Source organism: Melopsittacus undulatus, chromosome 3, assembly GCF_012275295.1.
Source record: "Melopsittacus undulatus isolate bMelUnd1 chromosome 3, bMelUnd1.mat.Z, whole genome shotgun sequence".
NCBI classification, from domain to species: domain Eukaryota; kingdom Metazoa; phylum Chordata; class Aves; order Psittaciformes; family Psittaculidae; genus Melopsittacus; species Melopsittacus undulatus.
In genome coordinates, this window is record NC_047529.1 from 76456559 (window position 1) to 76514205 (window position 57647).

Genomic DNA, 57647 nt, shown 5'->3' on the forward strand with positions numbered 1-57647 from the left:
AAGATAACTGCAACTAGGAAGAATTCCTCCACAGATAAATAGCAACAAAAAGCAAATTAGTGGTGCATGAAGAAGCAGCTCATGGAGATTTATTAGAACCCAACTTCCATTTTTTTGTGATTCTCATCCAGGCCAACTGGTGCTGGCTAGCTTTTGGCATACAGGTCAAAGCTAGGGCTTTCTTAGCTGACTAGCTTCATCCTTTCTTCACACTCAGAGTACCATATTTTAGTGCAAAATCCATCCTGTGCCTTTTTTATCTGCATACCACAGCCCCGTCTGTTATACATTATGCACAATGCTCAGCAATTGCCTGCTCTAACCACAGCACCTAACCACAACACATTGCTCACACTAAGCCACACTGGTAACCTTGGCATAGCCTACACTGCAAACACACCTCACCTGACAGGATTCTGCTTTCTGCAGCTGCCACTGTACCTGCTCCTTGTGCAACAGGTCAAGAAATCATGACAGCATCTCAGACCTCTCCTAAGTCTGCCTAGGCCAGGGAAGCTAGCTACTACATGTCACATCTCAACACCTTGCAGAAACTTCTAGACTTATATAAAATTGATTCCTTCCCCCCCTAAGCAATATACATCCCCATGTAATCTTCAGCAACACTGTGAAAGTATTGTCAGCTCTTTCCCCAGTGCAGACTCCCTGCTGCAGGGAACAAAAGACAGGATTCACATTCACACAGGCTGCATCTGCACAGTTCTTGCAACTACACTAAGAGAAAAAAATATCAGTCAGTCATTGTCAACTCCCCACTCTTCCAGAGTGGGTAGCTGGCACTCTCTCCCCCTCTGCAGCACCTTGCCTTCTGCAAGGCTGGAAAGCTGTGTTTATTTCAGGCACTGCAGCTTTCCAATCTTGAGTGAAGTGCCTGTACCCAGGCAAGCTGTGCACATGCACTGTCGGGAGGGACTGTGCATTCAGCTTGTGAGCACACCACTGCAGGAGACAGAGGACACTAGTTTCCTGTGTTCTGTGAGAATCCCTGTGGCAGGATGCATCTCACACCATCTCTTTACAAGGGGTCTGGTAAACTCTTCAATGTGGATTAGCCCCACAAGATTATGTTTTTCACTGTACCTATATCTGTCTCAGCACTGTTGCTGTCTCCAAACCATCCTGAGCACTGAGATGGCAGGCAAATGTGTTATCACTGCCTCACAAGCACCACCTGCTCTAAAGGGCAAGAAAGGCACTACGTTAATGAATGTTTACTCCAGCCAGTGCTCACACAGCAGACTTTTTCTCTCCATACATGACCAAAAAAAAAAGCACTGATTTCCTTCCTTCCTCTGTACCTCCTCAAGAGGACAAAAGCAAGAGTTTCCTTTTCATACAAAAAGACTGAAAAAACCCAGTCCTCCCACTTCCTTTTCCCACCTCCTTTTAAAGTCATGAAAAGCACCAGTTGATTTCCCCTCTTCACCAACTTGCCCAAAGCATACAACTGTCCATCTTCTTAACACCTCATAAGCTTAGCTGCTTCCCTGCTTCTGAAAAGCTGGCAGGCTGAGGAATGCTCCTTGCAAAGGCCAGTAGTGAGGCCTGTGCCATGAAGGGCTCATACAAGAACAAACCCCAAGCTCTCTCAGGCAGATTGATAGTATCTCACTGCTTTGCTGCCTGCCTTATATCCCCTCCAGAGAGAGGCAGCCCACATTCTCTACATCTCTCTCTAGAAGGCCAGCTGATGAGCTGAGCTGAGGGAAATACTTGCCTCCAAGCCCTTACTCAAAATAGATGGCAAGCAGAAAACACTAAACAAAAGCATGTCATAAAATACATGTAGATTGGTATGTAAAAATATTTCTGATATGTAGAAGAGTTTACCATTATTAAACCCTCAAATTAAATAAAACAAAGTGCATACATGTTCAGGCTTCATCTAGTGTTGCTATGCAGACCAGTGGAGAAGCACTGGATTCAACCACCACAAATACAACATGCTCAAGCTAGAAGTTGATTATGCTGGTTCTATTACTTGATGGGCTGACACACACCTGCAAGTTCCTCTTGCTGAGCTGAAAGCATTTTAAATGTCAGCCATGAATCACAAACCCTCAGCTGGCTGGTAGCATCTGTGCCTCCTTGTTCTACTGAGTGGGTTCAGCCGACCTTTCTGGTCTTTCCAAGGGTTCGTATACCCTGTAGCAGGGCAAACCATTCATGTCTGCCCACTAGGACATCAGATTAAATAAAATCCACCTGTTATATCTAATTATATATACATTATTATATACAATTTAATATACATGCACATGTACAAACTCTACCCCTCCATATACAAACAGGGAGCAATGGCCTTCCAACCTTCCAACTAGTCAGGCTTTCATGGGACTGACAGAACGTTCCTATGAGTTACAACCTGGCTCAAGGGCTTATAAGATCAGGGCCACAGTTTAAAACAGGTATCAAAGAGTTATAAATTGTGATGTAAGAAAGAATAATCATATTTGCAGCTCAGTGAATGCTGTAAAGCATTCAGAAACACAGTATTCCTGTTTCTTTATCTGGCTCCCCATTTTATCCACTCTGTAGCTGTTACTAGCATTAACCTTGTGAGCAAAGCGAAGAGGCTTGGAAAAGAAACACTGCAAAGGGTCAGGAAAACACACAGCCTTTTTCAGGGAACAAAAAGCACCATCCAATGAACCCAGAAGGAGATGAGATGTCAGTGGTTAGTTTTAAGCTTTATTTCTGCTCTAAAACCAAAGACCTCTTTATAGCCTAATAGAATTATAGACTCGAGTCTACCATTAATAGCATGCATGGCGCCAGTGTAATAAAAAATGGAAATTCAGTGACCAAGAATGATTTATGAAGCTCAGTAATTCATGTCAGAGTTTGCACAACATTGTGCTTCTCAAAAAATCTCAGGTCCAGTAACTACCAGTGCTCAGTTAGACATTGATCCTGTAATGAATGTGTGCACTTCACTGATTTTATTTTGGCAATGTTACAAGTATGGAAGCGAGTGAGCGAGAGAACATGTGCAGCAAAATGTTCAGCAACATTTCTAATCTGCTTTGTACTTGGTATCTTTAGGATACTCATTTCATCTTTCCATGCTCCGGGACAAATACAAACCAAGGAACATACAAACTTCTGAACGAAATGCACATTTTTAAATATTGACTTCAGCAGAATATGTAATAAACAGATACAAAGAAGCAAGGATCAGATTTTGGGGTCATTTTAGCAATAGGTTTATTTGAGATCTACAACCATGACTAAAACTACTGCATAGAAAATATTAATTAGCCTGTTTTTAACCGTTTCCACCTTTGTAGTGCTACATCGAGTGAGCTTACCCACCTCTTTTTTTAACCATTTAGTTAAAACATTTAGTTTTAATGGTTCAGCTCATCTTCAGTCATCAATAGGGAGCTTTGTTACCATGGTGACAGACAGATGGATTAATGCAATGTTTAGAGAGATGCAGTAGTGCCAAATTTGATATATACAGTAAACACTAATGTACTGCATATAAAAGAGAGCATGCATGCATGCAGAAAATCTCAGGGAAAGTCTTCCATATGCATCACGAGCACTTGGACACAGAACTCCCATCATCTGCTGACAGAAAGCGGCCATCTATTACGACTTCATGCCCTGCAAAAATACTCTGCTGGAGTCATGGACAATTGCTCTAGAAACTTCAAACGAGTGTCTAACGAGGCCTGCTGGAAAGGGCTGCTGTCAACACTGATTGTGTCACTACCTGGATTAGGCCAGGAAGCTACTGGTCACTTTAGAATGATAATCTATAATCCACTTCTTGAGGTGCAGTCTGACACCTTCAGCTGAGAGCTGTACATCTGGCTGTTTACTGTATTAATTGCAGGTCTCACTAATGAGAAAGAAATGTGAGGTAGACAAAACTCCTTGAATTTTTACAGAGTACAGACAGATTACCTGTCGAGTAAGTCTTAAGACTTTCACATTTCCCTTCTCTTTCAAACCTTAACAACCCGCACCTTACTTGCGCATCTCTCTCCCTTCCATAGAGCTGCTAATGAGCTTTCCCGTTTTCACAGTATTAGCTTAATGGTTTATGTCTCACAAAAATCCTTAGGTGTAGATGAAATTAATGCAGGAAGAAAATGTGTGAGTTACGCTACAAAACCCTGTCAGTTAAACTGGAATTCCCCATGCTCTTACAACTAAAACATTATGCTAGTTGCTATTTTTTATTATTATTTTATTTTACTTTATTCTCTGTTCAATGTTTGAATCGTTCTCTCATTGCTGAACATCTTCACTGCAGAAACCTATAAGCTGCTAAACTGACTGCAGTCAGGTGTTTTTAAAAGACAATTTGACCTGCCAACTGAAATTCTGGCACAAACTTTGTGCTCTTAGAAGCATTCTAGATGTGGAATCAGAAGTATTTTATCCAGATCACACTATTAATTTATGTTACAAGAATAATTTAATTAGAAATGTTTTCCATCCATCTACACAAAGTGATAATTATCATTCATCAGGAGCCTAATATTCTGCTCTCTTTCCAGGCCTTTTTTAATTGTAATATTAAACCCTAGCAATTAAGCTCTGTGAATGACGGCAAAAAGAGCCTTTGGATATAACTGTACTGGAGCAAGTATACGTCTTGTACCCATGCCAATTAATTCTACGGTTGGATTTCTCAGCAGGTGAGGTACTACCATAAATGAGTCAAGTTTATACTAGCCACCTCCCCACGATGAATGGAATGAGAATCCAATTTCTTCCCTCAGTCACGTGCTCTGCAGCACTTGCCACTTGTGGCCCCTGAACTGGTGTTACTGGCCACATAAGGAAAGCCAGTGGCACCGGGCAGTGCAGCAGCCTCTGAACGTGGCACCTCAGGACCTTACGGTGGCCAGCGGTAGCCCATGCCAGCAGCATACCCCTCCCCATCCCACAGCTACTGTGACGTGAGGGTGTCACATCATCAGAGCCACGTGCCAAACTTGAAGTCACTCTTGCACACAAACTAATCAGTGGGAAGTCTACCCAGACATGCAGGTCTCGGTCCAACCTCCTCCCTAAAGCAGGCTCAGATGTGAGATCAGAGCTGCTCACTCAGGGCTTTATCCTCATCAAGTCTCTTCCTTTAAAGGAAACTGCACAACCCCTCCAGGCTGCCTGACATGAGCCTGGCCATCCTCATGGGGACCCATTTGAGCTACCAACAGTCATCTACCAGAGCCCACAGTGGGAAATGCACAGGACAGACAATGCGATGTATTGGACTGTCACCAAGAGGTCTGCTTTGTCCTGCCAGCCATCATTTTAGAAGTTTCCAATTCTGGACACATTTTCTCTGTGGAAATTCCTCCTTCCAGGCTGTCACCAGGCAGACCACAGCTGATAGATCTAATTGGTGCTGCAGGATCAGCACTGTTACCTCTGGTTGCAGCATCTGGGCAGGGTGCCTGAGCCTCAAGTACCAGGCCATGCTCTCATGATGCCATGGAAATAATAGTAGTTATTTTTTGCTGTTTCTTTTCTGAATTCAGTTAAAAATACACTGTTTGGTGGACCATTTTAAAGGTTTTTCTAATACAGTGTAATTACTAAAAGTTGATAGAGTACTATTCTGTAATTAAATACATATTGAACCTATGAAAGACATGGTACCCAGTAAAATTAAAAGAGCTTGTAAACATATTTGCTAGGTCCCTGAAGACCACAGGAATTGGGGAGGGATCTATGGCTTGCCTGTCTAGTTAATATGGGCAGAGCTAAAGACATACGGGCATATTTTACTTGCCAAGAGAGTACCATAAACACAGAGCTGGTAATAAAGCTTATAATTTAGTAAAGGATAAGAACAGAAAGCCATCAGACATACACATATGCAGGAGGACCCTCCGTAAATGTTCTTATGTCCACAGCCCCACATAAATGCCATCCAAGCCATATGACAGCCTTGGTACGTGTTACCAACAGCTCTGAAATTTGTAGTGTGCCCCTGAGCAGCCATTATGTCACCATCCATGAGTGCTAATCTGGGATTTCTAACTGAAACTTGGGCCATCCTGCCAGTGGGACTTCTGCCATTTCCTGAAATGTGGCCAGGCTCTGGCTGTAAAAAGCAAGGCTGCTGTGATGTCCGTGCAGCCGGCCAGCACACTTGACCTTGTCTGAAGTCACGCCTGACATGCCTGGCTGAATAACCACATGTAAAAGTGGAATTAAAAAAGCAGCATTTCATATTCTGCTGCAGTAAGCTCTGGCTTAGAAAGCTCCCGGACTGGGAGAGGTGATCGGGAATCTGGAGATCCAGCCCCCATCTCCTGCCTTTGCTGGAGAACTACAGCAGAACCTTGTGCAAACTGGTCAATTTCCTCATCTTCTCCAGATGGCAAAATACCCCTCCCATAAATGTGTGAAGCCAGCTCAGACAATGTTTTTAAAGTGCCTTTTGATTCTCTGATGCAAGGCTCTTATAATCACTACTACATTTGACAAATGAGTACTGATTTTGTCAGTATGTCTGTGCTTACAGTGTATAAGTTATTTTTCAGTGACCAGTTTTTTGCTGCAATATGAACTAAAAGTCCTAAGGACTTATCTCGACTTTGGAGTTTCAGGCACCAGATTTTTAAGATGCACAACCGTAACCAGCTTACTGTAAAAACAGAAACCAAACCATAGCTGCAGAACACTTTCATTTCTTGTCCAATTGACCAGAAAATTGTTCAGAAACACGTAACCAGTTTCTCCATGCCTGCGCTGGCACACAGCGCTGAAGCTGCACTGTGCTTTCAGGAATATCAAAGCTCCCATAAATACAGGAAATCACCCAGTGAGTCAGGCAGAGAGCAAAGCTCAGCTCTCCTGGGAGCTGGAGAGCAGCTCAGCTGCTGCCTTTTCTCTCATTCCAATACCAGTGTTTGGCTCTTTCCCAAATTCTTTTACATAATCCAGTTCTGTTAGCGAACATGTCAGTTTAACCAGTATTCAAATCAACCTCCTCTATGTTTTGAATTGGATTTTCAAGCTCCAAGCAGGATTCTGCACCTCAGCTGCCAACTTTTTTTGTGATGGCACTTGAGACTGTTTGGCTATAGAAAATCAGTAGGTAATTTAGTGAATATACCAAATTACTGCATTTATTAGCTGACAGTCAGCTTATGAACTAGCTGCTTCTCCTCTAAAAGCCTAAATTGCAAGCTTGGTCCTCAAGTGAAACTCGCCTTCAGCGGAAATGGCCAGGTATCACTGTGCAGTCCTGCATGGAAGAGGAAGGGGAGCAGCAGAGACCCAGGCCAGGACTGAAATGTTTTGCAGCATTATGTTAGGAAGTTTGCACACCATGCTTTTATTTCTTGATAGAGCTACTTACTGGCAGCAATACCATGTGTTTGCAAAGATTATAAAGATCTCACAGGGAATCACAGAACAGTTTGGGTTGGAAGGGACCTTAAAGATGATCTAGTTCCAATCCCCCTGCCATGGGCAGGGACATCTCAGACTAGACCATGTCGCCCAAGGCTCTGTCCAACCTTCGCCTTGAACACTGACAGGGATGGAGCACTTACTACTTGGGCAGCCTGTTCCAGCTCCCTACCACCCTCATAGTAGAGAATTTCTTCCTAATGTCTAATCTAAGTCTCCCCTCTTTCAGTTTAAAACTGTTGTCCCTTGTCCTGTTACTACGCGCCTTTGTAAAAGGCATATTTAAAAGTGTATTTATGCAAACTTTTCTTTCGTATTTTTCTTAAATTTCTTTTCTTCCTTGTGTTCTTGCTTATTCTCTTCCCACTCTCCCCCCTCACCCATACAGCAAATTGTATGAACTTCCACAAGAGATGCACCACATCACCTATTTTTCATTACAACCTAGGGGTTGATGTAGAAATCCTAACCATAACCACAGCATCACTGTGGAGACTTAAACATACTTTGAAGCAAAAAATGTTGTTTGCCTCTCACCATCTGCTTTTAGCTCATTCAATTTTTTGTAATAAACCTGGAAGCCCACAGATGGAAGCCCACCATGCACAAGTGCTTCTCTCTGAAGCTCGGGGCACCCTGGCTATTGCAGACCCCTACAGAAAGCAAACTTGTACACAGTGCCTCAGCCTCGTCAGACAGGTCGCCATCACTTTGTCCAAATTCCAAGCTACAAGAGCACGGACCCATGGTCAAATTAAATGAGTAAAAGTACTTTTCAATTCTGCTATTGCCTATATAACCTACTTAGTTGCGTACACATTTTCACGCCCTCCTTTTATGAGGATTTGGATGTTTGATATCAGAATAATTTAAACCTTTCAAACAAATGTGTACACTTTTAGCAAAACATAACTGGATTATAGAAGATAACTGGTTAATTCTGAGTAGCCACGAGTAGATGAGTACATTGCATGTGTATTGTAACAGTGACAGAGAAGGAACAATGACAGAAAACACAAGGCTTTTGGGGGAGGTATACAGAAAAGGAGAGAAAGTGTTACATGATATTCAATTATACAACAAGAAGAGATTAATACTGTAACCTAAATTGACTCAATTCTGCTGAACATCTATTTTTCAAGTAGGACAATTTATTTTGCAATACTAAGAATTTTAAGTTACTCGTAACTCAGTAAGACAGAGTGGATTTCATGGGGTTTATGCCCTACTTTTAAGTCTCTGAATGATTAATACAAACAGATCTTATCTGACTCAGATTCTTGTCACTGTTCAAACCAGGATTAAATAGCATCACTGTATGTACCCTTTTTCTTTCTAGTTCTTGAGAAGATTTGAAATAAAGTGATGTCTTGATTGATGTGAACTAAAAAAAACTATCCTGAGAAGATAAACTCTAGGATTTTATCATCAAAGACATAAAAAATAGGTTATTATCTCGCACAGCTTAAGGATTCTTCTAGCAGATGCAATGGTGATCTTGACACAATTTACAATCAAAACCACATATGTGCTGCTGCTTACTTTCATGCATACCGGTAACACTGAAATACTTCATATCATCATATGCACTTCTGCATGAAAATAAAAAGTAATTTAATCTTTTAATATTATCACTGTGCATTTTTTTCTATGATCACCTTTTCTAAGCTTTTCCAGAATGTTTTATTATTATTTGTGACAAAGTCTAATGCTATTCCAAAACACGCAGAGGGTTTTGGGGTGCTTTTGCCAAAGGAGGGAAGAAGGCTAGGAATCATTTAGGTGCTGTCTGGATGAGAAAAAGGGAGTCAGTGATGATGGGTGAGCTATACAACAGAGATAACATCCCCTTCTTTTGCAATAACTGCTTCTTAACGGTGTAAGATTTGTTTAACTGACACAGGACACAGACAATTAAGAAACAGCTTTGGATTGGTCTTCACAAGTACAGTGAACAGGAAGTTTCCCAAAATACTGAATTTTTTGCCTAGCAACCAAGCCCCTATAATCAGCCTGTTAGATACAGACTATAAATGATGAAAAGATACAAAGGAAGCTGGGGAAGAAACACTTGGTTTGGATTTATTTACATTCTTTGCTTGCTGTTGAAGTACTGATTGTTATAAATAAAAATATACTTTACCTGTCTGTCCTGATCAGCTAGCATATTATTTGATAAAGGAACATATCCAATAGAGTGATAGGTAACTGCACAGCCATTTATATCCATCAGCAACAACAGAATTACTGTGGACAGACATGACAGAAAAAAAGGAACAGACGGTTCTCGTAATGTTACTTTAGGATTCCATTCGGGCAGAATTTAGACATATATGAAAAACTATTTACATAACTTGGGAAAATGAGATTTTTTTAACTAAAATAGGTCCTTTAGAGCAACACCATTTGCAGGAATACAGCTTAGTAAAACTCACGGGAATTAAGGATTTCTCACAGCTTTGTTTAGTGAAGTCTATAACGTTATCTGTCCCACAGATTTAAACAAAATCCCTTAGTAGCCCGCGACAAACCCCTCGATTTAAAAGAGGCTTTGACAAATTTTGCCCGTTTCCCCTCTGCGCTATTCAGAATCTTGAGGCCACCGGTTGGACGAGTTGCAATCTCCGGTGCCCGGGTCGCGAGTTGCAGGGGCAGCCCCACCTCGGGCCACCGCGGTACCGGTCCCCGCCGGCGCCGCCCGGACTCACAGGTGAGCCGCAGCCGCAGCCAGCATCGCCCGGAGCAGCGCACCCCCTCCCCGCCGCCTGCTCCCCGCTCTCCCCCGGTCTCGCTGGGGGCAGCAGCACCCGGCCAGGGCCCCAGGGGTGGCGGCTTCCCAACACGGGCCGCGCGGCCGGGAAAGAGAAGCAGAGGGAAGAAAAGAGGCTGCGTGTCCCAGCCCAGCTCCGTTTCCTTCCGGGTTGCGGCGCGCAACCTCCTCCTCGTCCTCTCGCCTCCTGTGCCATGAGGGCGGCTGCCGGCAGCAACGCCCCGGAGGGCCCGCTCGACCCACGGCGAGAGCTGCCCTTGTCCCGGGGCGGCGGGAGCCATGCGGCGTCCCAGGACAAGCTCTTCTTAATCAAAGGTGCAGAAAGCGCTCTTCGTCTCCCTCCCTACGCCTGCACGGGTCAGGGACGAGCAGCAGCGGGTGTGGGAGCCCCGTTGTCGCCCCTGCCGTGCTGCTTGTCCCGGCCGGTCTTGCCTCAGGGACAGCCCAGGCGGCGGCCGGGAGAAAGGCGTTTCCCTGCGTTGGCCAATACGTCTGGGGTGCAGTGAAGAAGCCCTTAGAACGCCGCCTGCCTTTTCCCTCCCCTTCAGCGGTAGTGGCACCTGTCGCCCCTCAGCCACCCGCCCCCGACACGGGGACCAGACACAGGGACCAGACACGGGGCGATGAGGCGCTGCTGGGAGGGATCCGGGGGACCCGAGGCGTGTGGATCGAGTACGGGCCTGGGTCAGCAGCCACGGAGGGGAGCCGCCTGCCTCCTCGCCCTGCAGTGCTGCGGTGGGGGGCTGAGGGTGGCGGTTGCCGGGATACCCTGAGGGGGTAGGACCCGTTGGGAAAGAGGCGGCTCGTACAGGTTACAGGCAGTCCCGTAAAGCAAACGAGCGGGTCTCCCGGGCTGGGCCCCAGCGGGGCGGCTGAGGCGGGGGCGCCACCCGAGTCCCCGCGGTCGCACGCACCTGCGGAAGGCGGCAGCGGGCGCACCGGCACTCACCGACGCGGTCATCGCCGGCTGCTCGAGGGGCTCTGCGCGGCCTGCCCGCGCCCCCTGGCGGAGCGGAGGCCGGAGCTCCTCCAGCGCACGGTGGGGGGCAGTGCGTGCTGTCCTACTGCTCCCAGGCAGAAGAGGTACTTTATAGGTTGCATGGACAGGAGCACAGCAAGGTTCTCCAGCGCAGTAACAGGACAAGAGGTAAATAGTGCAGCCTCACACAAACATGTTTGCTTCTAGTTTCCTATTCGGGCCATTTTTGTAACTACCTAACTGGTATTAGGAAAGGGAGAACACGCTGGGTACCAGTAACTGCAAAGAAAGAACCTGTACACCACCCCCCCAGTGTTTTCAGTTGTATTGTGACTCAGATGGTTTTGTACAGTGCACTCAGTCTTTGTAACAAGCCCTTTTCTTAAAAGTGGGCAGCTACTTGTGCCCGTGACACAAGAACCACTAGAAGGGATCAAAGGAACCCAAATGACTTTGGAAGCATTCTGAAAGAATGGATAAGGGAGGAATCCTTTCTGTCTTGGGAAGACTGCTGGTTACAGGGTGTTTTGTGTTTGTTTTTGTTTTTTTTTTTTTTCATGGAGCATTATACCATAAACCAGAGAAAACTGAAAAACAAGTGTTGCTTATGGAATGGTCTGCAGAAGTACTGGTGGGTTTTCAGGTGAAGGGTGATGCATAACATTCTCACAAGAGAATTTTAGTAGCCTGGCTCTGCAGTCAGAGAAATTCTGAAGTACTGTGAAAAGGCGTCATGGCATTTGAATGATTCCTCTGTGTGTGTTTGGCTTGAAAATACACTTGCCATTAGTCTTCAAAACGCTGTAATTCATAGAATCAGTGCTCTGTCTGGCTTTCTTGCCATACTGGGTTCATGTAAACAATGTAGACAACTGTGCCTTTCCCTTCAGCATGTACTGGCAGATCTTAACTTTTCAGATTTTAATTCCCAGACAGGTTTGTGTCTGTGGCTTAGTTCAGCTCCTTTTCCTCCCCTTAAGAATCAAAATATTTATTTTTATTTCTTAAACTTTTCTTGGCAGGTGGAGTTTTTCTGGGTACTGTTGCTACTGCAGGAATGATAGCAGGTTTTGGCACCACACTTGCCATGGCAAAAAAGAAGAACCCAGACTGGTTCAGTAAGGTTTGTTCCTTTTAAACTATTTTCCAATTGTGATATGCGGGAAATAAGAATGCATCAGACGCTTTATAGATGTGTTGATACATGTCAAGTTTGGTTGTACAAAATTGATGGTAAGAGCACTGAACTTAATGGAAGTCAGTAGGGACAGGATTAACTTAAAAATCCAATCAGAGTTGGCACTGCTGAATACTTAAGTACTTGAGATTAGTTGACATACATAAAGCTTATGCTGTTTGTTGGAATCATTACTGCTGCTGCGGAATGCAATGGAATTGATGGCCTGTCTTGACTGCATACTGTCTTGACACACTTTAGTCATGAGCCTGTATCACCTTGGTGGTCCAGTTCACCATGTGGTCTCACAATACTGCAGTGAATTGGGAAGCGAGGTAACTGTGCTAAGAATGGGAATGAGGAGATAGAAAGCCTGTAAGATGTGGAATATGGAAGTGAAATAATTTAGTCAAAATCCAGGCTCTCCCCTCCCTTCCCACCATTTAAAGAGACTGATGAAGTGAGCAGTGTCTTGATACTATGAAATCTGATGGCCAAAAAGAATCTGATCTCATGCAATTTCTAACAGGATTTACCTGAACATTGTGAAGAAAAAGACTGCAAAGCGAAGCTAGCAACTACTCTCATAGAGTAGCATCCGTAGAGTGTTACTGGCAAGAGAGAAAGCTGAAATTGCACCTACCGTACCTCCTCAATCATAGTGAGGTAAATATGAGCATATGTAGGACTGGCCTCCAAATTGACTTGAAACTGACATTATGTATTCCTATTCAGTGATGAACCACTGCAGAGACCTTCAGTTAAGAAATTACTGGGGGTGGTGTTATAATTAAATGCTCAGATGCAGCAGCTTTCTTGTGTCCAGTTTTACCAGATGCTAAATTTTGCAATGGAGTAGGTCATACAAAACAGTGAACATATTGAGTACAATCAACCAGAACAGTTGAACACAACATTTATTTTAGGCACTGCTTCCTTTTAGACACACTCTTACCCACAAGGGGATACAGGATTGAGGCCTGTGTCTGAAAAACACCCACTGTCATTTCTCCTTTTCCCACTTTCTGCTTATGCCATCCAGAAAAAAAATAAAGGAGGGGAGGGAGGAAAGCAAATATTTTGGTAATCAACTAATTCTGCCCTATATTTTTGTGGCCTGGTTTTTAGAAAGACTCAAGTATTGTTTAATAGTTTGTTTTTAAAGTGTTGCTTAAAAAAAAAGATAGGAGCAGTAATGAAAACAATCTGTGCACAGAATAATGGGCTCATGGATAAAACTCAGTTCGCTTAAAAATGTTCTTTTGTTGGTGACATCTTTTTCTTCCACTGCTGTTGTCTTTTAAAATTTTATAGCCTTTCATTATTCAGCTTTCTTGATGCCCTGAACAGCATATCTGATCATCATATAATAAACTGTCTTGTTTACAGAATTCCTTCTCTGTGTACCCTGAGGAATCAGCCTGTGACTGAATGCTGTCAGTAAAAACAAATCAATTGTTTCCACTTGCCACTATTTTCTGGGGGCAATCAAGCATTTAAATAGTATTCAGGCGTGCTTTATTTTTTTTCCCCAGCAATTTTCACAGATAATGGCTCCTATTTAAAGATGCTATGTAGAGGATATTTTTGTCCATTCATTTCCCATCTTCCTAATGGGAGAAATTTGCCTGCATGTTGTTATATACTGTTAGACTATGGAAGCAGGAAAAATATCAGAAACAATCATCAACATTTTAAATCTACTCAAAGCAGTCTCTGCTGAAAGAGTTATGAAAGTTCATTAGCTGTGGTAAGGAAATTAATAGGACCTGGTATAATAGTGTGACTAGAGATCTCTGTGTCCTTGTTCATGTATGTATATGCTTATAGAGTGTGGTTTTGTTAACAGCTTCCACTTTGGGATGTCCAAATCGCAATAAATAAGGATCAAGATGCATTTTCCTTGTGCCCTTCGCAAGTATTTATTTGTCCTTGGATAACTGTGCCCATAGCTAACTCCTAAGAAGAAGTGTTAATGCTGAGGACTGTCTGAGGGTCATTTTAACATTTTAATAAATACAAAGCCAAGAAGAAAAAAAACCCACTGATGCTATTTCACTGACCAAATACCATAGTGATAGGCACTGCAGATATTTAATTATATCAAAGAAGAAAATGTGCCATTAAAAAAAAAAGCAGTCCTTTAAAGCAACAATACAAAAGATTTTTTTATATCCCACTTTTTGTGATGAATAGAAAAATGCTGCTCCTTGGCATGCTTTGGAGGAAAATTTTTTTTGATCCTCAAGTTAATTTCACTTTTCAGTATTTTAGAGTATAAATGAAATAATTCCTTATTGAATATATTTGTATGGTTGCAGCCTCATTTATGTTTAGCTCTGTTTTTTTATCCTGAGATACTCAGTAAGTAAGTAGAACTGTTCAGTTGTGTAAGGACCGTAGATGACAGTCTTCAACAGTTGTCAACTGAAATCTGTATTTCTATGTGAAGAATTGAACAGTGACCCTTTGTGGAAATAAAACAAACTCTTTTGCTGACGTTTACCCACTATAAGCAATCAGATTATGTCTGACTTGCTGCTGCTGTGGGTTACACAGATTGAAGCTGTCCTGTACCAGATAGGTACAGGGAGGTGGGCAGTATGAGATGAAAACAGCTGGCTGTGAATTGGTTGATGTCAGACAGCATGTGGTTTATGTCCTTGGTAGCTGCAATGTGCAGAGAAGATTTCATCAAGGTTGTGACCCTATCGTGGCCGAGGCTCCATTCCTCTTGGCCTGAGGTGGCCTTTTCAAGGGACAGTGTTTTGTGTTTTCAGGACATGTCTCATGGCATGCTCTTTTGCACACTATCTTAACAACTGGTTAAAACCGCCTGCTCTTGTTTCTGTCAGAAATGAGAAGTATGGAGCCTGCAGAGCATTTTCTATGTTGCCACTTGGTGAATTCTGCAGGGGGATGGGTTCAGCTTGGTTGTTTGCTCTTTACAGAATTTTAAATACTACTACTGTAGTTTCCTATAATTTCGAATACTGCTACTAAATAGTTTCCAGAGCTCCTTCAGAGTTGTAGCCCCTCAAAATCTCAGTCACTGTTATACACTGTGTCCAGCTGAAAATACTCTGGTTCCGCCATTTTCCTAATCTGCTGTTTCAGGACTGCAGATGAAGACCTGTAGGCCAGTGGTTGCCTCCCACCCATACCCCACTAAGAAGAAGTACCAAAAGCAGTGATTGATGTACAGTGATTATGTTCTGACATCACTGGCATAAAGGCTTGTGACAGCTATTTTGGCTGGTGGGACATCTGAGTGTCAGATTCTTGTGCCCATGAAACAGTTGACTTCAGCATTTCTGGGTAATAAAAATCATACTCAAGTGCTAATGGCAACCATGAAAACTGTTTCTGGTGGCAAGCCAGTTCATCCACCCCCTTGCTTGGCTCTTTGGGTCTGCTGGCAGCCATAACACCAGTACAGCTGGCAAGTAGGGAGAAATTGTAGATTGCTAAGTTAACATTTTTAGTTCTTTTTTTTTTTTTCAATTATCGTTCACTTTGTCTTAATCACTTTTAATTTTGGTTCCAGGGGATTACTGCCACAGCTACATTACCAGAGAGCGGTTCGTCACTGGCTTTACGAGCCCTAGGATGGGGCTCACTCTATGCGTGGTGTGGAGTTGGATTGCTAAGTTTTGCCATCTGGAAGGCTCTGGGTGTGCACAGTGTGAGTAGCAAGTACAGTCCCCTCAAACACTGTATTTTTCCTTGGGTAATGCATCTTGGGATGGCATCTCTCTATGCTTCAGCCCGGGAGTCGCATCTTCATTCACCATGCATAGAGTGTCTAAGTAGAGTCCATGCACACAGGGATGGTGAAAAACAGGATGCTGTGAGAGGAGACAGTTTGGGGGTGAATAGTTTTGTCCTGCTTACGTTTATTTGCACATATGTTTCAGATACTTCACAAAAGAGCCAGTGTTCTGTTTAGAGACTAATATAGGAGCTATAACTTTCTATATTTTTTGCTAACTGAATTGAAGGCTACCCTCTGAATCCTGACTTCACAGCAATCAGTTTATTTGTCCAAATCCCACTTTTTTGTGTCAGGGCACTGGGGACATGCAAAAAAAAAATAGAGGAAACCAGCTTGCTTTTTAGTGTGTTTCTGGAAGGGTCAAGAGGGCAGAAGATTTGAGTTTCATGTGCAGTAGAATGGTGGTCCATGACATTCCACATCAAGGCAAAGAAACTCAGGAAGCAGCTGTATGTCCCAAGAGGTTAAGGCTATCTTTAGTAAATTGCTTACATTCCAGTGTTTCACAGTGGGGAGTGTGAACACTGAAGTTCATGTAATCATTTTTGTTTGCCCCTAGTAACAAGCCATGACTTAAGAGTCCCCTGCAGTGGTCAGTCTGGCAGAGCTGTCTGCATCCTAGGACTAGGAATGAATAGACTTCCTTCACCTTCCATGGCAAATTATTTATATGTTCAGCAGCGTATCCCAAAACTAGAAGGAAGAAGATACTACTTCATCCCAGTACTGTTCTCATTTCTTGTTTTCTGTTCTCATGTATCCGGTAAGTCATGATTTGGGTCCCATCATACAGCACTACATAGTCCCTTATTCCTTAGTTTCCAATGTTGATTCTCAATAGGAGCCACTAAAGGAGGGCAGAATGAGAAAAAAGCATAGCAGGACATAGGAGGCAGCTACAACACATTTTGTTTCAACTCAAGTCCTCCTTATGAGGCTATTACGGAATGGCAGAGAAGGGGAGAATGAGTGGGAGTACCAGTTTATACTCTGCGTGCTGAGCTACTCAGTTTTGCCAGTTAAATCACCAGCTAAAAGGATCCATTTCACACTATGCTGCAAATTCTTATTTTCAATCTGTCAGAGTACTCTTGGTCCTGCCAAAGGACAGCAGTCTGACCCTAGTCTGCAATGTACATTAACTGTTTCTCAGTAAGCTTAATTTTTACTTCCTTGGGAGTTATTGGCCTAGACCCACAGTTGCCTGGTTTCCCTGTGAGGCTGCTTTCCTTGAGAATATCTGTTCTTGAGATGGCCAAGACCCATAATATGTCAGAGACTGATGGGGCTTCTGGTTACCTGACAGCAATGAGGTCTTGTGTCAGAAGCACACAGCACATTGCAGAGCATTTTAAAGACTCATTGAAAGTTCCTACTCAGGAAGCTGCACCTTACTGTATTCTGTGTTGTGTTAGTGTTGAAAGGAGTTGTGGAAAACTGTATTTTAAGAGTCTCTTGCAAATGCCTGTTGGCATTGGTTTCTGTTGCAGAGTGCTTAGGTTTTGCCGTAGTAGATACCAAGAACTGCAGATGCCAAAGGAAGCATATTTCTGTTAAGAGACTGTCTCTGTACAGGATTTTGAACAGCTCTCTGCTCTCCGATGACATACTTACTGCCTTCACTATAGACTTCTAAATTCCCACTGCAGAAAGGAAACATGTACAATGGTGCTACTCATTATTGCAAAATCAAAAATTAGCAATTTGTAAGTTTCCTGTGACACATACATTTTTCCTGGTTTACTGTCTGTTAAAATCAAGTATAAACATGTTGAAAATTGCTGGAGGTACAAAAGCAGCAGTATGTTAAAAATGCAGTATTCTGACCAAAGCAAAGAGGCTCATTAGCATTAACAATATACTTCTAGAGTAAGTCATCTTTGATTTTTGATTGGTTTTGACACTTTTTGCATGCTGCTTTAACACAACACTCAGGAGCAGAACACTGTTGAAAGACAATATTTTTTGTGCTTAAATATCATCTTCTAGAGCAGTTAAGATTAAATAAGGGGTTATAAGGTGGCTGGTACATCATTAGTTCTGGACTCTTAGACATATGCTCATTTTAAGAAGGGCAGTTTATTTTCCTGTTTCAGGGGAGCATTGTGATACTTTTGAAAATTCTTAATTGCTGTCATATAAGCAGAGATAATTAACATTCAGACAAACTGTTGTTTTTTAAGAACAGATATTAGATGTATATGTTGTGTCTAATAATTATTAGATACCCACAAAAAAATGTTATTTGTGGGAAACTCTTTACTGAAGCTATCACTGAATGAAAGTTTCTTTCCATATAAACTGTTGAGACCACAGAAGACAGCACAGTTTTTATACTAAACTCAACATTTTCAAATGAACATTTTGATTTTAATTAAATATTTCATAAAGAGGCTCTTGCAGATTTACCTGGATAAAAATGTCTTGACTCTTCAGCGTGACCAAGTGCTGTGAATTCATTTGCTCTGTCGTACATGTAGGTTCCTCAATGCCGATGGAAGTTCAAGTTACAATTTCAAGCCTAGCATCAGGTATCAGAATTTCAAAACTAAGAGCTTAAGATAGGCTTCAGCCTCTGAAAGTATTATACTGTGTGTGACCTGAGGGGAGACTTGACTCATTTTGATGCCAGGAATCTGTTTGAACTTAGTAACTAAAGCTTTGGCAGCTGGGCAAAGCGAAGAGGTTCTGCCCAGCCTCTTCACCTTGCTGCCTGTAACAGTAACCAGCTGCCTTTGGGACCTGCTGATTAGTGATCTGGCCCTACTGGGCAGCAGCTTAATTTGTTTAAGAGCTACTGGTAATATTGGTAACATTACTGACATCTAATAACAGTCTCTTGAGATTAAATTGTTTCTCTGTTAAATCGTTAAGGATAATATAATTGTAAGCACTGCATATGTTTCATTTTGCAAACAAGAAGGCTGCTTCTGTTCCTTTAGTACATTACCTCCAGCACATTCTGAAATCCATTGCCAACTCAGTCCGTGTGACTCTCTTGGTGAGATCATAGTGAGTAAAGGCCTGACCTTCACTTGCAGAGTTTGGAGGGGAGTTCTGTGTCAAGTAAGACTGAGTTGCGAAGTGTTGTTTAGTGCCTCCTGTCACCTCCAAGAGTAAAATACAAGAAGCCGCAGTAAAATCAGGAAAATCAGCCGTGATGGTTTGGCAGGAGTCATACCGAAGGGAGTAAAATCGCTAGGAGATGTTAAGTGTAGCTGCTCTGACCAGGAAAGCTACCGAGCAGCTCCCCTACTGTCTGGCCAGCCGCCGGTGGCTTTACAGGAGGGTGACAGCAAAGCTCGTTTGTGAATTTGAAGTGCAGTGAGAGCTGTATTCGGCGGTCTTTGTGGGTTGAACTCTGCTCCCGTTACCCCAGCACTACTTTGAAATGATGGACTATCCAGTTGGTGTCACAGAATTGCCCTAAGCCTTTATCTCTGCTTTCCTGCCATAGATCCGTTGTGATCGTAGTTCTGTCCTCAGGAGGCGGTGAGCGCCTCCCGCACACCTGAGAGGTCAGAATTAGCCCAGCCAGCTGCTGCTACCATTATTTCTGGTGGTGTTTGGGGGGGAAGGAAGGTAAAGATCCGGTGTGACTTCTCGCTGCAGAGCGCGGGTCAGTTCTAGCCCGTCCCCGGGCCGGGGGAAGGCAGGGATGGCCTCTGCTACCCCGCAGCGACCCCAGCTGGCCTCGGCGGGAGTGGCAGCGCAGGCACAGCCTCCGCAGGAAACGGCCCCGGTTATTGTTCACGTTGAGGGGATGAATGGGTTTAAACATCTTGTAACGTCTTTAATCGTTTTATAACGAGCGGGGGATGCATTAGTACACTAGTAGCCAAAGCTGTTGCCGTTAGGTGGAGCCCTGAAGAGTAGTTTTGGATGGTATTACCATGCAAATAACAGCATCACGGCATTACCGTTACCAAAATGCTGTGATTTTTAACGTTCAGGAATTTGTTTCCTAGGAGCAGGAATTATCAACAGGGCAGTGAGTGATTGATAAAATCATGTATTACCCTAAACTTTGTTTAAATGATCTTACCACTACTTACAAAGAGATAAAACAACAAGAGCAAACTTGATGAGTTATAATTGCTGTAATTAATCTGTGTTGTCATTTGGAAGCAGCATCGTGATTGCTCAGCAGTTTGTGTCATGAAAAGAAACTAAAGCCTTAGTTCAGTACACCTCATCCTTACACCTTCTGAGACAGCCCGTGTTTGTCATAGCAGCAAGTTGTTGCCAACATTTGTTCCAAACACTGAGATGCTGCACCAGCTTTGGGGATATGAGACTTTTATTAATCTTTGTGGTTTATTGTTTTTTAATACAGTGCTGAGACAGTGCCTACTTTCAGCTCTTAAATGTCTTTATTGTTAAAGGTGGTTCCTTGTAGCTTTACAGGCTGCTGCTTTTTATGCCAGCATGAAAACCCAGGGGTGATAGTACGTAACTGATCCTTCTGTCTTGGTAAGGGATATAAACCATTTTATGCTGTCTCAGGTAGGGTTGTTAATATCCCCTAATTGCAGGTACCACTGTTGTATTCTGAGGACAGGCTGGTAAGGAATAAACTCTACAAAATTCCAGTCAGCTCTTAATCATAAACAGAGAAGTGATAGATCAGCGAGTACTTGCTTTGGTAATGGTTTATGTCCTATTTTTCTGTAATGTAAAAGAGAAATCATTGTCTTCAGAACCTAGGAGATGGTGGTTACCTAGTTTTACATTGTTCCTCTTGCAGAAAATCACAAGCTGTCAGTAATAGTCAGACTTTTTAAACTTGCTTCCTGGAGTCTCTTAGGAAAATATTTAAAGTCAGTCTACTTTTGATTACCTGTGAGCACAGAACCTCTGTCTGTGTTAGCAAGTGTCATCAACCAGCAGTACTGGAGCAGTGAAGCAACTGGGACTGAGGACTTGACACCTACAACCATGCTGAGGGATTTTTAAAACTTGGACTGCCTCTGGCCTTGCCACATGGCTTGCATGCCTGCCTGCAGCTGGAGTAGGTTATGTATGCTCCTAGAATGTCTCTTCAGCTTTGCATCACCTTAAGAAAACACATTTCATTCATTTTGAGACTGTTCAGCTGTGTACAAACCCATGCCCAGTAAACAGGACAACTGTGAGATTTGCTTCCAATGAGCACTCCTGATCTGAACCCAGAGCTCATCCAGGCACACCCACAGCCGCCTTCTCTGACACACTTTGTGGAAGGTAACGTGCAATGTTAGGCATAATTGTTATCTGGCTTGAAACAAAATGGCTCCATCATTTTAAATGTGTGTATTTGCTATTTAAGAACTTCCCCATTATGTTCTATGACAGTGCCTTCCATGGTTTTGAGCTTGCAGCCTCAGAACTCTGTTGTTAACAGCTCCTGGTGCAGTGAGCTGACTGCTGATGCAAAAACACAGAAGTATTGAAATAAATTTTGTAGAGAAGAATGGGTTTGGCCAATCTAATGGTTTTTTTTTAAGTTGAATAGTAGTTTAAACATCCTGTTTCAATATCCTTCATATGAAATGCTCAATGAAGTTTCAAATTTTCAGTTGAAGTACGGTGTTTCACTAAAAAAAAAAATTAAGAGTAACAAATTAAAAATGATCTTAAACCCGCAGTTAAAATTCACCTAACCAAGTATTTTGATGGGAGTTTCCAAAAATCAAACTTTCCTTATTTAATATACCTATTCTACAAATGTAATGATGCACGACACCTTTTTATTGCTTGGAAAAATGTTAGTTTTGTAGTTTTCTGGAAGTTACAGTTGAGTTGTAAACCCTTGTTTTAAATAAACAGGTTTTTGTTTCTAATGAAACTTGCAGCTATAGAATACTTGACAGGTATTAAAGCGTACCTATGAATGCCTGATGGTTTTCTTTTTCTTTTTTTTATAACTGTCAGCAATTATGAGCCTACTGTTAAAGGCAGAACAATGCCCCTTAGCCCTAGCAGACTGAAGCATACAACAATTAACAAACAAGATAAATGATGCTTTAAAAGCCCTTTTGCTCTTCATGCCTTCAATAAATCAGGTTTTATTTCTTAAGAAATAAGTGTTCTTTCTCCCATAGGAAAAAGGCCAGGGTGATTCATATGAAGGTTTGTGACATTCTTACCATTGCTGCCGCATTTGTTCCATGGAAAGCTGGAGAAACAGTGAGAATTACCCAGCAATTTGTGACTAATATAGTTACAAAATATTAGTTTGTCATTTTTATGGTGACTTCTAATGAAATATCCTTGTTTTCATTGATTTTAACCTTTCAAATATTGACAGTCTAAAACAAGCTGTAAAGAGACATCTAAAACAATTAAAAGCAATACAGACAGTATAGGCTGGCCATGGTGGTGTTGGTAAGGACATTTCCTAGGCAGGCTGCTTTTCTTTAGAGGAAATCTAACCTCTAAATCAGCATTTTAAGTATAAAAAGAATATAATTCTCTTGCTTATTTTGAGATATACTTAATATAATTTCATGAGACTATAGTCATAGGTACAGTATAAATGCAAAGTAGTATTTGCCTTAAGGATGGATTCATTAAAATATATTAAAATTAAAAAGAGAACATGGAGACAGTCTTAACAAATTATTGTGTTTCTTATCTGTAAATAGAACTAAGATCTATAGATCTCAGTCAAGTACAGGCATAGTGCAGTGACTGAAATTTTTATGCTATTTCATAAATTAACAAATATTGCTACAAAAGCAGTACAACTTCTAGAATCGAGTAATTCCTAGATTTTTATGGTGTTATTTGTTTTTAATTATAGTTGTATTCAATCATCACCCAAGTACTATTCATGAAGTTTCTATTCCTTATCAGGCTTATGTTTGACTGCATGACAAAAACATATCTTTTCTTTGCTATTTCATGATCATATATTTCCATATAAATCAAATCTACCTTTTTTTTAACATTCTTTTATTTCTTCAATACTTACTTAAATTCAAGCTCTTAAAAGAAGATGAAGTGCTAGTCCAATTTAACACTTCCCCATCCTATTAATACAGGGGTATCAGTACTGCTTATATTGCCGAGTTTGTTATGGAGAAGACTTGCCTCCACACATATGTGCTGCTAATATTTTATCCATGAAGAATGAAAAAAATAACCTATGAACTTCACTGTATACTTGATAGGGCAGAATGCTTATTCAAGGAATAAGGTCATCATTTTTCTGCTGCTACATCTGCTTTATGAATAGGGACAGCTGTAAGTAAGTATTTCAAGAATATGGAAAGACTGTAGCTGCCTTGAGGGATTACTCGGCTGTGTCTTAGGAGGGACTCATAGCTGTTAACTGCCACCAGCCTGTTAAGAAGCTAGAAAGAACAAAACCATGTTCAGCCTGTGGTCTGAAATTGACTGTGGAGCAGTTCCATGTTGCCATAAGCAGATGAGCAGGTGTGATTCAATTCTTGGTTGTGTGTATCTGTGAACTATATGAATACAACTGAAATCTCAGAAAGAGCTTATCTGGTAGGGGCAAATTATTCATGCTGCATCTTGGTCCCATGGGATTTTCCTGTGCTTCATTAAGTGGGGTGGTATGGCCATGCTTGTCTTGCCCTTTTGTGGTTCAAGAGCCCAGCTGCTCTGCTTGCCTGGAGGCACCCAGCCATCCCTGCCTGGCTCTGACAGGTTTCCCACATGGAGTTCAGCCCTGGTCATGGCATTTAGGTTTATACATCGCTCTAAGAGTTTTGGTTTATGTAGACTTTTCCCAGCCATAAATTTCACTTGTGGATGACACATACACTGAATTCCTGGACATATAGAGGAAAAAGAACATTAAAAATTACAAAAGTTGCCTTTTTCAGGAACTGCCTGCTTGCAGACAGTTGTGTTTTTAATTCAGAAATCCACATTACAGCACAGGAGAGTTTATAGAGTTGGGACACTAATCATGAGATTTTGAGTCCATTAACCAACTTGCTTTATACATTTGAATATTTAACTACTTTAATTACATAATATTAATTTTTCAGATTGCCCAGGGTGACTAAAGAGCAATGACTAATACACCATAATAGACTGATTAATCATGTGGATGTCCTTTCCAAGCACCCAGATTTGAAAGTAAGATTCTGCAGAAATACATGGTGTGTTCCTCAGTGATTTCAAAAGTATTTCACTGTTTTTCTGCATGGCGTGAAAGCCTTTTGCAACAAGATGGTATAATCCAAACTTTGTACCATTAATTTTATTTTGAAGCCAGCTGCAGCAGCACTGAAGTCAGTAACAACAGGCTTGAGAATCATAGAATTATAGAATAGTTAGGGTTGGAAAGGACCTTAAGATCATCTGAGACACTGACTTCATCTACTTTGAGATATCATATACCACAAAAAACTTATGTCCTAGGCATTTAATTTCAGAAGGATCAACATGGTAATGTATAATTTATAAGGGTACTCCTGTATCTTTGAACTTCTTTTTTCAGATTGTGGTTTACAAAATGACAGTCTCGGTGTACATGAATTAATAGCTGTCTTTCTAATTGATCATAATTATCTAATAGCTTCCTTTTCTGTGTGTTCAAAATAATCTAGCCTTAAACCAGAACAGTTTTGTTTTCTTTAGGTTTTTCTACTGAGATGGCATCTTCCTTTTTTGATAGATATATATAAAGATACATTCAAGCTACCAGTAATAATCCCACTTTTGGTGGGTCACATTTGCACAGAAATTAAAGCAGACAAAGCGGGGCTAGTAAAATAAGTTTGTGATGTAGACCATCTGTCTTCCCATTTGTGAAATGCATTAATTTATGAATGGGTAACACAGCTCTTGCCTGCTTGGAAAAGTAATATGAGGAAAGTATTTCATGTGTTTTATCTCTTCATGTGACCCAGTCATTGGAAAAGAGGCAGCCTGGCCCCTGTGCATTGGCAGCTCTCAGTAGTTCACCAGTAATTTGAGACAGAATATGTAGTAACTGTGGGAGGCTACTACATATGTATAATGGTCTGGCAGCTGTGACAGCTTCATTCTAAACAGTGATAGTCCTCTCCCCCTCTCCCTGTAAAGTTCACTTAGGTTATTTTCATATTATTTATTTTTCTTTTAAAAAGCACAGGACATGTTTTACCCAATTACACAGGATTTATAGGGGTAAGTTTCTGGAAAAACATAGCTATGTTTTTGTTTAGTTCTAGGCATTGTAAATGGCCTGCTGATTTCAAAGAGAGTATTCAATACTGCATAAGGTTAAGCATGTGTGCATATCTCCATGGGATATGGGGTTAATATGAGCTATTGACTTCTTTAGATGGTATAACAAACTTCTGCTGCTGCTTTTCTCAATGCAAGCCTGAAACATTGGAATCAGCCAACAGGTTGTGCCCAGTGTATTATGACAGTACAGCATAAGACAGTTAAATATTGGGATGTATATTGCCAGCATTGACTCTCTGAGGGCCATTTTCATAGACCTGTAGTTGTGCATAATCCAAACAGCCATAATACCTTTGCCAATGAAGTGTAAGTTCTAAGAATAAGAACCAGGGCTTTATTTTCCATGCTTATCTTAGAGGTCAGTGTGCAGACAGGCATAGGGTGACGTGCTGTGAGTGCCTGATTTTACACTTAGAATCACCTTCAGCCAACAAGGCTGTTTGCTCTTCTCTGCAAGTACTGCAAGGGGTCAGCGCTTGCCGTTTTCTACAAATAACTTGCTATTTCTGTCTGTGGACCTTGGTAATCATCCGCTAACAAGGGCAACAGCAATCATTTTAAGATTTGGGAAAATGCAGCAAATACACTCCTTACTGATGCTTTTAAATCCAGGGCAGCCCATCTCATCTTTGTGCTTGTGAAATGGAAGGTGGCTGAGGAGGACATAGGGCATGTACATACTGTATTCTGCTGCCAGTTGATATTCCAGTTCAGGGGTTCTAACCTCATTTCATTTGCAAGCTAATGTAAGCAGTTCTTACTGGTATGAGTACTAAAATAGGAAACTAATAATTCCTTGAATCTGGGTTGGCCTATTATGAATGTCAGACATTAAAGAGAACATTTCTTCCTAAAACTTTCATTCTAGGATTCAAACAGACTCTTTTAGCCCCTCTTCCATTCATTTTAATATGAACGGCCATGTAAGTGCTCTCAGTAATAGTGCTATCCCAGTTTTTGTGTGACATTCTGTCAACGATGTACATTAAAAAGAGATTATTAAATGGAAGGTGCTTTTAGGTCCCCATATTTTTTGCCATCTGAGGCAGGATCATTAGGTTAAGATAAGAAAATAACAGTGATCTGTAGCTATTACAGATTATTTAATGCAGTAAGGTAGATGATACCCTTTTAGAAAGAAGCCTGACAGAGGTAGAACAGTTACTGTAATTTATTTGGCAAGAAAAAACAGCATCAAGCTTTGCAATATCTGTGATAAAAATTAAATTCACTTGAGTGCAGTTCACTTCAGAGAGTTGCCTCCAGGAAGAGAGCATGCTGGAACATTAAGAAATGTGTTACAAATCATTCATATACCACTAGGTTCAGAAGTATCAGCTGGGGGAGTGGACCATGATACTGAAAGTAGCAGAAAGAGGTAAAATACAAGCTGGTTTTAGTGCTTGGTTTACTTCACTATTTTCATTTTCACAGTTGAACCGAGTACCCCAGTGTCAGTGCTACTGACAATAACAAAAGAGGCAGCCATTTCAGTGAATTATTTCAAAGCATTCCAGTAGTTAGTACATAGCACATCAGCTTTCATAGTTATATTCATGCCTGTTGATTTAAGGCCACTTGCACATGTATTGTGGAATGTGGAGGAAATACAGGAGCAGATTTCCAGGACAGGGGAGAAGAGACCTGCCAAGTGGCCTGCGTACTAAAAAGAGAAGGCAAGGCAAGACAGATTCCTAATTGCAGCATTTCCCTCATCAAGAAGTGCACTTGACCCTGGAGAGGTAAAGACAAGGTCCCGATTCTTGCACTTCAAGTGTGCAGTAGATTCATTATCTTCACAAGAAGCTCACCACACTGCAGGAGGTGGCTGGACAGTGGTAATCCCAATTTGTTGAATGACAGATAACTTACAAGCTTACTGAACAAAAATTTCCTTGACTACAAGGCTCTTCTGAAGTTGCAGTGGGCCTGGTAAGATAATGTCAACCAGATGTCAACAAGAACAACCCTGAGGCCAGTGTGGGTATCTTTGGATATATTATTTTGGATATATTTACACCTAAATATATTAAATAGAGTTGACCAGTCAAGGCCCAGGATATTGAGCTGATAGTCTCTGATTGAAAGAATCATAGAATGGTTAGGGTTGGAAAGAACCTTAAGAGCAGCCTAAAATTTGATACTAGAACAGTTCCTAAGCAGGCAGACATTTTCACTAGGAGAGAAGGGAGAGGAACTTTGGATGTGGTTCCATTACATCAGAGAATAGTTATTTTTCAAAGTCTTCCCCATGCTTTTACTTTTTCTCACTTGCTTAGCAGCAAGTAAGCTTTAGCAGAGCTCTGAGTGAAGGGAGGACAGTGGCCCTTCCACCCCACTCCGTTTTGAAGGCTCTGTGTTTAGTTTTAATTTGGCTTTGTGTGTCCTCAGTGGAGTAACAGAGGTGCCCTGTAGGGCTTATAAGTCCATCATTTAAATTTGACACTAAAGAAATGTAGAAGTCTGAGCTTAGAAACATCAAAAAAAAATTACATCGTACCAGCTTATTAGCTGGTATAAAATGTTTTATTTCGAGCTATACCAACTGAGCTACAGCAGTTTACATCAGGTTAGGATCTGACCATTCCTGTATGACTAAATACCCAGATAATACTTGAATGAGGTGGAAAAGTGGGAAGTTTTACTTCAGGAAGTAAGAAATGTTAAGTAAGTTGAGCACTTTCCACACATCAGAGAATTGGGGTAACTTGATTATAGAGGACTGGAAAAAACAGCTAAGCCAAAGCTCATAAATTATTTCCTACTGTAAATACTTGTATTTAATTGTCAGCAATTGTTTAGTGTAATTTTGGCTGTTGCCCTATGTCAGCTCAGATACTGGTGTTTATTATTCTTTGAAATACTAACTGTTTATGACAGCTTTTTAGTATTAAATAAGAAGAAAAAATATTAGTTTAGGAACAATTGTGGGTCACTGCCAAGATTTTTAAAAATCAAAACCAAATGATTTATAATAACAGCTATCTGATCAGAATAAAATACAAAGTAGACAGTGAAATTAATTTCTACAGAAGAATGCAATCAGGATAAAACAAAAGGATAATTGGGCTCTGAATTTTCCTCCTACTTTATATAATATGTTGTTTTATTTGATTATCACCACCCATGCATTTTTACACAAAAACTTGATTTAAAATGCTTTCATCCATCATTGTTAGTTATTGTGTTAGCAAAGGATTGGTAATTTCTTTGTAAATTGTTTCATTCTTTGTATCAGCTGTAACTTGAATAATTGTATTCCAGCATTATTTCTCTAAAGGAGTACCAGTTCTCTGTCAGAATTCGTCTTATGCAGGACTTGGAATAGAAAATGGCACAGAGGTATTTGTAATAAATGTGATGACTCATAACACACAAAGTGTGGGCATATAAGAGAAGATGCCTGTTTGTGGCTGGTTTAGAATATCTAGATTTCCTGGAACCTTTGCAGGACATACTGTCTAAGACAGCATTAGGTCTTCAAGAGGTCATTGCATCCAGTGCTTCAGTACCACATCCTGTCTCCTCTGCACAAATGTCATAGGTTCTGTATAGCTTCCTAAATATAGCAGTCCAAAACTTCCCCTGTACATCCTGCTGTTTGTGTAAGATGATTTTCATTGATTTGATTTTTTCATTCCTATCCTTAAAAAATACATTATATGTAAAAATATTGGAAGAAAGAAACCCACTAAATCTAAATATTATCTTTAAACAGAAGTGATTTTTTATGAAATTAAATTTCAGTTCTACCAGGACTATTGAATCTGACATTGGTGATAAAATGGTTATTACAAATACAGATTTAGCAATTAGTATTAATGTATTAATATACAGAATATAAAACTAGCAAACTTTGTCTTTCACAGCATTTTATTTTAGCAACAGTGAAAGCAAAGCTTGGTCCTATATATTGCTATGAATCTTGTTTCCCTTCCTACTAATGTATAAATTTGAACAACACTTGGTTTCATCACCTCTATCCATGTGGTGGGATAAACCTAAACTGTCAGAGCTGACCAGTAGTTTTTCTTTAATCCTCATTTTGAAATCCTCGAATAAACCTGTTGGGCCTTTAATCCATTACCAGTGTAGAAAAAGGTGCTGCAGTGAAAATACTGGCACATTCTATGGGAATAGAATAAAAGTGTGTGTGTTCATATCATAGCAGTGAGTCTCTCAGGCAAGTGGCCCAAATTAGGCATCCCAGGGTGGTATTTTAGAAGGTGGGATTGTTGTGGGTCCTTTTTTTTACTTTTTTTTAGTTTGTTAGTTGAACCAACGTAATAATCAGAGGGAAAGTCTTAATTTCCTGTTATTTTTGAAGTCTTCTTACCTCTACCTCACACAGCTTATTTTGTGGAGTAAGACCGAGTTTCATGGTGCCACTTCATCTGCTCCTTATTAACAGTTAACTGATACTATTTTTTAAAATTTCTTTTATAGATGAAAGAATTCAAAACTAAAATGCAGTCAATGTTTCCAGCAATTCCTAAAAATAGTGAGTCCACTGTTGAATGGGAAGACTTACTTAAATCCAAGTGAAAGACTCTGAGCCATTTGGAGATGTCTCTTTCATCAAGAACAGGAGCTGAAGCAGCAGAAGTATCCCATCTGAAAAAGAGAGAAGAAAACTTGGAGTGAGCAAATTACTGAGTTCACTGATCCTGGGAATGTCAGTTAACATCTAGCAACAAGGGAATTAAAAACAAAACCAAGCAAAACTATTTGTGTTGTACTTTTCAGCGTGCTTGGCATAGCTATTTTCTGAGGAAATGAACTCACCAAGAGAAGTTGGATCCAATTTGGAAAAAAAGACTATTTTATGAAGACTTAAAGAAGAAATCAGTCTTCAGTAGTAAATATAACGACAAAACCCTAGCAAACTCTTATCCCATCCTGTATCTTACAGAGGTTTTAGGAAATTTCTCTAGGACACAAAACAGTACTCTCAGTGACATGTACATACCCATTAGGAATGTAATGTCAAGTCCACTATAAGAGATCTATTACTGAGACTGAAGGTAAAGTATACAGTACACTTTTCTAAAATAAAAGAGATACTTAAATTTGCAACAGAGGAAGTAACTAAACCAAACTATTTATTTGTGTCTGAAGAGAAAGTTTACAACATCCAATATGCTGGCAGTGACCTACTGAGCTCCTCTGTAGAGCATCAGAAGACATCTCTACAAAGTGCACCGTTTTCTCAGTGTTAGCGTTTTTATTGGATCCCGCAAGAGTGAATCTGATAGTTTGCATTAAAGTTTCTACTGTATATGTAAAGCAATTTAAATTGTGAAAAAGGTATAAAATTGCAAGACACACAGTGTGCCCTACCCAGTATTTTCAGCTGAGAAAGCATATGGGCCAGGCTAATTTTTTTGTATTTCACTGGTTCCTGTGGTTCTTTTACCTGGAGAAGCAATGTGACACTTTTGTACACTGCAGTAATCTCACAAAATGTGGGCATGAGAAGAATAATGTCTTCCTCAAACATTGTATTTGCAGAACTGTAGCTCTGTAAAAATGCAGAAATAATAAAAAATAAAGGCTATTAGTGAACAATCCTTTGTTGAATGCTCAGTTATCAGGTTTTTTTTAATTGCACACTGCCCAATTAGTGAGTTGTCAGATTCAATGAAGTCCTCTTAAAACCTGTCTTTTGTGATTAAGTCTTTATATTCCTAGGAAAAAAACATAAAAAAAGCTTTAAATGTTAGATGAATAATAGAGAGGTATGGTTTTCTTATGAAATAATGACACTAAACTAATACCTGTAAAGCGACTGAAGGGTAATAGTTGACATCTTTTCCATAGCTTGATACTTGTAATACAATATTAAATAATTCTTGGTGAATACTGCCATCATATGCACATGAAAAATGGTACTATTATTTTCATATTTCTGTTAGTTTGTGTGCATGGTGATACCAAACTGATTACACTTATGCTTATGCTGAGTTACCAAGTTCAACAAGTAGCCATGTCATTAAAACTGGTCAAGTGCTGAACTGAACTAAATAGATGCAAATCACATGATGTCCGTAGGGTTGCTTACCTTTAGTTTCTAGGGTGGGGTTCAGGTCATCTGTCTTCATCTGGATTAAATGACTCACCTAACTGAGCCATCCAAAGTTTCCTGCAGAGTCAGTGGAGAAAGACAGGACTAGCAGAGGGTTACCTGCAATGTAATAAAATTAATGTCTGCTTCTGGAACTGTACAAAGCATCTGACCTGACCTACCTGCTGGCTGCCTTTGAACAAAGAGTTGCTCTACCTTTGCTTACCTCCCATCAGCACAGTAACTGCATGAGAACACAGCTGAGGATAAGAATTAATTGGTTTTAAGTGCTTTAGAGCTTTGAGGGTTAGAACAGTGCTAGTCCTGGGACAAGAAAGCTGTCCCTTCTGGTAATGGTTAGCCATGGGATCAGTGTAACTGTATTATTATTTTAAAAAAATAATCCCTTACAACAGATAGGATGAATTAAATCTGGAGGTGTCCAGTTATATGGACATACCAGATGATGCTCTTCAAAAAATCCTAACATACTGAAATATACAGACACTATATAAAGACAGAAATCTTTAAAATAGAACCACGCAGGGCAAATACAGAGTGCTCAAGTAAATCCATGTTGAGGTATAAGGCAGAACATAAAACATCTTTCAAGGAGAGAGGAATTCATAGATCATCTTTTTCCAAGCTTTATTCTGTGCTTTTGGCTGGAAATGTTTTTTCTCTAGATAAAGGTTTCTGTAGAAGAGTGCAGGCATAATGTGAAAGTAAATCAAGTCTCCATCCACATGAAAAACATGGGAGATCATGGATTTTCTTTATTGCACTGTGCAGCTCTTTTCACTTGGTGAACATTCTGCTGGTTTTGTGATGGTTCATTTTTTCTCTTTATGATAATATTTGGCAAAGAGTTACTGGAAACCACAACAAAACCCTGAGCAAATAGAGGGGAAAAGTACCTAGTACACCAATAGCAGCTAGATACCATAGTATATGCAGTTACTGAAACTGAGCAAATAAAATTAGGCAAAAAAAAATAAATCAGAAAATACAGATTAAAAAGTCAAATTTCAAGACTTAAGATAGTAGAAGTAGACAGTGGAACTAAAAAAGTTGGCAAGTCCAGTGGCTCCCCTATTGCTTTCTCTAGTTTAAAAAATTGCTTACTCTCTGCATCAAGGGAGTGTAAGAATAAAACATGGAAGAAGTGTATTTTCCTTATCAACTTTTCCTGTACAAAAAGTTACACTAAAACAATGAGATGATTGCAACGCTGCCATCCAAAGTGGGGAATGTAGTATAGTCACAGTGGGGTTTCAAGTAACTTTTCAGCTGACCTCTGTGTTACATTTACACTGATTTCTCTCTAACTTTCTGGTCATTATTAGTTATGGGAATAATGGAGGCAAAGTGTGTTCCAGAAAATTAGTCTGCAAGCTAATACTTAATAATACATGAGCTCCTTCCATACTACTTTGTTGCTTAGAAGCAAGTGAAACAGGAAAGGAGTGATGAAAAGAGATCAGTATGACAACCGGTTGTGTTAGAAACATTGATAGTCAGGCTACTCCACCATTCACATGCTTACAAAGGGAGTCTCCACAGCACCAGTCAGCAACAGTGTCTTTGCTGTAGGAGGTGGCAAATGAAAACAAACTCGAGATGTTTGTTTAATTTGGTCCAGTGCTCTCTGGCAAAAATGTCTCAGGGGCTTTTGCTGTGATTTTTGACACCTATGGCATCTGCTGACTTAAACTAGGCTTCTAAGAGCTCATAGTTTTAGAAAATTCAGGTCACCTAACAAACACAGAGTAGAATAGCCTTCAATACTAGGCTGTCATTCAAAAATCTCCAGAGAGTTACATGCCTGAAACTCAATTAAGGATGAAGAGCTGAATCAACACTGCAAGAGTCTGGGCTGGTGGTTGCTGAATTTCTAGATGTTTTGAACCTGATAGGCCAGAAAACAATCCCATCTGGGCAAATGGTCCATTTTAGCAATCAGGATTAAGCTGACAGAAGTTCTGTGTAATTTGTCTATTTCTTTAATAGCAGGGACATATTGTTAAATTAGTTAATAGGAAGAAAAAATGTTTAACAGTTAATGTGATCCTTTATGTGGCACCATCTGCGTATTCTGTACTGAATGTCTCTGAATGTGGAAAAGAGGAAATCATACAGAATTCCAACCTTTTCTTTACTGTTGTTATCTTGGGCAAGTATAATAAATAAATAATATTTATCTTCTGGAGCATATACAGTTTTAATCAACCTACTAACCAGGAAGACATTTTTCACAGACTTTGGAAGGCACAAAAAAGACATTATCTCCCCATAAGCAATCCATTTCATGGGTGTTGAGCACCAGAAACTTAGAATGGATTGAACAAGACAAGTTATTTTCCTTTAACATCTAAATAAAATTTGCAGAGACCTCACACAAGTATATTTGGGACTAATTCTGAGATTCTGGAAGGGAACAAATCAGCTTTTGCAGACTGTTATGCAGAAAGTGTAAAATAAATTTTTAATCCTCCAAGTCCAAAAAGAATTAATTTTATTTGGTTGAACATTTGTTTCTATGAAAGAGATTTTGCTGTTAATTGGAATGGTTTGAGAGAACCAATTGAGTTATTCGTCAGCCCAACAACTGGCGAGCCTGCTCTCCTTCCAGCTTGATGTGTTATTCTCAGCGGCAGCAGAGCAGGGGGGAGATATTTAACAATTAACAGTTTGGGTATGGACACAATTTTTCCCTTGTGACTACTCGCCCTCAGTCTAGCTAGCCTCACCTGCCAGCATGAGGCCTTCCCCTCCCAGGGGAGGAGGTGCAGCAGTGGCTGTCACTCCAGAGTTAAAAGTACTTGATGCCATCAGCTCTGCAGCACAACCTGATGCTGGCAGGATCCACTCCATGAAGCTGAACAAATTGTTTGTTGAAAGCAGAGGCAGTACCTTAATAACTGTGTGTTTGTTTGTGTGTGTGTACATGCACACTCATGCATGTGGATGTATATATACAGAAAGAGAAATTTGTACAGCCATTAGGCAAAACATAGTATGTTTTCTTCTCTTTAATTTAAATTAACAACACCTAAGATACTAAACTGGGGTGACAGTTTTAAAAGCCATGTGACCTGACAGGCAGTAGGAATTTGTAAACCAGTCTTCTCAATCACAGGAAAGTTCCCCACCCCAGAACTCTTATACAATGTACAGTTGAGGAACACGCAGCAACACCATCTGTCTCATTAGCTCCTGCTGAAGCTGTTTCATTGAATGTAAATAATGCAATAGTTATTATGCCAGCGAGAAGGAAACAACAAGAAGCTGATATGACAATTTTATGGTCAAGCTATTCACTTGGGATAGGAAAGGGTAAAGTTCAAGGGCAATTAACATACAGGAAGACAGCACTGACAGTGGTGTGGGATGAGATACATGAGCATGAGATACACCCTAGGACAGCCCCTTGGGACATGGAGACCTATTTCAAATGTTATTGCTTTCATCTTTGCTCTTCATATATATTTTTTCTTTAAAAAAAAAATAGAGTAAATAGCTCAGAATGGGAACATTTACTTTCACGGCTGGGTGGATTCTTCCAATACAAAAACATTTCCTGTATTCTCTGCAAAAAGAAACATTTTCACCTCAAAACTGAACTTACTTTTATCCTGCGCCACTGGATTTAATTTGCGTTCATCTCTTCTGTAAGGCCTCTGGAGTTCTTGCAAGCAATAGCAACTGATTAAACTCAATTCCCGATTCCTATCCTTCCCCTTGGCTGTTGGACTATGACTTTATATTGATAAAACGTACTAGACAGGTTATTGTTCTCTACTGTGTGAGGCTACACAGCTTATTTATTATCTGGTATGACTTATCTCAAGAAGAGTGTATAGATGATATTGCAGGAAGTCTGGGATTCACTCATGTATCTGTGTCTGGCTCATTGCTCTCGTGCTTCATTGTTCTACAGAGACATTGAGACACATGTAGATCCATACCAGTTCTTTATTCCTTCTCCTTCCCCTTTCATTTAGATCCTTCTTTTCTTTAAAAAGATTAAAAAAGAAAATGATTCTACATGTGTGGATTTTGGATGCTCACAGTGAGAACTTTGCTGATGATGAATAGACAGAAAATACTGACCAACACTTTTCAGCAGGCTTTTAAAGGAGAATGATTTTCAGATTGGGCATATAGGGTCACCTGGCTATATTTTTTTTTAATTTCATTTACTAGTAAGTTCTCTGTGACCATAGTGTGGCTGTAATATAAAGAGCTCTTTTAATGCTTCACAGGTTTATTTTGATATCATTTATGAAAGCACACTATGAAGCAAAGAAAATTTCCTGTTGACAAAGAAAAACTCACATGTCAGGGATGACTTACTTGATACTAAACACTAGTCTGGTATTAAAGTACAATACAGTTAAAACAAATATTAAATATTACCTGATGAGGCCAGTGCTTTTCAGTGAATGTACTGGATTTCTAGTCCCAATTCCTATAGGCATCTGCAGAAGCATACATTGAAATTCTTAACATTGAAACCTTTAAGGGAATAATAAAGTGCACCTTAAAAATATACCACCAACTGTGTAATAAATTAATCTGGGGGTTCGGGCAAATTGTTATTGTATACTTAAAAATGATAACAATTCTGCAAGCAGGCTGAAAAGTCACAGCAGTAACACATTTTGAGTTAAGTTCTATTTCCCTCATTGTTGTTAGGTAGCATTCTTCCTTTCCAAAACTTACTGTTCTGGGCCCTCACTCTCTTTAAGAAAGACCAAAAATTATCCCTTGCACCAGCTTTTGCTGGCAGATAGAAGAAGGCTGGAGAAGAGCATCTGAGTCCAAGTCAGAATCCTGTGGTCCTTGGCTGGCCTGACCTCAAACCAGCAGTAACATGGTGGGTTTTACTAGGGTTTTCTTTTGAGTTTTGAGTTTTCTTTAGAGCTGAAACTTTGAAGCTCAAAATCCTCAAAAGGAACAGAAAGAGAAACCTCATGCAAACAAATACCACTGATCTTTACACAGCTTTGATCTCTTATATATCTATAGTGCCTTTCATCATAAAGAAGCGCAACAAGATTTATAAATTGCCTTCAAAGGGAAATACCTTATCCTCTATACCAGAATGTGCACACCACCAAAAACCAGTCTTCTGACTAGATGATGACCTATAGCATGATTTATGTTAACAGACATTAATGCAATAATTAGAAAACACAGAAGAACACATTATTTGGCAGGATCTGTAGTAGGAGAGAAAAGAGTAAAGACCTCAGTTTTTAACAGCATGTCTATCTAAATTGGAATGAGAAGCATGTGTAAGTGACTCATGGAACTACAAAGGCATCCTATGAGCATGTTACCTCAGTCCTGATCACCATGTCAGTCCCAGTTAACATGTGGTCAGTTCAAGCCTGCATCCCTGGGAGCTGTTGCCCTGTAAATGATTTCAAGAGGAAAATGCAGAAGATGGTGGCAGTGTCTGCACACATGAGCATGCAGGCACACATGTAGTGTGACAACTGAATCCTCAGCTCATGCAGATGTAGGTGGGAGAGGACTGACTGGGCAGGCTGCTCCAGCCCTGTGCCTGTCTCAGACATTGGGTCTCCTCAGCTTTCCATATAGCAAACACCCCAAAGCACCTCTATCACTCAAGACCCTACAAGTACATTTCAAGACAAATACCATGGCAAGCAGAGGAAAGAATCTAATCACAGGGCAGAATAGGCTGGTGTGAACCATTCCTCACTCCTGGGTGCAACAACCTCTAGTCTTGGGGATTGCTCAGCAGGCGTTTTGTGCTCTCAGTTATGGTAACCTGTCTTCAGGATAGGGGTTTCTGTATCTCCTCTAAACATGTGCTGGTACCCCACAAGACTTCTACACAGAAAATTTTATAGGCACATTTCTGTTGCCTCTCCAAATCTCTCTTGGAAGTCCTGGCCCTAGGGAGCCCAACTGAAATAGCTCTTCTCCCTCTTTTCCATTAGCCAGAATCTTTGATTAACTGAGCCTCCGACTGTCTGAAAATTACAGGCACCATTGAAGACTTTCAGGTAATTGCAGTCTCTGCTGCATTTCAAAGCTAAGGCTTAGGTTACTAAGCCATCTCCGTAATGTCTGATCAATGAAGTGATCAATTAGGAATGGGAAAATGAGCTAAGGTACAGCAAGTGGAATGGCTAATGACCTAACATGGAGAAGTCTTTTAATCTCTGGCTTCCCATGACTGCATGCCAAGGCACTCCCTCACAAAGCTAGCAGGGTGCTGGAAAGTTGAAAATTACCATAAAAAAGAGAACAAATGGATACTAGATAAAAATCAATTAAAATTAGAGGTATTGTGCAAGGACCTAGAGAGGGCTCAGGAAAAATTCCCAGTGTTTGTTTAACAGATATGTGAGATTGTTTGCCCTAGTAACTGTGTCTCTTTGATATGCATGAGGCTTTGAATATTTTATAACAGTGATGGCTGTGTTCACTTAAAGGCAGCTGCTTTAAAAAAAAATAAAATTCCAGAAAACACTTTGTCTTTCAACTCAGCATTATGTAATGTTTCAGGCTTGATACCCAGTTTCTTTGAAGGCTTTTCCTACTGATAACATCAGAAGTGCCACCCAGGAAAGATGTTTTATGTAAAAAAAAAAGTTTTGTTGGGTTTTTTGGGTTTGTTTTGTTTTCTTTTTTCTATTCCACTGACAGATAATGAGTGTTAATGCTTCATCTGAAACAAAAAATGATAGCTGATGCTAGAGAGGAGGGCACTGGGGAACACATTTGTGAGCCATCACACAAATTCTCAGAGAAGCCCAGGCAGAAATTCAGAACATCACATCTTAACAGAACATAATGCACTCCAGAAAGAGGAGAGATAATGTATCCTAATGTATTCAATATTTGCCTTTGATGTAAGCTTAAGTATTATTCCATATGTTTTTCTCCATCACTAAATTAATTTTGGTTGGAAAGCATCACACATTAATTATCAAATATGACTAAGCTCCAGCTCACTTGTTTTCCTAGGTTATTTGATGTCTGCTGTGAGACAGTAACATTGCAGAATTCTGTTTATAATAGCTGTGGCTAACATGTTAACAGTGACTCTTTGCCAGATTTGCTAGCTATCAGGCACAAATACAGCTCAGCTGTCCAGGGAGGAGACTGTTCAGGGGAAGGGAAAGACCTCAGCCTCATCAGACACTTTGAACATGGTCACCTTTAAAACAAAAGAGAATAAATAATAATCTATTTTTACAAGGAAAGAATCAGCCCATTTGGACCAAACACTTTACATAATGCATGGTAACTACTGCAAGCAAGCACTTGTTTGAGTAAAGAAGGAAGAAATATACTAAATAAAAAATATACCCAGTATTAGTGACCATTTCCTGACCTAATGCTTTACTTTGTTTTGAACAGCTTTTATGTGAATTTTCAAGAATATTTTAAATAATAGATGTGCCATAATTACAGCCTCTGTTTCTTATGAGAGAGGGTTTTACTATTCAGATCTTGTCATTTTAAGATCAAAAGATTTCTATTTCAGATCTATCTTCCTTGCTGAGCTCTAGACAGGCAGAATACTTCATTAGTTGCCCGATTTTTAGCTGTTGTAAGCTCTATTACCATTAAACTAAAGACATGCTACTGAAAAAGTCTTTATTACACAAGCAGCTTATCGCAGTTTTGCCCACACATTTTTAATAGAAAAGCCCATATTCGCTCTGAAAAAAAATCTAGGGACTGTCTTGTGTGAGTGAAACCAGCGTGTTTTTCATCTAAAGCAAACTATAAAATAAATTGGACTAACAGTGGCATTTCAGTTTTTATCTATTTGCATACTTAATTGTGGATGTATGCAGGTTTTCTTGCAATGTTTCTTCATGTTCCATTGATCACTGGAGATCCATGAATTACATGGTAAGAATATGTCTTTACAGTTAAAGAAACTAAAGGAAAAAAGATATGCTTCAGATTTTCTAAATGCATTCCTTGTTAATTCATCATGATAAAGTAATGGCTCTATCAAAAACTAAAGGTTCAGACCCTGTTATGTGAAAACCAACTCATCCAGTCTGCCTCATTTGTCAGATGTGGAGAACTTGCTGTTACTTACAGGTCAGGGAAGCAGTGCTCACATAGTGAGGAGGTAGCATTCACAGCTAGCATTTAGCTGTTCAAATTCCAGGCAAAGTGACAATAGCAGTTTGCATGAAATCTCACTGAAAGACAGATGAAGCTTGATTTGGTGAAATGTAAAGCTTTAGAAGATAGGCGAATGACAAGGAGGGGGGAAAGACATGACAATGGCAGAGGTACAGTAATTAATTTTTAGAAAATCTTGAAAAATGAAATTGCCCAAAACAGAATGTAATGAACACCAGAATCTCATCTTGTAAGGCAATGTTTAGAATTAACTTTCACTTTTTTCTTTTTTTTTATTGTCCTGCTGGCCATCTGTTAGTATTATTCCACTTTCCATTTAAAAAGCCTTCTCATTCATAGCAGATGTTCAGGTTTCTACATGTATGTTTTGTAATCTTTCTCAACTCATCTATTATACTTTGTACTCTTAGAACAACAAGTTTTCCTATATTGCCTCCAGAGTGTCTGTAACAGCTTCTTAAAATCTGAACAGAAAGCTTCTATTAACATCTCCCTACTTTGAGGAAACAGTATTCAAACATCCTTACAAAACAGCCTTTGCAGTTATCCCATTGTCAGTGGCTGTAATCTCCGGAGTCCCTATTCATTCTGAAATACAAAATTGAAAGCCTTAATTAGAAATGCGATCAGGAAAGCCAAGGCTCATTTAGAATTGTATCTGGCTAAGGATGTCAAGGACAAGAAGGGCTTCTTCAAATTCATCGGTAATAAAAGGAAAACTTGGGAAAAATATGGGCCCACTACTGAATGGAGCAAGGACCCTAGTGACAGAGGATGCAGAGAAGGCAGAGATACTGAATGCCTTCATTGTTTTAGTCTTCAATGCCAAGGTTGGCCCTCAGGAACCCCTGACCCAGGAGACCAGGGGAAAGGTCTGTAGAAAGGAAGTCTTTCCCTTGGTTGAGGAGGACTGGGCTAGAGATCATTTAGACAAACTTGACATTCACAAGTCCATGGGGCTCTTATGGGATGCACCCACAAGTGCTGAGGGAGCAGGTAGACATTATTTCTAGGCTTATCTTGATCATCTTGGAAAGGTCATGCCAATCAGGAGAGGTGTTTGAGGACTGGAAGAAAGGAATTTTCACCCCAGTCTTCACATAGGGCAAGAAGGGAGACCCTGCAAACTACAGGCCAGTCAGCTTCACCTCCTTACCTGAAATGTGGTGGAACAGCTCATCCTGGAGGCCATCTCTAAGCACATAGAAGACAATAAGGTGGTCACGTATAGTCAGCATGGATTCACCAAAGGGAAAGCATACTTAAGCAACTTGAAAACAAGTAAGGGAAGTATCACACAATGCCATTTTGTGTTCTACCAGCCAAATGAACATAAACTATGCCTGCCTCCCATGTGGTAGGTAGAAAGGTTAAGCATTTCTATGGCATGTATCACAGTGCAACTGCTTCCTAAAATTCGTAAATTATGAGCTCTGCAAAAATAAGCATATACCCATTTCCTTTAATGTACCTGTTAGCATTTTCTCTTCCCTATTTCTAAATTCACTCCTATTTTATAAAATAATTATGCAGTTAGGCTTTGTGCCCATGGATGGTAGAAGAAATAGGGGTAGAAACAGCAGAGGAAAGAAGGAATGGATGTTTGAAATGGGTGAAGAACATGATTAAATAATGGCCTAAGTAAGATGAAAATCTTCAGAAAGGCAGCAGCTAAAATGTGAGAGATTATGAGACTGAGGGACACCTTCTTTCTGAAGACCCACCAACATACTAAATGGGAAAATGTGCAGAGGTTGCTGTTTCACACAACACTGCCTGATAAGACATCACTATGATTGTTAGTACAGCTACATGAGTGGGAGTCAGGCAGCTATTAGGCGGCACTGCAGGTTTCTGAAAAATACTGCCTCCTAGGAAGGAATATTCCAGAGTATAAACATGAACCCATTGCATTCTTCCATCATTGCTGTCTAACAATTAAGGTTTCTTCAAAACAAGTTGTTCCCAGCCATCTGCATCTCTTAGCTTCCTTATCCTTTGCAGCTTTGTCCTTTTGCTTTCTTAAATAGACTTTGTTTTGATTTTCTCAATAGCTAAAATAGCACAGACTAAAACATTGTTGGCATGATACAAGCTCCCTCAGCTCCTTTACTTATTGGAGGGTTACAGCCTTCCCACTTATTTCTGGATCTGATTTTATCCCCGCTGCCACTCCCAGCAGGGGCTTGAGGGAGGTGTGCAACCTGTGCAGAGCTTGGCTGAACGCTCTAAGAGAAGTGATGAGGAGAGGAATTTTAGCCATGAATATCCTAATGAAGCTCCCGTGCTGACCTTACACACTTCTGATTAAGCAAATATGCAAATGCAAAGCAGTTCAGAGCTGGATTAGCATTCAAAGATTTTTTAAAAGCTACTGTGGCTACATGCAGTGTGACCTTTAGGCCTGCTCCAATCTGCTAGAATGCAGATGGGGGAAAAGAAAGACATTATAAAGACAGATTCCATCTTTTTTATACCTTGCAGCCACCATAAAATGGGCCACAGGAGGAAATGAATATCCAATCAAGGTTTTACAGGTGATCTGGTTACAGGGAAGAAATTATTCTGCATCATGGGATGTCTCTTCCAGTACTTTCCAAAGCAAAAGTTAGCTGAGCAGTTGGCTTGATCCTGCAAGTTTTGTACTTTAAAAGATGAAAAACGAAAGGTGGCAGGCAATGATCCAAGTCTGGGTCCCAGTCATGCTACCATGACTCAGGGGGGCACAGGAAATCCAGGGGAAGTAGGAGATGTATCTCAGGATCATAGGAGGGCCATTCTAGGCAGCTCTTTCCACCACTTGGTGTTTAGAAAGTGAGTGTTAGGACCAAAACTTACAGTTCCCTTGAATTAGAGAAAATTTCTGTAATGAGGAGCAACTTCATTAGCATGGTAAGATGCTATAATGTACACATCACAATTCAATGGCCTGAGCTGTGGTTTTAAGACTGGGTATCAAGATCCACAGACACCTGAAGGTTGTTCTAATCTTGTCCTATGAAGAGGAGGGTATTGGTATAGAAAACCACAAGAAAGAAGAGATTAAGAAATACTGTGACAGGATTGAATGCTAGAACCAGCTTTCTCTCAGTAAGTTTTCATGCCCATTTACAGTCAACTGCTCTCACTACAAATACACACTTTACTTCTAGGAACACATCAGTGGAAGAGACATCCTAAATTCTCAAGACTCTGACTGCAAGCACCACGTTATATTCTGCACTTCCTAAATCGGGGATTTAGTTGCTGCTGTTCTCACTATACCCACTATACCCATAGGTCTGGGAACTGTCTTCTGATTTTCAGAATAAATGTATTTGTAGCTACCTTTCACCCATTTTTCTGAAACCTGACTTTGTTTAATTACTTCCTAAGGCCTCTTCTGTATCAACAGCCCTTTTCTTTCACCAAGAACACTGCTTGGAAAGATATTTAGAAAATAGGAAAAAAAAGGAAAGAAGCAGAAGGATACTATAAGTCAGATGAGATCCTCTACTGGTATAAACTTGTCTGACTGTAATGCTAATGTGCATTGCCTGGGAAGTTAATGTTAGACATGAAATTGCTGAGGTGAGTAGCTCGAGAGAGGACGCCTTCAACACCTCAGCATCCAGGAGCCTCAATCCAGAGCAGCAGAGCCACTGAGGAAGCCTCAAGTCCTCGACAGGACTTGCCCAGAAGCTGGCGGCTCAGCTGACATGAGCAGGGACTCACAGGGGGAGCAGCCAGGAGGAGCAGCACCAGCCCTCACTGGGTGAAAACCTGCCCCAGGGAGCGTGAGCGACGAACGGCGTGGTGCGGCCGTTGGCGCAAGCAGGGCAAGCAGGCAGCTAGCGGGATGGTGAGCACTTGCATTATGACCTGGTCTGGGAGTTCTGTTCTGGCTGCCCCGGTGGGGCCAGTGTAGGCACCCAGGCAGAGCTGATGAGAGGAGAGGCTGCAGTGCAGAGCTCGAAGTGCAGAGTGCCTGCACTGGTCTTATGAGGGAATGGTGCAGAATGGGCAGGGCTGCACTCGGTGCTCCCTGATGGAGGTCCTACTGCAGCAGGTGGGTGATCTGCGGGATGCTATCAATAAGCTGCAAGATGTCAAGGAAGCTGAGAGGAAGCAGGGCTGCTTGCTCCAGGACAAAACTGTGCAGAGGCCTCAAACTTCCCCTGTAGCTCATGGAGGAAAGAAGGAGGCTGTTAACCCAGGAAGTTGGGAAATAGTAACAAAAAAAAAAAAGCAACAAAAAAGGAGGACGAGGACAATTAAAAGCAAGGGGCTTCTTCCTAAATCTGATGTCCCTACACAACCTCTTCACAGTTCTGCAGGGGGCTAATGAGGAAACACACCTCGCCAAATGAACAACCAGCTGATGCACTGGCAAAGAGGATCACTATTGGTGCCACCAGGAAAAAGCAGCGGGTCATACTGGTGTGGGACTCTATTTTGAAAGGCACAGAAGCACCCATCTGTTGGCCTGACCCAGTCTCAAGGGAGGTGTGTTGCCTACCAGGGGCATGGATCAGGGATGTTGCAGAGAGGCCGCCTGCTCTAGTAAATCCCACTGACTATTACCCACTTCTAGTGATACATGTGGGTGATACAGACAGCAGTAGCCTGGAGAACATTAAGAAGGAGTACAGAGCCCTGGGAGAGGTGGTTAGGGACTCTGGAGTTCAGATAGTCTTTTCATCAATTCTCCAGGATAAAGGGGAGGACATGAAAAAGGCCAGGTGGATTTGCCAAGTTAATAAATGGTTAGAACAGTGGTGCCATAGTCAGAGGTTTGGGTATCCAGAACATGGCACTGAGAGGCCGGGTTGTCGTGGTTTAATCTGCACAGTTAGTTCACTCATTCCCCCCCCTTGCTCCCCCAAACTCCCAGAGAGTTGGGGAGGAGAATCCAAAGAATGTAGCTCCCACAGGTTGAGATAAGAACACTTTAATAACTAAGAAATAACACAAATCACTACTGCTACTACCAATAATAATAATAATGAGAAAGGAAATAACAAGTGAAGAGAATATAACACCTCACCAGCCACCAACCCATAACTCACCCCACCCTGCCCGACTGAGCACCGATCAATATCTCCTCCAACCCCTCGCCCTTCCGGGTAACTCTTGGTTACATCCTGGGCATGACGTGCTATGGTATGGAATACCTCCTTGGCTAGCCTGGGTCAGGTGTCCTGTCTCTCCTTCCTCCTGGCCTCCCCTCCTCCTCCCTGGCAGAGCATGAGGCTCAGAAAGTCCAACCAAACATTTGAGCAGAACTAAAAACATACTTGTTATCAGCAACTGTTCTCAGCCTGAAAGTCAAAACACAGCACTGCACCAGCTACCAAGAAGGAGAAAAATGACTGCTACTGCTGAACCCAGGACAAGGTTAAAACTTAAACAGGGGAAGTTTAGATTGGTTATAAGGAAAAAGTTCTTTACTAACCCTAACCCCAACAATGCTCCATGCCTGGCGGTGTTCAAGGCTGGGCTGGACAGAGCCTTGGGTGACATGGTTTAGTGTGAGGTGTCCCTGCCCATGGCAGGGGGGTTGGAACTAGATGATCTTAAGGTCCTTTCCAACCCTAACTATTCTATGATTCTATTCTGTGATTCTAAAACAAATATGTGTGCTAAAAGGCTACAAATGCATCCATAGTAAAACACACATGGAGCTACATTCTCAGGTAGCATTTTTGCCATTTTTCCCAGCATTAGAAAGAGTTAACATACACACAAAGAAAGTTTTCCTATTAGATTTCCTGCTATATTTTGTTAAAAACACTCCTTCACTCTTGATCATGTCAGATCCCTCTATTTAAATGTAGCATGTCTATTACTGTTTATTTTTTCCATCATCAGCTCCATGTTTGTAAATTTTGAAGGTGTTGAGGAATATATTTGCTTACCCAATGCATACTTGAGGTTTATGCAGATGACAATAAAGCATAATGCACTGTTTTTTCTTGCTTTGGAGAGTGCAATTCTGGTGTCCTCAACATAAAAAGGACACGGAACTGTTGGAACAAGTCCAGAGGAGGGCCACGAGGATGATCATGGGACTGGAACACCTCCCATATGAAAACAGGCTGAGAAAGTTGGGGCTGTTCAGCCTGGAGAAGAGAAGGCTGCGTGGAGACCTCATAGCAGCCTTCCAGTATCTGAAGGGGGCCTACAGGGATTCTGGGGAGGGACTATTCATTAGGGACTCTACTGACAGGACAAGGGGTAACGGATTAAAATTTAAACAGGGGAGGTTTAGATTGGATATAAGGAAGAAATTCTTTACTGTTAGGGTGGTGAGGTACTGGAATGGGTTGCCCAGGAAGGTTGTGAATGCTCCATCCCTGGCAGTGTTCAAGGCCAGGTTGGACAAAGTGTTGGGTAATATGGTTTAGTGTGAGGTGTCACTGCCCATGGCAGGGGGGTTGGAACTAGATGATCTTAAGGTCCTTTTCAACCCTAACTATTCTATGATTCTATAATAAAGATCAAAATTTGCTGTGGCTCAAAATACCATAAAATGTTGACAATAATTTGTTCAAGTTACAGCTCTAAGGGCTAAAAAATGTCTTCTTTATATTAGAAAAAAAATCACTCAAAGCCTTTGAATCTACGGATTATTTGCATGTGCTAGTCATTTTGGAAAGGATCCACTACTTGTTTTCCAAGTTTTATAAATTTAAGGAAAACAAATATTTGGACAAAGGTAACAAGATCATTCAAAACAAATAACATGAAACTATAAGGGAAAGTAGAAATAGTTCTATTTCTAATGATGACAGAGCACATTTTTCCTATTGATTAAGCCCCACCAAGTTTTATTTAAAAGTCAAATAGTAAAAAACCCTCCATATTTTATGCCATTTTAAAATGACAGGCTTCATATGGGCTCTGAAGCAAACTCTAAAATAGCACAGGCTGATGCAAAATCGGACCCAAGTCTTATGAGAAAGCTGGCTGCTCTATGCTTATCTCAAAATGTGAAACTGAATTTTGTACCTTTACATGTAATAAGTCTTTATGCAGTAAATATCCTGCTTTATTTCTGCCCAGTATGAAGACTACATATTGCAGCAGTGGGATAAATATAACTGATTATGATATAAGCTCTTCTGCTTATGAAGTCTGCAAACCAGAATCAAATATTGCTTTATGAAAACAGCACACACTTTAAGAAAAAAAAATCAACAGAGCTTTATGAAACATAATTGGGATCCACAGAAATTACTGTAATTCTGAGATATGTTCTATAGGTTTGAAACCATCCTTTAGCATTCTGTACTAAAGACATAATTATACATTAAGTTATAGCAGATGGCACCAGAAACCTGTAAAGTATCATTTGTTAATATATTCTGCTGGGCTTACCCATCAAGGTAGTGAAAATTGGCATAAATTACACTTTGTTTTGGTTATTTGGTACATTGATTGCATTGCATTACATTCTGTCAGGGTCTGTTCTTACCCTCCAAACTATGACTAAAATGTCATCTTGCTTAAGCTTAATGCAGGGAGAGTGAAATCTTTGAATGCCAGAACTAGAAATCCCAGTGGCTACTACTAATCTTATACAGAAATCCACTCATACAAAAGCTCGTTTTCATCCTGAATTAGACAGTCACCCCAAAAAGGGTAGACTGCCAAGAAGACAGACTGGGGATAGGCTTAAGGGAAAGAATGAAAACTAGAAGTGGAATTAGATCCAAGCAAATTCTTTCCATGCAAGTAAAGACAGATGCAGGAAAGTCAGCACTTGGATCAGCTTCTGAGGGTGCAGGGCTGAGATGAAGGTAAGAAAGGCCATGTGCGGTGTCACTACCATGTAGTGGTTCTCACAGGCACATGGTAGCCTTCTTTGTCAGGACAAAATTCAGGCAGCCATGTTATCCAGCTACAGGATCAAATTTAATCTGAGGGTTTGAAAACAGTCTAGTATGCTTTATCCAGCCGACAGCTATATGCCAATAGCCTTCTGTGTTTGCAGACAAGTAACTAAACTTCCCATTACAAAGCAGAAGAGAAGAGCAATGCACTTAACTGTAGAAACCTGCATGAGAGATAAACCATGTCTTGCTTTGTTCTTAGAGCCTTGGAAAGAAATCAGAGATACCTCTCAGATGTCAGTTCTCTAAGGGTAGGGCAGCCAGGGAAACACTGTAGCTGGTATTCAGAGGAAGCAAAACTGTGAATCAGGACAGTAAATCCATACCATTGTTACCTCCAGTTAGCCTGGGAAAAGGTACTGGGAGGGAGTAATCTCAAGATAATTAAGCTGTAACGTACCAGTTGTCCAGCAGAGGGTAGCATTCGTATATGGAAAAATGCGCCTCTGCCTAGTACTTTCGCTGCATGTTGCAAACCCCGAAATCTCAGCCTTTTCCCTTCTTATTAGCTCATAGGTAAACAAAATAATCATCCGATCCTGAGAACGTAATAAAATATGGAAAAGTATTATATTAAAACATTAAGTCAAGATTTAGGATTACATATTTAAATGAAAATTATCAGCAATGAAATAATTGAGATTCCAGAAGCAAAGTTGACTTGAACTCTCTCCATATTTTGCATTCTGCATATTTTACAACACAGACACTATTATAACAATGATTACTATGATTAAATATAGACAGTTCATGAATGGCTAAATCAATCAATCCCAATCAGGGAGTGGGACCTCAATTCAGAAAGCGTTGAACACACGTATGTGTATCTGTGTATATAAAATCAATGAGATGAGTGTTCCAGCAGACACACACACCAGAGCAGCTTTATTAAGCACTTCTACGCCCTTGGCTTTTAAGAAGTGGAGTGGATAAACAATCTATCCATGCAAAAGCAGCTAAATTATTATGATTCTTTAAGACTTTATTTTTTTTTTCTCTTTGCAGTTTCATTTTTTTAGTAATCAGCTCTGGTTGCATTAGTATTGAGGTGCAGAGGCTGAGCCACACTGGAATGACTGTTTATCTGTGGTATTCCTTTGTTCCAACTTCTAGGTGTCCCCTTTCATTTACATCTTTACAACATGATACTGCTTAACTTTATAGTGAATGGCACCACCCCGTTTTAAAAATCCTGTAAGACAGGAAAGTAGTTTGCATGTTCCACTGATAATACTAACATGATTAATCTATAAGGTTTCTACCCTCTCCAAGAAGATGACAACTGTGACTGGGAGATCAAGAGTCTCGGAAGGGCTGCTTTGTAAACAAATGCTAACGAGACTGCTGGAAGCAACAGCCATGAAGCAACAGCCATGTTTTAAGATGCCAAATTAACCTCTGGTCTTTCAAAGTGAACCCGTAAGTGTGCAAGACACACCTGCTTTTCACAGATGTAGTTTGTGGTGAGGGGTTAGAAGCAGACTGAACAGAGAACAAGCTCGAGAATTTTATGTATGGTTTTGTGACACTGATGATCAGATTTACTGATTTTGTGGCTTTTGCCATACTGCAAAATTGTGATAAAACATGCAATATATAGAAATGAGAATATAGCATGAAATATATTTCTGCTCTGTTTCTGACATGAAAACCCCTCAAAAATTCAATTACCTGTGTAGGCAACCCTTCAAATGTTCAGAAAAATAAAGGTCTACACACTTCAAGATAATGTGCAAATCTTTCTCTGAGAAAAATAACCCAAAAGCAGTTCTGTTAATTCTGTTGAAAAACTAGGGTTTAATAGCGAGTCAGTAATGTTTTGCTCCTAATCCTGCAACACTAACTGTATTCATGTGACAAAAATATTGTTGATTTCAACATGAACCATCTTGTATTGCCTACTTGCTTCTTTCATACTCCAGTTCTTCCTTGTTTTCCTTCTTACCTTTCCTTGCACAAGAACACCAGTGAAAAAAACACTGCCAAGAAAAAAACCCCAAACAAAAAACCCCCAAACCTTCCTCCCTAAAAAACTGACATGCTTAAATGCAGCTTTTTCAAACCTGCAAGTGCACCTTCACCTTCAAATGCTCAGAGTTCATCTGATAAAAATAATAACCGAAATCTTGCCATGCCTACACCAAAACACCCATGTGATCCTCTGTGACCTTCCTTCTTCCTCCTGCTGCAATTCAAAGTTTCTTATACTTTCCCCAGACCTTCCAGCTGTCCTAGTGACTCCATCTCACACTGACACCTGGCTTCCCTCAAACCTACTTTTAGCCTGTTCTTTACCTTTCTTTTTCATCACTCTGGGGCTCCCCACCCTAGAGACCTATCAATTACATTCCAATCTCCAGGGCAGAAATGCCCTCTTTTGCCCTGTCCTTCTCATCCCACACCACTTCACCTATTCTGTCACATCCTTTGTCTTGTCACAGTTGGCATATAAGCTCTCAGAGGCTTAGTATGTTTTCTGCCTTACTAACCTGTATTGCATTCAGTGATGTGGTATCTGGATCCTTGGTTAAGATTGTATTATGATAGTACAAATTGGAAAAATGTAGAAAGTTCTTTGAGAGTCTGCCTTTAGCTAAGGATGAATATGTTCATCCTTATAAGTTATATGTTCATTCAGATCGGTGCTGGAGTCATATAAATTATGTTAATTCAGTAAAGTGATACTTCAGTATTTGTAGGAGTGTAGCTACACTTCCATTAGGACCTCTACCTTCAACAGTTATCACAAACACCTCTATGTTGCTGTAGGGGAAAACATAAGTTAACATACAATCTATTCTAGAGAACAGAGAGGAGGATGCTTCCAGTCCCTAATTCTGAGGCATCCAATGAAAAAACATCTGAAAGAAAAATACTGTTATGACCCCACCCCTGCAAAGGAGTACAAAGCTCAAGAATCCAAACCATTCAAAGGTAAAAACAGTGTTGGAATTGGTATTCTGGGTGAGAATGGCTACACATCCCAACTGCAGAAAACTCCACGCTTTTGATAAGCTTGCCACATAGAAGGCTTAGCCAAATATTTGCTAGGTAGAGGGTGATTTAAGCCTTGAAGCACAAACCCTTTTAAAAGGCAGAAATAATGAAGTGAAAAACAAAATTAAGAACCTCCAGTATACATCACGAAAATCTATTCCAGCAGAAGAGGAGAGAAAAAGAAATGAACTCTCCTAATAAACTTGTTTGCCATTCTTTGCAGACTACTTTGCAGTACATACAGGATCTGATGCTGTCCACAGAGGCTCTATACCCAGTGAAGGATATCTTGTTTTCACTTTCACCTCAGTAATGGCAGAGATTGTATCAGAAAGTTTTAAAAGCAAAATAGAGGTTAGATCAATTTTCGATACTCTAAATTAAAAGAATAAATGAATCACCCAACTGTAGTTAATGGGCAATTAACATAATTCTGGTCCAGTGTAGCTGAAAGATAATGAAAAAGCTGATTGCAAATGAACCAGCAGTAATGTGGGAGGTCATAATAGTCCCATAACTCTGAATGAGAAACCAATTTCTCCTCTAACACTAGATGCTTTGATTGGTGAAGGGCTTTATCATGCTCTGAAATTTGCCCGTGATAGTATGAGACATAAAAAAAAAGCTTCTGCTGTGTAAAGGGTGGATGGCATACAGAACAGGTACCCTGAGCAACTGCATGTGCCTTACCAGCTATCATAAACTAGAGGGTAATTAGGAGTGCAGTGGTGAATAGAGAGGAGAGGAGCATATATCTGAGTAATGAGTTCACAACTGTACTACAGCAGGGCAACAACCCACCAGGGGAAATGTGGCAGGGTGTCAGACTCTGTTCCAGCTTGGAGACAGAGTGTGCTAATGCCCTTTAACTTGGCTTGCCTCCTGGAGAAGGTGTAATCTCGTCTTTGTGCTCAATTTGTTCTTAGTTAAGGAAGGGGTAATGGGGTGGGATGAATTCCACCCACAATGCTTTTCTCTTCTCTCCACTTACCATCTATGTCCTGATCCTATTAAAACTTAAGATCTTGTTCAGCAAACTGTCATCAGATAAAGTAAATTACATTTAATGCTAGTGGTAATGCTCTCAAAATCAAGAGAACAATTGTGTCTAGGACAAGGACCGCCTCTTTCCCTAGAATTTTAAGTAAATCTATATTTAGCCCCTTTGTGGCTTTTGAGGGGAAAAAAAGATAATCATGTTAGAACTCTGTAGTGGTAAATGAATCTATGTCCTAGCAGCAGATGGCACATTAACAGGGTGCAGACACATATAAAAAAGAACTCTGCACACTGTATTATTTCCCCTGGTATTTTTCATCACTGTTCCTATGTCTTTTATACCAGGCTGAATAAAACGATGGTAGATTTAACAGAGAGGACTTAATCCTAGTGCTAAACTTCTATCATGATAAATCAATAGGTTATTACTGTACTATGCAAAATGGAAAAAGCAAATAGATAAAGTGACGGTGCTTAATACTCAGAAATGTTTAGCATAACACTTGGGGTGCATGGATTAAAAATGACCTTTTTAGACAGATTTTTACATTACCTTTTGCACCACTATCCAGTTGTTAAACTGAGTGGTAAAAAAAGTCACTAAGTCATTTGAGAGGACTTAATCTTCTTGGTGCATGCAACTTTCATGTGGGATCACCAATGCACATGCCTCCAAGCAACGAGTGTTATAGTAGATACCTGTAGTTTCTTCACCCTGACTAGAATATCTGCCTTTGTAGTGTCTGTAAGATAGTGGAGTACTGGGGTCAAAATGGAAAAAGCATGTGTACCAAGTAATATATTTCTAGCCTTCCTGCCTAACCATCAAAATAAACACCTCAGATAAAGTTTAAAGAAATACTTCTGGGAACCACTCCAAACGAATCATATTTTTCTGCTTATAGTAATAGCCTAAGAAAAAGCAGGTAAAAACTTTAACCCACTTGGGAGTCAAAATGGTTTTTATAATGGAGAGCCTTGTCTTCCAAATTTACTAGAATTCTCTAAAGAGATCAACATGTATGTGGGTAGTATTAATTCAGTTGACATAATCTACATGGACTTCTAAAAATCTTCTAAACATCCTTCACAAAAGATTTTTAAGCAAGCTGAGCAGTGGTAGGATAAAGGGAAAGAGCCCTGAATGGATAGGTACCTGGTTAAGGACAGGACACAGAGAGGAAAAGTGAATGGATAGTTTCTGCAACAGTGTTCATTCCATCCTTGGAGTTGCAGCGGGATCCGAGCTGGCACCTTGTATAGTTAATGTATTCATAAATGATTTCTCAAAGTGAGTAAGTAGGGAGTTATAGAATCTTGATTATGATATAGAGTTATCCAAGATAGCAAGGGCTAGTGACCAAAAAAACCTGCAGGAGAACATGATGAGCCTGAGTGGCTGGGCAATTAAATGACAAATTAAATTCACTGCAAATAAATGGAAAATAATGCACATGAGACAAACAATTCTAACTCCACACACTGATGATTGTTGACCACTACTGATCATTACTACTTAGATGACAGATCTGGGGTTATGATAGATAATCCTACCCAAATGTCAACCTGGTGCTTAATAGTAGCCAAGAAGGCAAGTCAAATGTTAGAAAATATTATGAAATAAGAACAAAACAGAGAACATCAATGTGCTGCTACAGAATTCCATTGCTCAACTCCATATTGAATACTTTGTGTCAAATACTGCCTCGTGCCCTTCTTTCAAAAAGGATATATGTAAACCAGAAAGTTTTAGTGGAAAGCAATACAGATCATCAAAGTTGCAGATTAAAAAAGCAACTACAACAGGAGATACTAACACACTTTATCCTGAAAAAAAGATGACCTGTAAGAATATGACAGAAATACGAGAAATCATAAATGCAATGAAGAGGATGGATCTTGACCCTTCCTACATGAGAACTAGGGAGCATCAAATGAAGATAATAAAAATCACATTCAAAACAAACACAAGTGCTTCTTTGTACAATAGATGGTAGACGTGAAAAACATTGCCTGATGATGCCGTAGATGCATAGACTGAAAAGGGAAGCTAGGCAAGTAGATCAATCATCCTCTGAGAATTACCAAAAGTACAGAGACTACATTTATTCAGAATGAACACAGCTGGAGTCTGAGGGAACAGCAAGAGCAAATATCAGCCAGGTACAGATGATGAGTTAGATGGGCCTTTGGTCTTACTAGTAATGGCTCTTACATTCTTCTAACAGATTGCTGCATTTGAGATATTCAAAATGTGGTTGACTAAGATGAGGGAAGAAAAATGAGGGAATGAATAACACGTTATACAGTTCAGGCAAAATGGTAGGTATCCCAAACTTGATGTCAATACAGGTTAAGAATAACTAGCAGCTGCAGAAGGCAATGCACACTTTGTAGTAGGTCCTTTAAGAAAATTATATAGCTTCACATACTTCTTAACCCACAAGAATCAGACTGTTTTCTTTGATTACTATAAGAGGACATTTCTTATACCAGAGAGATGTTTTCCCTCCTTCTACTCTCACATGAATTATGACAGAGATCACCTTATCTAGTGATCTAGGATAATTTGCCAGGCTCTCCCATAATCTTCCAGTGTAGCTGGCACCTTAAAGAAATATTCATACTTTGTTCACTATAATGAAAGCTGAATGAGTTCAGATAATGAAGAAGAAAAGGATCTAAAATTGAAAGAAGACTGGGGAAGGGTATGGGGTCTATATAAAAGAGACTTAAATATATAGTTATAAGGATGGCATCACCAGGTGGAGCTGTTCCTTACGCTCTTCTAAATTGTCCCTCTTTGCATGCAAGGACCCTCTCTGTTTTAAGACCTTATATATTGCATGATCTTGTGAAATAATTTTTGTGCTCTGGATGCTATGGCAGGCAGCAGGGGAGTTTGCTCTCTGCCCAACGTCTCTATCAGAGCTGTTACTGTGGGGACTATTTTGTGCTTTCTTGGGCTTTCTGAATAAAGGCATTGCCTGAACCCATACTACTCTTTACTCAAAGAGACAGCTACATGTAAACTGGAAAAAAAAGTATCCTACACAAGGACTACACCCAGCATCTGCCACACTGATTTCACCATGCAATCGTAAGCTCACCTGCAAGGCTCTAACATCAAATTTTGCTTTGTCTGCAAGACAAGCAGTTACAGCTGATCCACACATAACCTTATTGATTCTATCCCTCCACTCAGTCTTCCCAGAACAGTGCTTGAGATGGGAGCCTCTCTCCCATTTTTCTTGCTATAGATCTGCTTATTCCTTCTGTTATCAGTGCTCCCAATATGCATTATCTCTATGCATTATCAGTTACAACAAAGCCAAAAAAAGAAAAGCTTTCCCTGTAAAATATTAAACTTAAAACTCAGTTATCTGATCAAAAGCTTTGGCTCTTTTTCAGAGAAGAGAGCAGCCTTCAGCTTATTGCCTATTCTTATTAATCAATGCATCTCAGCACGTTATTCAACAAGCAGCAATGCTTGGTGAAACTGGCCTGGTTGCTGCCTCTATGGATCCACGCTTGCAAGCTTGTGTTTAGAGTGGGTACCCTTGCAAAAAACTGCCTCCTCTCTGTTAAATTCTTGTGTGTACCAGACACTATCATAGGGCTTTAAATTCGACTTTCAAATTCAATTTTTAGTGCTCAAGTGGGATTTATCTGGTGCTCTGACCTGCTGCAAGCTTTCCACACAAGGCTGAATTTAACCTTGTATGCACTCCCTGCTGCAAGTGCTGACTATAATAAACTGAGGAAGGCTTGTTCTACATATGTCTAATAGGCTACTATGTGCCTTAAATGCAGGATTTCTGTGATGGCTAAAATTTCACTACATGCTCATAGCACAATGAAAATGACAAATTGTAAGTTCACCTTTCCCTGTCAGCAGCATCTGTGCTTCTTTAGTGACTGGTATAGAAAAATACCAGAATTCTGTTTTAAGAATAAATTAAATAAGATTCACAGATTATTTACCAGTAAGAAAAATGTCCCCTTTTCAGCCTGGTATATGACCATGCTGCCATCAGCCCTGGCTCCCTTCACTTCCATAAATTTTGAGCTGTTGGCCAACTTAAATAGAATGGCACAAGGGAAGGCATCTCATGGATATTAAGCTGCTTTGAGGTTCATTAGGTAGGGGAGAGATTATGAACATCCTGCTAATATCCCACTGACAGAAATATGCTTAACCTGTATTAGATTTAAGAGAAGGCAAACAGGAACATATGAAGACATAAACATCATAGAAAATTAGATGCTGTTGACGTTTTTTCTCATGGGTAACATGTTAATGCATGGGAATAGATACATAGGAAATCAAGACCTACGTGCTCACAATATTGCTAGTTTTGTATGCTTTGTTAGTTTTGTGGTTCCAGGTGCATACTGGGCAGCCATAAATGGAGCCCCTTAATATAAAAATAGAAATTAAAGAATCAGTCCTGATTGTCTTGCCCAAGTTTAACCAACAACAGGAACAATTATGTACACTGCTTCAAACTGTCTGGTCTAGATAAATTTCTGTTCAAAGCCTGAGCTGGGTAATGAAAAATATTCCCAAGACAGTCTCAATTTCATAACTACGTGTTAGATATAAGCAAAAAAACTCAACCCCAAAACACAAAACGAAGCCAAACAACTCACAGTAGTAGAATAAAGCAATGAAGAATGACAAAACCAATGAAGAAATCCACAATGTGTTCGCCTGTGCCTCACAGTAATTAATGCTTTTTGAGATATTAGATAAACTTTTCTTTGTTGTAATAGAAACAGATTTCCCAGATCTCCTATTTCAGCTCTCAAGCTCCACCTTTTCTCAGCTTTGTCTGAAATTAGCCACATTTTCTACCACTTTAATAAACGTGGAATACAATTTGGAAATTATCTGTTTGCATCAGCGCTGGCGATGAACAATAGCTCAAATTTTGAGAGTCAAGGCTTCAATAATAAGGACTGATTTTCTTAGCAATCAGATGCATACACATGCATACACACACGCACGCACACCACATGTCTTTGTGAATAGGGCCCAAAACAGCTGCAACCTTCCAGAAATTAATTGGATTCTGGGTCATTTGCATTTTTATATAGTTTACCAACAAAAGATGAAGATAGCAAGTTTATTAATGTGAAAAAAGGAGAGAGAGAGGAAAGAGAGAGAGAGAGGGAGGGAAAGTGAACATTTTGGTTGAGCCACTAATCCAAATTTTAATACAGACAGTGCCTATTCACCTTACAACACTGCAGTAGATCCTCCAAGGTGGAAATTGATATGCAGGTCTAAACTGCAGGCAGCTGTTAAGGACTCCTACTGATGCCTAGGGCCTTTACAGTTCCTCATCTGGGTAGGCATTATGATTTGATAATGGCCATTTTCAGACAACACCCAAGGCAATTCTAGGATTTTCTGTCGCAATAGACATACTGAAAATAAAGTCAGTGTAAATAGATTAAGAAATTGACAGAATAACAAGGCAGAAAGAATTAGAATGAATACACAAATAGCAGATGACAACCCAATGCATTGTGCTGCAGAGACTGGATAAGGAAAGTAGAGCTGGAGGATTTATTTACTGCCTGTATGCCTTCAACCTGCTTCCTGCCTGTATGGATGCCTATTTCACTGGGAAGTGAAATCTTTATTAGAAGACTTTTTTTTTTTCTCTCTCTTGCTGCCTGTTGAAAAATTTCCTTTCTGCTCAATTGAAATCTCCTGGTCTGTAGATGTCCAAGACAGCTATGGTTTTCCCAGATGGTCAAGTAGTGAGCCATGGGTAAAACTGACACCCCCATTCACTTGGGAATAGGAAGAAAGTAATGACTTCATATTCAGAGGACAGAATGACCCTCAACTCCTATGTGTGTTGATGTGAACAGAGGGTGACCTGGTGGTAACCAGTACGTTGTATCAGGCACTTAATTCCCAAATTTCTTAGCAATGCTTGTACTGAGGTTTTTGTGAAGTCTAGTGCATGAACAGTCCTGTAGAAGCCTTTACTTGATGTCTTTTCTTTAAAGCTATATTTAGATGGAATTTCATTTATTCACTTTTACTACAACTGTGACTTCATCTCTGCCCAAAACCAACTTTCAGCTATGCTCAACCCAGACTGAAAAACCAAATCATACCTGAGCAATCTAGGTACAGACTAATTCCTGAAATGCTGGCTGGATACAACTTCATGTACAGAATAACTGCAGATAGCAAACAATTTATTTTTTGGTCTTTGTATGACAGACCCAGAACATG

At 40.3% G+C, this 57647-nt stretch overlaps 1 protein-coding gene across 1 annotated transcript; it reads left to right on the forward strand.

Moving 5' to 3' along the window:
* The first annotated feature begins 9669 nt into the window (after nt 1-9669).
* Nucleotides 9670-30871, forward strand: TMEM242 (transmembrane protein 242). The gene is made up of 5 exons (XM_005150065.3): nt 9670-9699; nt 10000-10495; nt 12182-12282; nt 15884-16021; nt 29750-30871. The coding sequence occupies exons 1-5, from the start codon at nt 9670-9672 to the stop codon at nt 29846-29848; spliced, it is 864 nt and encodes a 287-aa protein (XP_005150122.3). The 3' UTR covers nt 29849-30871.
* Nucleotides 30872-57647: the final 26776 nt, after the last annotated feature.

Coding starts and splice junctions, on each gene's coding strand:
- TMEM242 (XM_005150065.3), top strand. CDS start 9,670: ATGACAGAAAAAAAGGAACAGACGGTTCTC. Junction 9,700..9,999: donor AAAAGGAACAGACGGTTCTC/GTAATGTTACTT, acceptor TGCGCTATTCAG/AATCTTGAGGCCACCGGTTG. Junction 12,283..15,883: donor ACCCAGACTGGTTCAGTAAG/GTTTGTTCCTTT, acceptor TTTTGGTTCCAG/GGGATTACTGCCACAGCTAC.